Source organism: Musca domestica, unplaced genomic scaffold (genome assembly GCF_030504385.1).
Source record: "Musca domestica strain aabys unplaced genomic scaffold, Musca_domestica.polishedcontigs.V.1.1 32, whole genome shotgun sequence".
Classification (NCBI taxonomy): Eukaryota; Metazoa; Arthropoda; class Insecta; order Diptera; family Muscidae; genus Musca; species Musca domestica.
In genome coordinates, this window is record NW_026712311.1 from 2,448,863 (window position 1) to 2,519,930 (window position 71,068).

At 35.5% G+C, this 71,068-nt stretch overlaps 7 protein-coding genes across 8 annotated transcripts; 4 read left to right on the plus strand and 3 right to left on the minus strand.

Moving 5' to 3' along the window:
• Positions 1-780: 780 nt before the first annotated feature.
• Positions 781-2,942, minus strand: LOC101890108 (protein ABHD13). Its single transcript, XM_005188088.4, has 4 exons — positions 2,378-2,942; positions 1,731-2,314; positions 1,483-1,661; positions 781-1,415 (listed from the first exon to the last, which is right to left on the minus strand). The coding sequence occupies exons 1-4, from the start codon at positions 2,526-2,528 to the stop codon at positions 1,307-1,309; spliced, it is 1,023 nt and encodes a 340-aa protein (XP_005188145.1). The 5' UTR covers positions 2,529-2,942; the 3' UTR covers positions 781-1,306.
• A 536-nt stretch (positions 2,943-3,478) lies between these two features.
• LOC101890785 (chromodomain-helicase-DNA-binding protein 1) lies at positions 3,479-20,745 on the plus strand. Its single transcript, XM_059125275.1, has 10 exons — positions 3,479-4,150; positions 10,025-10,873; positions 10,963-11,072; positions 11,149-11,298; positions 11,373-12,489; positions 12,663-15,585; positions 15,655-16,162; positions 16,228-16,479; positions 17,664-17,798; positions 19,253-20,745. The coding sequence occupies exons 1-10, from the start codon at positions 4,142-4,144 to the stop codon at positions 19,599-19,601; spliced, it is 6,402 nt and encodes a 2,133-aa protein (XP_058981258.1). The 5' UTR covers positions 3,479-4,141; the 3' UTR covers positions 19,602-20,745.
• Positions 20,746-21,358: 613 nt separating this feature from the next.
• On the minus strand, positions 21,359-24,746 carry LOC101890270 (tubulin gamma-1 chain). The gene is made up of 4 exons (XM_005188089.4): positions 24,407-24,746; positions 24,135-24,337; positions 23,484-24,074; positions 21,359-23,414 (listed from the first exon to the last, which is right to left on the minus strand). The coding sequence occupies exons 1-4, from the start codon at positions 24,453-24,455 to the stop codon at positions 22,890-22,892; spliced, it is 1,368 nt and encodes a 455-aa protein (XP_005188146.1). The 5' UTR covers positions 24,456-24,746; the 3' UTR covers positions 21,359-22,889.
• Positions 24,747-25,491: 745 nt separating this feature from the next.
• LOC101891133 (three-prime repair exonuclease 1) lies at positions 25,492-27,131 on the plus strand. Its single transcript, XM_005188094.4, has 3 exons — positions 25,492-25,895; positions 26,152-26,318; positions 26,388-27,131. Exons 1-3 carry the CDS (start codon positions 25,583-25,585, stop codon positions 26,955-26,957), a joined length of 1,050 nt encoding a protein of 349 aa, XP_005188151.2. The 5' UTR covers positions 25,492-25,582; the 3' UTR covers positions 26,958-27,131.
• A 588-nt stretch (positions 27,132-27,719) lies between these two features.
• Positions 27,720-30,887, plus strand: LOC101891305 (telomerase Cajal body protein 1 homolog). 2 transcript variants are annotated; one of them, XM_011296115.3, is made up of 7 exons: positions 27,722-27,966; positions 28,022-28,158; positions 28,221-29,063; positions 29,133-29,298; positions 29,370-29,558; positions 29,806-30,232; positions 30,290-30,887. In XM_011296115.3, exons 2-7 carry the CDS (start codon positions 28,122-28,124, stop codon positions 30,491-30,493), a joined length of 1,866 nt encoding a protein of 621 aa, XP_011294417.2. In that variant the 5' UTR covers positions 27,722-27,966; positions 28,022-28,121; the 3' UTR covers positions 30,494-30,887. The 2 variants fall into 2 exon arrangements, with proteins under 2 accessions (XP_019893963.2, XP_011294417.2); XM_020038404.2 differs by lacking the exon at positions 30,290-30,887 and having other exon boundaries at positions 27,720-27,966; positions 29,811-29,978.
• A 186-nt stretch (positions 30,888-31,073) lies between these two features.
• LOC101890445 (actin-related protein 2/3 complex subunit 4) lies at positions 31,074-32,049 on the minus strand. The gene has a single exon (XM_005188090.4). It carries the CDS (start codon positions 31,926-31,928, stop codon positions 31,422-31,424), a length of 507 nt encoding a protein of 168 aa, XP_005188147.1. The 5' UTR covers positions 31,929-32,049; the 3' UTR covers positions 31,074-31,421.
• A 2,317-nt stretch (positions 32,050-34,366) lies between these two features.
• LOC101891482 (tubulin gamma-1 chain) lies at positions 34,367-36,335 on the plus strand. Its single transcript, XM_005188096.4, has 5 exons — positions 34,367-34,511; positions 34,571-34,773; positions 34,833-35,423; positions 35,500-35,634; positions 35,688-36,335. Exons 1-5 carry the CDS (start codon positions 34,463-34,465, stop codon positions 36,072-36,074), a joined length of 1,365 nt encoding a protein of 454 aa, XP_005188153.1. The 5' UTR covers positions 34,367-34,462; the 3' UTR covers positions 36,075-36,335.
• The last annotated feature ends 34,733 nt before the right edge of the window (positions 36,336-71,068 follow it).

Sequence of the window (71,068 nt, forward strand, 5' to 3'; positions counted from 1 at the left end):
TGCCAAATGGAATATTGCGATATGTTCAGCTCACGAGCCTATTTCCGGCCACTGCGACGCAGGTTTCAAGCAATTCGTTTCTTTACTTTTTGAACCATTTCTGCTGATGTTGATGTTTTCTTCCGTCCACTTCCTTGACGTCGGGCTACGCTACATGTGACGCGGGCACGAGGGATGGTACGAGACACAAAAGATTTATTCCCACTTAAATGCTGGAGTGCTCTAACGATAGCCACTTGTGGTATTCCAACCAAATTTGAAGAATTCACACTATCAGGCTTGAATTCCATCACGAATAATTTTTTTTCTGGAAAATTCTCACCAAAATGCCTTTGTACGCTTGTTAACAATATAATGAGCTGTCACTGGAATAATTTTAACAGCTATCGGACGAGTGGCTTAGAAATGACAGCAGTCTGAAGTTGGTTGCAGTTTTTTCCTTTGAAATTTCAAAGAAATCGTCTCCTAATGTTTTTAAAATGGTGTGCTACATTCTGCTCAATATGTGGTCAAAAGACTGATGTTATTGCAAAGTTTTCCATGACATTCCCGTCTTGATATCACCTTAAAAGTAAGTATCAAAAACCAAAAAATTGTTTTTTAAAATTTCTTAACAATTTATTTTATTTATAATAATTGCTCTTTGTTAATTAGTTTTATATAATATCTTAAAATTAAAAAAAAATCGGGATTGAATAGCTTTATTTATATGGTATACTATTTACACACTAATCGTTTAAAGCTGTTTGTTAATTTAAAAGAATTGTTCATTTTTATTTATTTATTTTTTGTTACAAATTCCCACAGCCTCCTTCCATGCTCGTTTAAAAAGGATCGTTAAAATATTTTTGTATAATACAATGAAATTAATTAATTAGTTTTTCGTTTCAAACTCTTTTCTCCTTGGCTTGGCAGTAGAAATAAGAGAAGCATTAGATTTTTAAAAGATTATTGTTTAGTTCATAGTAGTAGTAGGAAGAAAGAGATAACGTATTTGTCTATATAATTTAAAAAAATTAATATTTAACTATTAGTTTTAGTTATTGTTTTTTTGGATTTAAGTGAGATTTACGTTGTCGCTCAAAACAGGGTTTTTGGTTTCAGATCTTGAGTAGTTAATTTTTTTTTAAACTACAAGAAATATCTCAACAAAACTTATCATAACTCTGGTCTTACAAATGCAATAGTTGTTTTTTCTTTTTCAAATCAAAATATAGGAATACTAGGATGGCATATAAATTTATAACATAGGCTTAGGTGTGCTCTATTGAGCAAAATAAACTGAATTATATCCATTTTTTCTTATTTACACATCCTGTATTTCACTCCAGACATTACTTTTTTCAGGTGGCTTCTCCAAGGGTGGCACAATATTTTGACATTCATTGAGAAATGTTTTCAAACCTTGATAGTAACTAAAAATAAAGGCATCGTTAGGTTTTTAATGGTGCTTCAAAGCTTCATAACCTCTCACAAACTTACCCATCTACTATCCATGTATCGTTGTGTGAGCCTCCTATAAATTCTAAAATACGTTTACGATCACTACCACATGCCGTGTATAGGGCACGCATCATGCGTGGTGGTACCAAATTATCACTTAAACCGCTAACAAATAGAAATGGCACGGAACATTTGGAAATCTTGGTAATGGAGTCAAACTGCAAAATGACAAAACCAAACCAAAAGGTCATTAAAAATTATTCCCCAACAAAACCTCAATTATTTACCTTATTTTTATACAAAAGATAGGGTACATATTTGATCGAAGGATGTACCAATTCCACAGCCATCTCCGGAATACTTGTAAATGTATTCTCCACTATGGCACACATTATTTTTTGGCTATAAATTGTGTCGGCCGCCACGTCAATTGCCACAGCTCCACCCAGTGAACGACCGAACAACACTATCTGTGTATGATCCAAATCGTGGCGTGTAAACAAATAATCAATAGCCGCCCTCGCATCGAGAACAAGACCACGTTCACTTGGCGCCCCCGTTGAAAGGCCATAGCCTCGATATTCCACCATTAGAATATTACAATTTAAGCTATAAAATATACCCCAAACATTTTGCATACGATGACCCATATTACCAGCATTGCCATGTAGATAAACAAAGGTCGGCACACTCTTGGAACGTTCCTCCGGCTGTCTGACCCAAAAGGCATGCAGTGTTACTTTGTCGGCAGTACGTATGCTCACGGTTTCATGAGGTAGATTATGCATAGTGGGTATGGGTATATAGACTCGGGAATTTGCCGGCAAATCTGGATGATAGAGCAACACATCCTGGCCATAATAGAAAATGCCTAGAAACCAAAAACACAACCTTAATTTATAGTTCAAGGAGGCCACTACTAACACACACTTACCCAACAATACCAAACCGATTAGGCCAAAGGTTAAATAACCCCCATAGAAATAATAAAATACAAAACATAATAGAAATGAGGCCACAGTTATTGCCCAAACGCTGCGCGACTGTGGCAGCTTGACCACAGCAATTTCTTTGGTTATGGGCATTATTGCCTGCTGCTTGCTCGCCTCTCTCGTTAAAACGTCCAATAAAATCTAGCTAATTAGGATTAATCATTGCTAGCGGCAAACAATTACACTTTTGTCTGCCATTTTTTGTGTAATTTCCCAAATAAATTATAAAATTTTCTTCCAGAGATCCAACATTGGCTTTTGCACGATGGGCAGATTAAATTTGTGTTTTGTGTCCTCCTATTTTAAGCACAAAATTTGTTCCACATATAGATCTTTCCTCTGTTTCTTATTATCAATTAAATTTATAAATCTTTTTGAAGAATCAACGTTGCAATTAGGAATTATTTATTTGGATTCCGAAGGTGTTTTTTATTTACAAGAACTCGAGAACAAATCTCTCTCTCCTTTTTGGGGATTCTCTCTTTTTCGTAGTGGAGCGATTTTTTGTAAGGTAGGTGCAAATTTATGAATATTACGGTTAAGCGGAATCGAGAAGACAAAGCAGCGAATGAGGCGAGAGGACGAAAGTGAGAATGGAATAGAATAAGAAAAATTTAAAATAATGTTATAATGTTAAGAATAATCCTTTTGCTTTGTTTTTTCTTGAGCGTCAATATGTAACATGTGACATCAATTCCATTTAAAAATTGAAGTAATTTTGAATTTGCGATTTTCATGTCTGTATAACGAAATCTATTAATTTTAGAGATTTTTGGGATTGTACATTTAGTATATATTTCCGGTATGTACGTTGCCTTTTCACACGAGTGAATTGTTATATTCTGAAATTTCCTTTGTGCAATGTCCACCTACTTACCCTCGTAATTAATTTAAACATAGAAGATTGTGTATAAAGAATAAAATACAAACATAGAACAAAAATAGGTAAAATGTGTTAATAAAAATGCTAAATTTCGTTAATTATACTTCATCGCATAGCAAGCAATAAGAAGCTAAAAAACGATGTGTGGCTGTGCCCCTTTATAACTGGATTTGTTTTTCGTACAAACCATCGATATCTGGCATCAGTTGTACAAAAATAAATTAAGTGGCAGCTCTACTCTGCAAAGATGGCTGGCATAGTTAAAAGTGGTAAAAGTGCTTGCAGCTGCGAACATTTCGTATAAAAATTATTAAAAATAAAAACAAACAGTGCACAAAAACAACAATTTCCTAAAACAATCACAGTTCTTGCCACACAGTTAATGAATTAAACAAATTAACTATACATGTGTTGAAGTAATATAAATCACCAAAAAATTCTAATCAGCAACGAATGAGAAGAACCAAGGCAAATGTAAAAATATAGGTACGCGAGAATTCCTTCCATATATGAGCGTAATGTTCGAAAAACGAACGGCGACAAAGCGACCCTCAAAATACGGTGGGCAAAATTTGTGAGACTGGCAACGCTGTACGAAAAACAAAATGGCGATTTTCGACAAATGACTTGTGAATGGAAAGCGAAGACGACGTGAAAAATTTCTGTGTGCTGCGTTGGAGAAAAAAATTTTCAATACCTGACAAGAGAAAAAGAAAAGTAAATTAAGTGCATTTTTGCCATTAAAATATTGAAAATTCCAATAAATAAAGTGAATAATTAATGTCTGCTACAAGAATAAAGCCCATGCGGATTAAAAAATATCATGAGTCAAGTAAGTACCATAGAGAAATAGCGGTGTTCTGAGAAATTTATATATTTTGGCGGTTAAAAATATAAATATTTTGATAATTTTCAATGAATTGTATAAAATAAAGTTTATTTAACAATTTCCAATAGTTTTCGGGTGTTCCGTCTGCTGGGTGTGGCTGTAATTTAACGCAAAATTATGGAGTCTCATTTGAGACACCCAATGAAGAAATTACCAATAAGCGGCTCTACAATAAGGCGATATTGAAAATTTGCAAAAATTCCTACTTTAATATAAATGTTTCACAATTTTCTCCACGGTTTTGAATACTAGACGAATCTAGGATTCTGGAAATGTGAAAATTTTGAAAATCCTTTGGGTACCCATTTTTGCAATTTTAACTTAAATTTCAATATTTTGGTTTGTTTTCATTGAAATCTATGTGAAATTACCGTAAAAATAGTGTCCTTTTTGCTAAAAATGTATTCTTTTCAAAAAATTTCATTGATTACGTAATCACTTTCTCTGTGGAAAATTTTCCAAATGTGATTTTATTTGGATTTTTGAGGAATTTTCAGAGAATTTCGGTGCTAAATCTTAAAAATATATGGATTTTTCAATGAATCCTTGAGGATTTTACAAATTTTTTAATAGATTTTTGTGCATTTTATCGTTTTAAGCTATGTGAGCAAAATCTAGGGGAAATTATGGAAGAATATCTAAGAATTTCTATGTAAAATCCTAAAATTTTGATGATTTTTGAGGTATTTAAGAGATTTTTTGGGGTCTTGAACATTTTGAGTATGTTCCATGGTACCTTATGTAAGGAATCCATTGATCTTGGGCTAAAACAATCCTTCGGAATGGAAAATGTTGCAAATTTATTATGAATATTACAGAAAAGTTAAGAATTTTTACCAGATTTGATCAGAATTGATACTGACATATATACAGGGCTAAAAATTCGAATAAAATAAGATTGTTGTTTAGAACTTTCTCCTTGTAAAGTCAATTCCCTTGGTTTTCGACAATATATGTAATTTAAATGAATTAAATTCTTCAAAATCGTTCAGACCCGGTGTCTATTTTGGTCCATATTGGTCCAATTTGGCTTGTTGCAGAAAGCTTTAAGTATATCCATCTTTCTTCGCGATTCATTATAACTTAATTTAAAATAATAAAAAAATTTGTATTGAGTATCGTAAGAAGGTAGGATAATTTGGCCCGATTTTATTAGATATGGTCCTGATATATATATGATGATCTGTTCGTCCTAAGAAATTGTGCCTTGTAATTCGAATATGGTCCTCGCAATTGTTTTCCTAAAGTACAAACAATAAGTGTAAATTATATTGTTGCGAATCCTTCCTGACATTGCAGATCGGAAGTTCAATATAGGCCTCTTGATAAAAATTTATAAAAATATCAGTTGTAAACTATTGGATTTTGAATTTAAATAATTATTATAATTTATTTATTAGAGAATATTTTTTATTTATATCGCTTGGTCTCAATGGAAGTGGAAAATATTTAATCCCTTTGGATCTGAATTATTTGAATTTTTTTCAGATTGGAAATATATATCTCATAATAAAAAAATCCTCCCGTATTCCTGTGGAATACATTTACAAAGTCTAATAAATTTGTTGAGTTACTTATTTTCGAAATAAATTCCCGGCAAGAATCTTATGATGATACATGATATTGTTTAGAGCTATTCGACATAAATTATACAGAATACTTGGAACATCGTCGTGTGTTTCGATGAAAAATCATGCTTAAGGACATTAGCATCAAGCATTGTTGGGCCTTATTTTCATTTAATAGAACTATAGCAGATCCTTTTAAAAAAGTTTTAAATTATAGTTAATTATTTTCATATAATTTATTCGTTTCATTGTTTTTATCGACACTTTTGGTCAATATTAGTTCAATATCGAAAAAGTCGCTACATTGTCCTATATTAATTCTGAATTTGAAAATCTTCAGACGTCGACGATTTGTAGAGTATCCTAATGAAAAGAAATTAGAAATAGATAAAAATATTTGTAGACGATCTTTTTTCAACAATTCTTTGGAATAAATTTAGGAAAAAGGGTCATTTAAGTCAATATTGAAATGGAGAACTTGATAAGAAGCATTAAACTTATTTTTTGCCTTGGAAACATGAATGTATATTTTCTTGGGGTTGCAGTGATGCAAAATAAATGTATAATGTCTATATAATATTTTCACAGTTAATAATATTTTGAGAAATTAAAAAAAATATATATTTCGATATATTTCCTAGGAATAATGAAGTAAGTACTATTTCGTACAATTTGTATTAGACCCTTCGGAATTGATTTATCTATAATAGTGGTGTTTATATTGCAGATAAGGTCATATACGAAATCGACGATATGTTTTAGAAGTCCTTGCTAGAACTATCCAAAACACAACCAACTTCAATTAAATATAATTTATGGTACTCTGGAATTACAACGCAATTGAATTTCTTTTTTCAATTTTTAATATTTTTTTTTATTTATAAATTATGTTTTATTAATATCAATATGGATTACATTTTCGGCGAATTTTCTGATCTTGATAATCGGTAGCTGGAAAGTTAAAATAAAGTCGGAATTAGAAAAATGTTTATGAAAAAAAAAAAAAACTAAAATGTTGTTTTTTTTTTTTTTTTTTTGAATGTTCTTTCCGAATCTATGAGCCGTCGAATTGGAAACATACAATATGGGAACTTAAAATTTGTAAATTTTGTAAATATACAAAATGGTATTGATCACAATTACGATAATCTTTTATTTTCTTTGTAAGTTTTGGTAAGTAAAATGCAATTGCTTTATATTCAAAATCAGATCCAATTTTAATTTTTAGAAATTAACTTCGTTTGCAGTTCTGTGCATACATAATGTAATGTTCAGGAACTTAAAAACATTAACATTCTTTTAAATCATCCTGTTGTATACACTCCTGCGATTAATGCGAAAAATTAAATATGGCTTTAAATCTAATTGTTACCTATGCCATTGTAGGCCTTGGAGTATGGCATGAAAAGAAAAAACAAATTATTGACAGCTTTGATTTCACCCATTCTTTCGCGAGATATTTGATTTCATTCTTTAAAAACACATTTTGATTCCGCGTGATTCATTTACTGAAAACATATATGAGACCGAATGTTGCACCTCATGATTCCGTTGAAGCAATTGGGGTAATAAGCACTTTAAGCTTGATATTACCTAAAATAGGTATTAAGAGCCTACGTAATAACACCCGAAGATCAACACACTTTGTTAATAAGAACAAGTAAAATTGTATCAGTCGGTTTTACCGACAGATGTATACCCACCTCAGTCTTGACTTATGATTATGAAACAGTTGGAGTAGGTTCCGAAGCATTTGGCCTATATTGACCAATTCGTATCTCACCTAAGACTGATATAAATATTATGACGTGTCATAAGATGTGTGCAAATATTTTCTCCGAACTGATCTAAGTTTGACAATAATATTACGATATACCAAGTTTGGACAAAATCGGATACTCCCTTCAAGAATTATCGTGCACATTAGCCAGACAGACGGACGAACGGACATTGCTAGATCGACTCCAAATGTTTTAAAACGGATTTGGTCCAAAGAGACCTGAGGTATAAAACCGTTATTTCGATTAGGTACGTTTTGGCCGTCGCCATATGGCTAGTCATATAGGGGTCCTTAGAGCTTGCTTACAATGCGAGCTTACAATGCAATTTGCAGGAAAATAACTGTCATGTTTCCTTTAGTTTCAATTAATTCCTCGTCACACTTAGATCGAGTTCGGAAATGGGCAATATCGGTCCACTCCTTCTGATACCTTCCCCCACAAAGGTTCGAAATTTTCAAAAAAAAAAAAAAATATTTTACTACACAGAAAGAAAGGGATAATCCGATTTTCCTCCAACTTTGCATATCTAATAATTGCATCAGTACTAGGTCAGATGCGAAAATGGACAATATCGACCTACTCCATCAAGTACCTGCCCCACAAAGGCTCGACATTTTGAATATTCATGAAGCTCATAAAACACGAAATTAACATTTGATTCCATTCCGACTTGGCAAATTCCAATATTTCCATATACACAGGATCTGTTATAAAGATGGTAGAGATCGGACCATTCCTCAAAACTTTTTTTGAACTTTTTCTTCAAAGTTTACACATACGAACATTTTTGATAACACAAGATCTGTTGCAATAATATATATCTGCGAAAACCTTCTGGTACCTCATCCAAAAATAATTTTCAAAACATTTAATACCCTATAACAGCGTGTGTGTAGGGTATAATAAGTTGAAGAGGATCAAAAAGTTCGAACCACAAAATGGTCCTAGACCCATCATGTTGTATGTCGATCTTCCTAACCGACCAAAATATAGACCAAAAATAGAAATTTTTCATGATTTTGCATTCGCTCTACACGTAAACATGGGTTTACAGTGTGGAACGTAAAGAAGCCTACCATTTTGAATGGTCATCGGACAATTTTTATCGGTTGAAACGGACTACCCGTTATATCAATTTTTTATAAAATTATCTGACTTCAAACGTGTTCCGTTTTAAAATACCAGTAAGACCCTTTGGGTACTGCTGTTAAATTTTCAAAAAACATAAAGTGGGTGAGGTTGTTATATGGGGGCCATACCAAAACCGGAACCAAGGATTGTCATTTATCAAATCTTTTTAAATACCACATTTGAAATAATTTCGTGGGTAAATGTGACTAGGATTATCAAAACACCGAATATCGGTGGGTATCATTATATGTGCGCTATTGGAAAACGTGGACCTATACATACAAAGTTTGGTCACCGGAGGTAGAACCCATTATGAACTACAATTATCAATTTTTAGACAAATTCGAGGGAAAATGTTGTGAAAATTATTAAATACGAATATCGGGAGGTACCGTTATATGTGCGCTATTGGAAAACGTGGACCTATATAAACATTGTGTCGCCACTGGATCTAGAATCCATTATAACCTACAAATACAAATTTTTTGACAAATCCGTGGAAAAATCTGGCAAAAATCATCAAAATACCGGATATCGGGAGGTACCGTTATGTGGCGGCTATACCAAAACGTGGACCGATATATCTCATTTTCAATAACAACCATCCTAGACACAATACATATTGTTCTACCAAATTTTGAAGCTCTACGTCAAATAATGTGGGCTGTATCGTTATTTCAACAGACAGGCGGACATCGTTAAATCGACTTAAAATTTTATGCTATCTACGTTTTCCAATATCATGAAGAAATCTTTCATTCTGATTTCAGATGTACAGAAACTTCTACAATTTATATTTGTGTTGGCAAATGGTCGGTCTTATCTGACTATAGGTTTTACTTGTTATCAAAATCTACGGAGTTGAAAGAGTCATTATTTTTTTCAACAGAATCAATGAAGCCAATCTCAAAGTCCATGATAATTTATTTATACATTTTTAATGCTAAAGCTCCCAAGGCCAGGGACCACTTTTTAAACCTTTTCAAATGTAGTCTATATGTTTTTTTTTGATATTTATATGAATAGAATTTGATGTCGTACGGGCGTTACCTAATCATGAGAGGTATGACGTATTATAGCACTACTGTGTAGAGATAACAATAACCTTTCTAATTCCTGTATTGGTATTTTGTCAACACTGGCTGGCACGACGGTATTAAAATTACAATGACACTTAAAAAATAAAAAATAAATCTTGATAGGATTTTAAATTTTATAAATGTTCATGGACTCCTTGCGAAAACAGGATAATTGTCTGGGAAATTGTTTTAAAAAAATCCAAAAATTTTATTAATTTGTCGCCATTTTCATGACTCCCCCATTTTTTTCATTTTTAGGAACACAATGAATCCTTTAATAGTATAGGATCGGAAGAGAATGACGACGATAACCGTGGAGAAGAAGAAGAGCAGCATAATGACGGATCGGGCAGTGGCAGCGGTAGTTCGTCCGAATCTGATTCCGATTCAGACAGTTCATCGTCCTCATCAAATTCTAGCGGTGGGGGACGTTCGTCACCCGAACCACCAGATCGAGACGAAGATGACAATGCCCGGGACGGACATCAAGAGTCGGTCTATCGTCAACAGCAAGAAGAAGAGAAACAAAAACAATTTGCAGAAGCTGGACTTCCACCATCAGCCGTTGAGGCCCAAGAAGATACCAAAACAAATACAAATGGCTATTCCGATGACAATGAAAGCGGCAGCGAAAGCGGTAGCAATTCCGATTCAAATTCATCAAATGATGAAGATGATACCAATGAACATCATCATGCAGCAAGAGAAGAAGTTGCAAATAACAATGACGACCGAGACGACGGACACAAGGAACAACATAATGCTAACCATAATACGACGGGGGGAACATCGGTTACCTCGGTCACAACAGATAACAATACCTCACACACAACAAACGATGATGAAGATGATTCCAATGATTCGAACGATTCGGAAGATTCGAATAGCGATAATCAGGAAGAAAACGAGAGTCAATCGGCTGTGGCTGTGGCGGCGGCGACGAAGACGACGACAGCGTCCGAAGCTGTGAACCATCAAGAGGCAAACAGTGATGCAGGCGACAATGACGATGAGGCCTCCGATTCTGGAGAATCTGGCAAGTCTTCAAACTCTTCAGCCCATTCGGCTTCGGAGTCCAGTAGTAGCAGTAGCAGCAGTAGTAGTAGTGTAAGTATTTTGCTTCCAACATCCTCTACACATTGTCAATAGATACCAGCATGGCTATAAAATAATTAAAATTAATTTTATTTCCATAGGAGGACACCGAAGAGGATTATCAACCAAAACGTTCCGCTCGTCAGGCACGTAAGCCACAACCTGTTCCCGAAAGGGCCAAGAAACCAGTTAAAAAGAAAAAGAAACAAAAGTAAGACAACCTCCAGTAGCCAATGCGTTAACTTTGCTGATAAGTGCTCTGTTTTTTGAAATCAATTATTTTTTAGCTGGAATTCCGACGAGAGCGACGAAAGCGATGAAGACAGTGAAGACTCGGCGCCCCCTGCAAGACGTAAGCCCCCAGCAAAACAAAATAAACAGCCGAGAAGAAATCGAAAGAGCGCCTCGACGGAAGACAGCGGAGAAGACAGTAAAAGGTGAGATTTAAATTCGATTTTTTTGAGTGGAGGATGATTTAAATTTCTTTTGTTTTTCTTCTTCTTTTTTCTAGATGTGGAACACGTCGAGCTGCAGCTGCTGTTAGCTATAAGGAAGACTCCGATAAAACTGATCCCGATGATCTGCTAGAAGTGGAATACGATGAAAGCCAAGCAGAAGCAGCCGCATTGGCAGCCGAGGAAGATGAGAAATGTGAAACGATAGAAAGGGTCTTGTATAAACGTCAGGGCCGGAAAGGTTGCACCGGCAATCAAACTACCATTTATGCCATTGAAGATAGTGGCTGTGATCCCAATGATGGTGTTGATGAAAATGATTTGGAAAACACCGAAACACAATATCTGATCAAGTGGAAGGGCTGGTCTTACATCCACAACACCTGGGAATCGGAGGCCACACTGAAGGAACAAAAAGTCAAGGGTATGAAGAAATTGGATAATTTCATTAAAAAGGAACAGGAGCAAGTCTATTGGATGCGCTATGCCGGTCCCGAGGACATTGACTACTACGAGTGCCAAAAGGAGTTGCAAAATGATTTGATCAAATCGTACAACAGTGTGGATCGCATAATTGCTCGCAATGTTAAACCCGAAGGACCTGTGGAATATCTATGTAAATGGCAGTCGCTGCCATATGCCGAGGCCACCTGGGAGGACGGTGCTTTGGTGATGCGTAAATGGAAACGTTGTGTCGATCAGTTTGAGGAGCGAGAAATGTCCAAATGTACCCCATCGCGGCATTGTAAAGTTTTGAAAACACGTCCCAAATTCTATAAAATCAAAAATCAACCCGATTTTCTCAGGGAAGGCCTGTCACTGCGTGACTATCAAATGGATGGCCTCAATTGGCTACTGCATTCGTGGTGTAAAGAAAATTCCGTTATCTTAGCCGATGAAATGGGTTTGGGTAAAACCATACAGACCATTTGTTTCCTCTATTCCCTGTTTAAGGTCCATCATTTGTATGGGCCCTTCCTGTGTGTGGTGCCGCTGTCCACGATGACGGCGTGGCAGCGTGAATTTGATCTCTGGGGACCCGACATGAATGTGGTCACCTATTTGGGTGATGTGAAATCACGTGAAATGATACGTCAGTTCGAGTGGACATTTGACGGTTCAAAAAGACTGAAATTTAATTGTATTCTCACAACATATGAGATTGTCTTAAAGGTAATTGGTTGGATTTACACATATTTTTTAAATTTTTAATTTTATTTTAAATTTGATTAACTTTTCTGAGTTTTTTTATTTTTTGAAAATCAAAAAATTGGATCAATTTTTTTTATTATTTTTTAAAATAAAATTAAATTTCCATTCTTTTTCATCTTCTCTTTTTGGTCTAGGACAAATTATTCCTTGGCACCTTGCAATGGGCAGCATTGCTTGTCGACGAGGCTCATCGTTTAAAAAATGATGACTCTCTTCTCTATAAATCGCTCAAAGAGTTCGAAACTAATCACAGATTATTGATAACCGGTACACCACTGCAAAACTCGCTCAAAGAACTTTGGGCTCTGTTGCATTTTATTATGCCCGAAAAGTTTACCACCTGGGAAGATTTTGAATCTGAACATGGCAATGCGGCCGACAAGGGCTATACAAAACTGCATCAACAGCTGGAGCCGTATATTTTGAGACGTGTAAAGAAAGATGTCGAGAAGTCGCTACCAGCAAAAGTGGAACAGATTTTACGTGTCGAAATGACCTCGCTACAAAAGCAATACTACAAATGGATATTAACAAAGAATTTCGATGCACTGCGCAAGGGCAAAAAGGGCTCCACATCGACCTTTTTGAATATTGTCATTGAGCTGAAGAAATGCTGTAATCATGCGGCATTGATACGACCCTCTGAGTTTGAATTGATGGGTATGGGACAAGATGAGGCATTGCAAACGCTTTTGAAGGGTTCTGGCAAATTAGTTTTATTGGATAAGCTCCTATGTCGCCTCAAGGAAACCGGCCACAGAGTACTCATCTTTTCGCAAATGGTTCGAATGTTGGACATTTTGGCGGACTATCTGCAGAAGAGACATTTCTCCTTTCAACGCTTGGATGGCAGCATAAAGGGTGAAATCAGGCGGCAAGCTTTAGATCATTTCAATGCCGAAGGCTCACAAGACTTTTGCTTTTTGCTCTCCACCCGTGCTGGAGGATTGGGTATCAATTTGGCCACAGCAGACACTGTGATTATTTTCGACTCAGATTGGAATCCTCAAAATGATTTACAAGCCCAGGCCAGAGCCCATCGTATTGGCCAAAAGAATCAGGTGAATATTTATCGGCTGGTAACGGCTCGCTCTGTGGAAGAGCAGATTGTTGAAAGGGCCAAACAAAAGATGGTCCTCGATCACTTGGTGATACAACGTATGGACACGACAGGTCGCACTGTTCTAGATAGAGGCGGTTCTGGTGGTTCCAATCACACACCCTTCAATAAAGACGATTTGTCTGCCATTTTGAAATTTGGTGCCGAAGAACTGTTCAAAGATGAACAGGATAACGACGAGGAATTAGTTTGTGATATAGATGAGATTTTAAGGAGGGCCGAAACCCGCAATGAAGATCCTGAAATGCCAGGAGACGATTTGCTGTCGGCCTTCAAAGTAGCCAGCATTGCGGCGTTTGAAGAAGAACCCGACACTGCCACTAAGGATAATGATTCGAATAATCAGGGAGCCGATGAGGATGATACAAAAGACTGGGATGACATTATACCCGAAGATTTTCGGAAAATTGTCGAAAACGAAGAGAAATCTAAGGAAATGGAGGATCTCTATTTGCCGCCAAGACGAAAAACAGCAGCTAACCAACAGGAGAAGAAGGGCAAGAAGGGTCAAGCGGCGGCAGATGACAGCAATGATTCGGACTATGATGGTGGTTCAGATGGCAGCAATGATGGCGAAGGTGGTGGCAAGTCGAAGAGACGTGGAAGGCCGGCAATGAAGGAGAAAATTGTTGGCTTCACCGATGCCGAAATTCGACGTTTCATTCGATCGTACAAAAAGTTCCCTGCTCCCCTAGAACGTTTGGAAGCCATTGCCTGTGATGCTGAGCTGCAGGAGAAGCCATTGGCCGAACTGAAACGCATTGGTGAAATGCTGCATGATCGCTGTGTCCAGTTTCTGGAGGAACACAAGGATGATGCTGCCAAGAAAACAGCAAATGCAAATGAGAATGCAGCTGGCGACGATGCCGGAGCCAAACAAAGACGTAGCCGAGCTACATACTCCGTAAAATTAGGTGGTGTCTCTTTCAACGCCAAAACATTACTCACCTGCGAAGAAGAATTGAAGCCATTGAACAGTGTCATTCCCGCCACAATAAACGAACGTCTTTCCTGGTCTTTGGACCTGAAGACACGACCTGCCAATTTTGATGTAGACTGGAGTGTGGACGAAGATTCCAAACTGTTGTGTGGTATCTATCAGTACGGCATTGGGTCTTGGGAACAAATGAAAATGGATCCCAGCCTCAAGCTGACGGAGAAAATACTGCACAACGATGATCGTAAACCGCAAGCCAAGCATTTACAGTCGAGAGCAGAATATCTGCTCAAGATAATCAAAAAGAATTTGGAGACCAAAAAGGGGGCTGAAACCAAAAAACGGAAGCCCAGAAAACAAAAAGAATCTAAGGCGGTGGCCAATGCAGCAGCCGTTAACTCAGCGGCGGCCCAGACGCCAGAGAGGAAATCACGTCATGTCTCCGAAGGTGATGAACTTTCACAAACGGCCGGCGATAGCAATGCCGCCGCACCTACCGAAAAGAAATCTCGCAAGGAACGCAAAGAAAGTGCCAAAGTAACGGCAGATCAATCACTTGATGAAACAACATCACACGATGTGGATGCATCCAACACCTCGACGACCACAACTAGCAAGAAAAAGAGTAAAAACTCCACCAAAGACAAGGATGGTACTCCGAAATCCTCGGCCAAAACGAAAAAAGCTGCCTCGGCTGATTCCACCAATAAACCCATGCATTTTACGGCCAACAATGAACCTCGAGCTTTAGAAGTTTTGGGTGATTTAGATCCGAATATTTTCAATGAGTGTAAGGAGAAAATGAGGCCAGTGAAGAAGGCTCTTAAGGCCCTTGATCGTCCCGATACAAGTCTCTCGAGTCAAGATCAAATCAAGCATACCAGAGATTGTATTTTGTCCATAGGCAAACAGATCGATGCCTGTCTGGATGCCTACAACAAGGATTCGGAGAAGAAGGAGTGGCGCTCGAATCTGTGGTATTTTGTTTCGAAATTTACGGGTAAGAGATAAAGGGGGAGATTTCATTTTTTGGAAAGGCGTTATATTTTTATTTATATCTTTTTTGCAGAATTCGATGCCAAAAAACTTTTCAAAATGTACAAAAATGCCCTTAAGAACACAGATGGTGGCGGCGATAGTGGCACACCGAAATCATCTGATAAGACAAAATCCTCCTCCAAATCCCCACAGAAGCGGTCGCAAGAAGATTCTTTAACACAAAACGGTAAAGAGGACACGGCGAATAAGTCGCCAGTGAAAAAGAAGAAAAAGGACAAGGACAAAGAAAAGGAAGATACAAATCAAGGCACACCAAAGTCGGAACGATTTATGAAAGTTGGTAATTCGAACAAGCCGCCGCCGCCGCATACACCCGGCATGAACCCGCATATGAATAAAAACAAGAGACCGCCACCCCAAACGCCTGGTGGGGCGGCTGGTCATAACAGTTCTCCGATGAAACGAAAGCGGGAGGAAAATGATGGTGGTGGCGTTGCAAGTATGATGGGAGGAGGAGTTGGTGGTGATGGCAAGGGGTTATCATTTAAAAGGCTCAATATGGATGATCAGGGAGGAAGGTGTGTAGATGAATTTTCTTTGAAAAATTATAATTTAATTTTTTTCCTCTTCCTTTTAATTTAAGAAATCGCGATGATCGCAAGAACCGCCATCGTGAGGACTATTACGGCAGTGGAAATAGCCATGATGGTCTGAACACTAGTCGTGGCAGTGCCAATAATGATCGTCGCACATCAATGAATTCACCTTCTACGCCGAATAATCGCATGCATCCGAACAACTCACGCCTACCGCCAGGATCCACATCCTCACCCTATTGTGATGGCAGTGGGGGTGGTGGTGGACCTGGGGATCGTTGGGGTCATAATCGAGATCGGTAAGTTGCATTTTGCAATATTTTGATACCCTACAGCACAAAGTGGTGGTCAGGGTATTATGTCTTTGTGCATTTGTTTGTAACAGGCAAAAGGAAACGAGATAGTAGAACCTCTAGATCCTTTTGATGATCTGTATAGAATCACGTTCTGAGTCGATTTATGCATGTCCGTCCGCCTGTCTGTCCATATATTTTTGTGAACAAAGTACAGGTCACATTTATTGCCAGATCCATTTGTTTGACCCAAGGAAGAATTGGGGATAATCGGTCAAAATTTAGATATAGCTCCCATATATATCTTCGTCCGATTTGTCATTTATTGTGTACCAAACGTTTAATGCCAGCTCAAATAGTATGGAATTTTGCATACACGACCGAATTAAGCCTGGTAATAAGTATACCAAATTTGATCGAAATCAGTTCAGATTTTGATATAGCTCCCCTATATATCTTCGTCCGATTTATTTTTTATTGTGCACCAAACGTGAAATATTACTCCATGTGGGATGGAATTTGGTACTCACCATAGAATTAAGCCTGGAAATAAGTATGCCAAATTTTATCGAAATGGGTTCAGATAAAGCTATAGCTCACACATATATTAATCTTCCGATTTTATATTTTTGTTCTTCGCAGCCGTATTATGCACTCTGTAACAATGATATTTAGGGAAATGTATGAAATACAGCACAGAAATACCTTTTCCAAATTTTATCGAGATCGGTTCCGATTTGGATATAGCTCCCATATATATCTTCATCCGATTTGCCGTTTATTGTGCACCAAACGTGTAATAGTAGTCCAAATTGGATGGAATTTGGTACTCACCACCAAATTAATCCAGGAAATAATTTCGGTTCAGATATAGCTATAGCTCCCATACATATTGTTTATCCGATTTGTTATGTTTTTATTTATTTTTTTTTTTTTGTTACATGAAGCTCTACTAAATATCCAAAGGGGGTGTAGGGTATCATAAACTGTCGGCCCCGCCCGACTTTTCGACTTTCTTTACTGGTTTGTGCTTCCTTGGGATTTGGGATTCGGGAATGGCTGTTGTATTTATGATTGAAATTGGAACTTGCCAATAGGGGATGTGTTATCGAAGTTGTGACCTTTATACATTAAGACATATCACGAAAAAAAGCATTACTCACAGTTATAACATCCAAATTTTTTTATAGGTATAGCAGTGGCAGCGGTGAGTACAATAAACGTGAACGTTATGACTCCTACAACAACCGATCTGGCGGAGGAGGAGGTTATCATCGAGATCACAAGGATCGAGATAGAGGAGATCGAAGATTTGACAAAAGAAGGTAGGTGATGGGAAATGATGTGGTGTATATTCTCAGAGATTTATAAGAGATAAGATTTTATAAGAATGGCCACTTCTACAGGGTGAGATAAAAAAGGTGCAACAAAGTGAAATGCCATAGTTTTTACATTTTTTTTAATTTTATTGAGCGAAAGCAAAAATGTCGGAAATACCATCAAATTTTTGAATAAGTTTAGATATGTTCGAATTGTTCACCTTTGGCACGAATTATGGCATTCAAACGGCCAATGAAACCGTCACACGCTGCCCGAATGTTGCTCTCTGCGGTATTTTGGCCCATTCCCGGCGAAGCGCTTGCTTGAGGTGATCGACACTTTTGTATTTTTTAGTGCCAACCTTGCTTTCCAAACTACTCCAGAAACAATAGTCCAGCGGATTGGTATCCGGAGATTTTGGTGGCCATTGTGTGCTGGGAATGATGTGAGCAACCTAATTTTGTAACCATTCTTGGGTGGCGCGTGCTGAGTCCTGTTGTAATATCCAAGGTCTGCGGCCAAAATGTTTGCGTGTCCAAGGCTTTAATACACCCTCCAGAATATTTTCGCGATAATATTCGGCATTTATTCTGTTGCCGATTAATACGAGCGGAGAGCGACCATCGGCTGTTATGGCTGGCGGCCCACATCATCACCATGGCCGGCGCTTAAGTTTTGGTGGCCAACCGAAAGTGCACATTTTCACCTGACCTCTTTGGCAAGTAAACACGATCATTTTGTTTGTTTACAGACTGCTGGACACGAATGTTTTCTCATTGGAGACGAAGAAAACCAAATTCGGCAGTTCACCACTTTCGGCCAAGCGAAGCAACTCTTTAGCTCTTTTGAGTCTATTTTTCTTTCTGTTGCGGTGTAAGTTCTTGTACATTTTGAAATTTCAATGGCTTTACCCCGAGCTCATTTTTCAATATTTGCCGAATGGAATAATGGCATATGTTCAGCTCACGAGATATTTTTCGGCCACTGCGACGCGGGTTTCAATCAAGTCGCTTCTTTACTTTTCGAACCATTTCTGCTGATGTTGCTGTTTTCTTCTGTCCACTTCCTTGACGTCGGGCTATGGTACGAGACACAAAATATTTATCCACATTGAAATCCTGGCTGGTGTGCTCTAACAATAGCCACTTGTGGTTTTCCAGCCAAATATAAAGAAATCACACTATCACGCTTGAATTTCATCCATTCCACGAATAACTTTTTTCTGGAAAATTCTCTCCAAAATGCTTTTGTACGCTTGTAAAAAATATATATTGAGCCGTCGCTGGAATAATTTTAACAGCTTTCGGACGAGTGGCTTAGACAAGACAGCAGTCTGAAGTTGGTTGCAGTTTTTTTTTTATCTCACCCTGTTTATAGCTGAGAATATTCTAAGATATCTCTTTTACAATTATAGACTTGTGAAAATCGTTAAAATATTGATATATATTTTTTGTTACAGATACCCACCTTCACACCCGCCACCCCATGGCTATGGTAATCATTATATGCCGAATTATTATATGTCACCTAATGGTGTTGGACCACCAGTTATGGGCGGTGGTGGACCCCATGGTGGTTATAGTGGTGCTGGCCGAGGCCCAAACATTGGTGATCCACGTTATAATCATTCGGCCGATTGGTCAAGAGAATATCCACCTGATTCGTATAGAAGAAGCGGTGGTGGAGGAGGAGGAGGAGGTCCACCTCCTGGCAGTGGAGGCAATAATAATAGTACAGCAGCTGCTGGCCCCATTCCACCTAGTGCTGAAAGAAGACCGCCACCACCACCATCATCATCCCAAACATAATACACAACAAAAGAATAAGACTAGAAGACTTTGTGTGCGAAAGAAAACCAACCCTCAAGCTCATACAATAACAACAATTTTCAACAACAAAAAATTAATAGAATTCTTGCATTCTTATCCTCCTCCGGTTCACTATCTATATACGATGTTTAGATCATTTTTGATGTGTGTAAAATCAGTTTCATTTGAAATGAAAAATTCCACCCACACTCCATGTACATTTCTCTTCTTGAACTAGCGTTTCGATTTCATTTATACCACCCAGATCCACATTTTTTGCCAACAAAATTCATTATACATATTAATTGTATTTACATTTATATATATAGAAACAACAGCAACAACAACAATGTGTATGTAATATATGTTAGAAATGTATAACCAATCACTTAACCACAAAAACCATTAGCAGACTCATGATAACATTTTTTTTGTTGTTTCCATAAATTCTTTAAAGGGTTTAAATGCAGTTTTACAACATGAACGCAATTTTTTTTATTTAGATTCATTCATTCTAGCCCAAACATAATCTTTCGTTTGTTCCTTCTTTACATTTGTATGTGTAGTTTAAGGATTTAATTTGTTTGCTTGAATTTTGACGAGTTTTTTTTTCCCTGAACTCTTATCTCATCTTACCACTGCAACTTCTCCTCCCATCTACAATATCTACCTGTCTATGGATATAATTAACTTGCTGCTGCATATATGTGTATACATATGTATTAGCTTAGATTTCATTTGATTTTTAAATTCACTTTAGGTTATTTTCTAATGTCCTTTTTTTACATACTCTTTATATATATACATAAACAAATGTAATTCTTACAAAATACTGTATAAAGTATATTTTAAGTTTAAGTTAAGGATATTTCTATATTATAAACAAAAAACAAAAACAACAACAACCCACATTACATATAAATATATTGAAAAAACAAACAGACCCCATTTATTTATAAAAAAGAAAAAAAAAACGAAATCAAATTCCAAATTGGAATTTTTAAATTTATTGCTTAATATTAATTATAATTATAATAATAAAATAAAAAATAAACAAAAAAAGAAAATACTATTAAAAAAAAAAACAAAAACAACACACAAAAATAAAGGAATATCATTTTTGGGATTGTCCATGAAAAAATTACACGGCACTGTGTTTTTCTTTTTGCCCCCGGGTTATAATTTTGACAATGGGAAATTCGTTATGTATTCTCGTGGGAAAATAGTCGACTTATGAGACAATGTCTCCTTGATAACACCATTTCCCAGTTATCAGAATCAGCCGCAAAGGCTACTAAATGTGAACTTGAGGGAATTTATCCCTTGTCGTTTTAAGAATTCGCCAAATCGGGCCAAATTTTTACATTTGATATCAAAAAAAAACGATCGAAATTTATTCTGTACGCCCATTTTAGTTTGTTAAAAAAAATTGGAAAAAATTGCCACTCAACTCCAACATTTAAAGTCTAGTCCTTTCTACCGAAATTTTTGATAAAATCCAGCAAAAATTTGCTTTTTATACCCTCAGCCATATGGCTAGAGAGGGTATATAAGATTTGATACGGTCAAAACGTGCCTAGTCGAAGTAACGGTTTTAGACCATAGGTCTCTTTGGACCAAATCCCTATCAGGATTCTTGGAGTCGATCTAACGATGCCCATCCGTCTGTCTCTTCGTCAGTCAAGCTGGAGCGCACCATAACTCTCGAAGGGAGTATCCGATTTGATCCAAACTTGGTACATCGTTATATTATTGCCAAACTTAGATCGAGTTCGGAGATGGGCAATATGCGTCCACTCCTTCTGGTATCTCCCCCACAAACTGTCAAAAATGGCATTTACTGCACAGAAAGAGAAAGGATAATCCGATTTTGTTACAACTTTGCAAATCCTAATATTTACATCAGTGCTACAGCGAGTGCGAAAATGGACAATATTTGTCCACTCTATCCAGTACCTCCCCCACAGAGTCAAAATTTTGAATAATTACAACCCTTATAAAATGTGAAATAAGAATCTGATTGTCTTCAAATTTCACACATTACAATATTTTTAATAACCCAAAGTCTGGTGTAAAGATGGAATATATAAGTCTACTCGTTCTAGTACCTTCCCCACAAAGGGTCAAAATTTTGAATATTCATGAAGTCCATAAAATTAATATCCGATTTCGGTCAGACTTGGCACATCTCAATATTTCAATCAACACAAGATCTGTTATAAAGATGATAGAGATCGGACCATTCCTTCTGGTACCTCTCCCACAAAGGGTCGAAGTTTTAAATAACCAAAACGATCACAAAATCCGAAATAAACATCCGGTTCTCTTCAAATAACACACATCACAATATTTATATTAGCCCAAGGTCTGGTGTGAAAATGGGATATACCGGTCGACTCCTTCTGGTACCTCCCCCATATAGGATTCAAGAGTTTTGGTAAAAAAAACGCACAAAAAAAACGAAATAACCTTTCAACTCTCTTCAAATTTTACACAGCCAAATATTTTTGCTAATGCAGGATCTGTTGCGGAAATGATATGTATCTGCGAACCCCTTCAGGTACTCACCCACAAAGTGTCACAATTTTCAATATAACTTTTATCTGTCATAACTTGCGAAACAATTCGGCGATTCTTTACAACTTGCTATCTCTAAATATTTCTGTCAACAAGGAACCTAAGATGAATATGAAATATACATCTGTCGGCAAAACCGATTGATACTATTTTACTTGATGGATTTGAATTTGGATTTTCGAATCAATTATGTTTTGCCCATTTAACGGTAACCAGACCATCCTACACTACAACATCGCAAATACATTACCCACTAAACGCCAACTGGCCTGTCATTGGAAAATTCATCAAAACTTGTTTTAGACAACAGTTCAAAGTTTCTAATCTTCTTCGTGTTTTCAAGGTTTTTTCAAGTGTAAAAATTACTTTCATGTAAAAAATAATTTTTCAAATCAGAAGCAAATTAAAATTCTTGCAAATAAAAAAATAATATATTATTAATATATTTTGTGTAAATCTAAATAATCTAAAAAAAAGCTGGGCTTTTGTGCTCTCTGTAAACGACGGAATACAGATTAATTAAAAGTCAATGTGAATAAGAACAAAAAAATAGAACGAAAATCGTAGCAAATTTCTACAGACTAAAAAAAATACGATCAAATGATGGCACAAAACATGCATAAATAAAATTCGAGTACAATACGAAACGTACAAATTATAAATAAAATTTGTCACTGGTAAAAAAACTCATAATATAGCAAAATTATCTCCTTATTCTCCCTGACCCTTTTTGGCAGACCAATGCAAATAGTTGGGCTGTGTAGCTGCCTCGTATTCCTGTACCAAGCAATCAACCACATCACGTGAATCATCCAATTCGGAAAGATCATCTTTGAATATATCTTCACGGCGGAATTGATCTAAGAATGCGCCACGTTTCTTGAGTTTATCATATTGCCCTAAGGCACGTTCAAAGAGTGAACAAATACTGGTGTGATTGGCCAACATAAGGCCAGAGACGCGATGGCTACTTTGCACATAGGGTGAGGAACGTGACAGAGCCACCTGGATGCTGGCCGGACCCCAGGGTATAAATTGTGCCAATTTACGTTCACGTATGCGTTGCAGAGACTTGTGCACCTGGGTGGGGTCCACCTCGCCTTGTATGATGTTCAAAATCGAGATATAACAATGATGATTAGTCTTGTCCGGACCTGTGGAAACCATCATATTTTTGGGTTGCAACAGGCGACGCATTACATCGAGCACTGTGGTTTTGCGTACATTTACCGTTTGCTAAAAATAAAAAAGATGTGAGTATTAAAAGTTATATAAATAAAACTCTGTGGTATTGCCTTAGCTTACATCATTGTCGGTTGTCAGGGGTGTATAGCCTGTCATTAGGAAATGCAACTGGGGCGTTGGAATAAGCGGTGCCGTCAAACCAATCAAATTATTATTCATATACGAAGGATAACGTAATGTTGTAGTGCTAACCGACATTATTGTGGAGACGAGTGTATTAATTTGTGAAAAACTTGGATTTTGTATGTGCAAGCGGTCCGTGGCAATGCGATTTAAGGCTGTATTATCCAAAACAACAACACAATCTGCACAGCTAGTCAAACGGCGTAGAGTTAACAATGAATTATATGGCTGGACCACAACATCACTGATCTCATCTTGATTGGGAAATACACTATAGGTTTGTATAAGCTTTTTGGGAAAACGATCCGATAGGCGTTCCATAATATAAGAGCCCATGCCGGAGCCAGTGCCGCCAGCAATGGAATGGCACAATACGAAACCCTCCAAGGAATCACTGCCATCGGCTTCACGATCAATGATATCGAAGACCTCCTCTTGTAATTTTTCACCCTGACTATAGCCTGAAGCCCAATTGTTACCAGCACCACCGCCATGTTTCGACAGGTAAACATTTTCCGGATTGTAAAGCTATAAAACAAAAGAAAACATTAAAAAAGTAAATTTCACCCTCTACGAAGTGAGACCTACCTTGGCATAAGGAGAACTCATAATAGTATGTATAACCCTAGGCTCCAAATCCAGCAGTACAGCTCTTGGTATATAGTGGTCATCATCGGCCTGGTAAAAGAAAACATCCTTCCTATCAACACCGTCAGTGGCGAAGTCTTCCAGGACACCATTCGGTGAAATGCCGTGTTCCAGACACAAACGTTTCCAGAATTCAAAACCAACTAAATGATCAAAATTGATTTTATATCAAATAAAATAAAATGCGCTTGCATGAAATATAAGAAGCATACTTTGGTTTCCACACTGCCCCAACTGTAAGGTTATTATTTCGCTTGGCATTGTCCTTACAATTTATCTCAATATCCGATTGGACTGGTTTTTTGGCGGATATTTTAAAATTACAGCACAAGTCCAAGCTTTTGTTCGCTTTGTTCGGATCTACCTTCGGTTCGTGCAAGGATCTACCTTGAGCGCGTGGGAAACCAAAATGAAAGACGTCCCCAACGAAACAAATAAGAAATCAAAAAGAAATGCCCGATAAAAAAGAACGAGAAAGCAAAATCCCCGAGGGACCTCTGTTGTTTACGAATGAGACATGAGGAAATCGAACCGCTGGCCACATTCATTAAATGAACCGGGGGAGTGAGTTCCTTCAACTCATTTGACATTTCCATCAGAATTGTTACCTTGTAATAATAACAAAAACAATATAATTTTTTAGAAATTAAACTGCTATTCTAGCTATTCTAGGCCAAACCTCCCGTTACGTTCATAAAGGTAAATACAGCGGCTTTGTTTTCTTCTTTAAGTTGTACCTAGGGTTGTCAACAGTTTACTCGACCAATTTTAATTGAATTGACACTGTAAGGACAGTTTCATGGTAAATTTAAGAAGGTAACAATTAATATCGAAGCCCAAGCCCTCTCAGATATTTTTGCATGAGAATGTCATGGAAGAAGCATCGAGTGTATTCACAGGGAAATGTGGAGCTCATTTGTCTGGTTATAAAGGGTCATTCTCTTGGGAATGACAACATTCGCAAATTTACATTAGGCAAGTTCTAGCGGCTGGTCAAATATTAATGGAATTAAGTTCAATGACATTTAGCGGAAATACCTCTCCTTATAAAAAGTTATAATGTATATTATTTAAAAACATTGCGAAATCATTTTATTTTGCAGAATTTTTTTTTTAAATTTTTGACGTATCAATGTTGATGCATCAACCTGTGTTCTTCTGCCATGGTTATTTTTTTGTAAATGCCTTACCTTGCCAATGCATACGGACGACTACAAAAGTAACCAATCACTAAAACATTGACAACGCCGTCAGCAATTTTGGCAAGCGCTGTTGTTTACATCCACTGGCAATTTCACAAGCACAGCAACGCGTCACTCAGCACTTTTGGACTGAACTGAACGAATTGACGCTTGCAAAAATAAACTAAACTATAAACAATTCTTATTATGGAAATTGAAAACAATGAAGAAAGTATCAGGAGTTTTGTTGTATTCGATTTAGAAACCAATGGCCTGCCAGAACAGCAATTCAACGCTTGCTCAATCACTGAGCTAAGCATGTATGCGTTTTCATCGGAGTGCCTTAAGCAATGTGCGCTGGACGCCCAGGATTATGTGAAAAAGTTCAAAACGGATGATTTAATGGAAGGAATCGCGAGATTAGATGTTGAAATACCCGACTTACCAAGATGTCTACATAAATTAACACTTATGGTTAATCCCATGAGAATGATACACCCTGAGGTGGAAAGAATAACTGGTGAGTATTTAAATGAAAAAATATTTCAGTTGCGGATCGACGGCATTGTTTATATTTCGAAATATACATTGAAAACATGTCTGACATTTCCTTATCTGATAAAATACACCTGGTTCTTATAAGAATAAAAGGAGTTGGATTTACACTATATTAGGGGACATACATTTATTTAATAACTATTTCTAAAATAACTCCCCCCCCCCTTTTTTTTCACTTCATACATTTCTTAAACTCTTATTTCTTTATCTTCTTTTAGGCCTCAATAACGAAATGCTGTGCGAAGAATCACCTTTTGATAAAAGAACAGCCAGTTGCATTCTGTCCTTTTTGGAAAGACTAGAAAAACCCATATGCCTTGTGGCACACAATGGTTGGAGATTTGATTATCCGGTCATGAAATATATTTTCGAAAAAATTAATATGGTAACTTAATTTCAGAATATATATTTTCCTATAATCATCTCACATCCTGATGTTTTCCTGATATTTCAGAGCATACCAGCGTCTATATATTGTGTTGATTCCTATAAAGCCTTTATTGAAATTGATGAAAAACAAAAGGAAATTGAGAATTTAGACACGAAACTAAAGGAAGACGAAGAAAGTGGCGATGTGAATATTGAATGTTATCAGCAAACATCATCAAATACAAATATCTGCGAGAAAAATCCCCTTGAAGCAAATGATGACATTGATTGGCAAAAAGCTAATGAAACGACTCCACATCGCAGTAAAACCAAAGGAACCAAACGCAAGTTGTGCGATACTCCAGAGCAAGTCAGTGGTGTATCGAAAAAATCTTTAAGCTCATTTAAATCACGTCGTGAATTATTTTCCAAACCATTTCAACCAAAAATGAAATATCCACCCAAGGATAAATTCAAATTGGGTAATATTTTTGAACGCACTTTCAAGCAGCCACCTGTAGATCTTCATCGTGCTGAGTCGGATGTGATGATTTTAACAAAACTAATTCTACATCATGGCTTACTCTTTTTGGCATATGCGGAAGAGCGTAAATTATCGTTTGCTATGGTCAACAAGTTGGGCCGCAGAGATTGAAAAAATTCAATTTCATCACTAGCCATAAAGTTTTTAAATTTATTGTGCATTTAATGTAACTATTTTAAACATAATTATTATTGTGATAAAATATTTTTGTGCATGCTCTAATGTTTTAAACTATATGTCTAAATTGTAATTTATTTTTTACAATACAATTTTATAAACAGAAAATTAAGGCAATACAATTTTAAAAAGAAAATAAAGACTACATACCATATATTTTTTTAAATATAAAACTAATTGAATACTTCAATTTATTTGTATGATTTCAATTCGTTAGGAACAATTCATCACAATTCAAAATTCGATTTACTATAATAATATATCTAAACATATAAGGTTATCCCACTGGATCTATTAAACCCAATGGGTTATCTTAAATCGCTACAGACATTTTATATATCCCTCGTTGCATAGTTTGTTACTACAGATCCCTATTGTTTGCAGAAAAGACAAAGAGGCGAAACCAATCTATCGTGACGGCGCACAACAATTTGCAGACTGGCAACGAAATGCTGGCCAGCGCTCAAAATAAAACTATTTCTTTAAAATAATCTTTTCACATTCAATCATTTAAAAAAGAAACAGTACAAGTGCGTTAAACTGTGAATGCTCTTTTTTATGTAGCATAGTAGAAGAATATGTTATGTAGCGATTCTAAGCCGGTTAGAATAAACAAATTCGGCGGCCGTTTAAGAACGGTTGACGGCGTTGTGTCGCCGTTTCACAATAGACTCACTTCCACCACTGTCATCACTGTGTGCAAATGTTTGGATTTGATTTTGCCGGCTGAACTGATCTGACTTTGGTAATTAAGGAAATCAAGCCCATTGAAAGACATTTTCGACAGCTTCATTTAGACTTGGATATATTAATCAGTATTAAGTGCTGTTATGCAAAGTCTGGCTTTGATTGCCATCCCTTTCATTAAAATAAATGCAAGTTATATGCAAGCTCCTGTATAGGACAGACTCTAGAGGACGTTTTAGGAACCACGCACAATCAGGTTGGTCATGCACAATATTGTGAAAACAAATAATGGCAATAATTATTTCTCTCAGCTAAGCATTTGAGAACGTCGCTTACTAAGGAGGATTATTTAGTAAAGGCAAACCCAAGCAACCACTGCACAAATTTGCAGCATTTAAATTTCTATGGAAAATGGACGATAGCAGTCAGTTAATTGTGACAGAGCAATGTAAGTTCATTTGGAAACTTTTCTGAAAACTTGTTAATATCTGTCTTTATATTCATTTTTAGCATCCCTTTCTATGTCCATGGAAGAAGAGTCCTCCATACTCAATAACAATGGGAAATTCAGCCAACTGGAACTGAGCTTACCAATTGTTGATGAAACCGTGACCGAGGAGAACAATACAAGCAGCGTGGGTGGCATAAAATTGAGTATAACAATGGATGAGGATGAAAAGAACATGCTTTCGAAACAAAAGGGTAGGAATATACGCAGCGATACCCTCTTGGAAAACATCTGTTATGGAACTTCCAAAGATAAATCGAACACAAAACAAACTGCCGATCCAAAAGTCCAAAGTAAAAGCATGGCAGACGACATAACTATGGAAGAAGGTGAAGAAGATGGCAGTATTACTAGAACCATAACGGAAACCGTGAATGCAACTGAAAAAAGTCAACTCGAAGAGTTGAATGATACCGAAGAAAAAGAGGATGAAGAAGACGATAGCGTAATTCCAGTAGATGAAGACGATGATGAGGAAGGCGAGGATTGTGAAGAAAGTACATTACAAAATAGCAATTTAGAGGCCAGTAATGCCACTGTTGCCAATAAAATGTTTCAACATTTACAACCTCAAGAGAAATCAATTGCCAAAGAAGCCTCCGTTGATTTGGAGGAATCAATGGAAACGGAAAATGTAGAGCAAAGTGTGGATATACCTCAAGATTCCTACATTGAAACAGAAGACTCGTCACAGTTGTTACCCGATGAAAATGGATTTTTCAAATACCCCCTTGTAGAATTAGGCAGACGACTATGGCCATCCACCGAACAAAAACAATGTTATACAAAAGGTTGCCTTTGGTCACCGGATGGTACATGTTTGCTGGTGCCTGTTCACATGGATGGTATGGAAAGGTAATTTTATGTTTGTGAGGATAGCTATGCTAATTTTTGTCGCTATGCCTTTCTTGTAGGTATGCATGTCTTGGAGTTACCCACAGATTTATATACAACCCAGGAATTGAATGCCAAAAGAGAATTAAGTCCATTGAATACGGCCGTCCACGTTAAGGAGGGTGGTATGGTTTACGATTGCTGCTGGTATCCATTTATGGCAAGTACAGATCCGGCAACATGTTGGTGAGTTTAGTTTTTATTAGTGGTATTTAAAAGTAAATCAGAATTAGTTGAATTTTATCTTTATATTCCAGCTGGCTGGCCACAAGACAACATGAACCCATACACATGTGGGATGCCTTTACGGGAGAACTGCGCTGTTCCTATCGTGGTTATGATGATGTCGATGAAGTCGAATCAGCCATTGCGGTGGCCTTCAGTAATGATGGCCAAAAAATCGTGGGAGGTTATAAGAAAAATATCAAGATATTTGATACAAATGTGTAAGTGGATAACTTGTTGATCACGCGGAAAATGATAGTGTATTGATTCGGAATTCAAACTTGGAAACGTTTTTTTTAGAAAAATTCAGTTTATGGGTAAACGTAACATTGAACTTCTTCTTCCTTTAGCAAAACCCCCCTAATTCTATAAACTCTGTTTATGTTTCCAAGTCAATCTTAAGTTAAAAATTTTTTAAAATTTCCATTAAAATAATGTCCCTTTAATTTTTTTATTTCCTTCAAAAAGACCAGGCCGAGATTACACCAGTGTGCCGGTTAAGCAAACAGTTTCGTGTTTTGCCTTCAATCAAGAAAACGATAATTGTGTTACAACAGGTTCCTGGAACAGCCATATATATCACTATGATTTGAGAGCCCCAAAATTGGGTCCACTCTTCGTTTTGGGTGGTCATACGGGTGGAGTAACATGGCTTAAATATTCGTCCTATAATACCGATAATTGGTATTTATTTAGTGGTGCCAGAAAAGACAATAAAATCTTACAGTGGGATATGCGTAATTATCAAGAACCTGTGAAGAGCTACGAAAGGACAGTGAAGACAAATCAAAGAATTTATTTTGATTTGAGTCCGCTGGAGAAATGGCTGATAAGTGGAGATACCGAAGGCTGCTTACGTATATGGGATATGGATGATAGGGAAGAATTAATGGAGGTTGGTTGGCTGCAATTATGGAAGGTATTGGAATATGTATTTTGATTTTCTTTGTAGATACCTTTACATTTTGATTGTTGCAATGGTGTTAGTTTCCATCCTACATTACCAATTATAAGTACCAGTTCGGGCCAGTACCATTTCACGGATACAAATTTGGAGTCGGATAAAATAGAAGAAAATTCTGCAGGGCAGAAGATTGTAGATTATGAAAATTCGGTGGTCTTTCTGTGGTTTGGTACTTCGTCGAATGTGGACTAAGGTGCATTAGTGTGTAAGTTATATTTGTTGTTTTTATTGAAATGAATAACGAACTTGAATTGGCAAGCGGAAAGAATCTGACTTGAAAAATAAATTATTTGAAATTTGATAAGATATTTAAAATTTTCTCATAGACGCAAGATATATAAAAATATCAGCAGACCTGACGGAACTACAAGTAAAAACTATAAAAATATGTGGGTTTCAGAGGTCTGCAAGAGATTCAATTATTTATAAAAAATCCTCCATCAATTATTTATAAAAAATCCTCCATGATCTGGATCTTCAAAAATATACTTACAAATTTTACGATTTAATATCACATCAAATGCAAGATGAAAGGTCTAAGGGCTTCAATAAACATACATTATACAAGATCTCAGGGAGCTTCAAATAAATATTTTTGAAAATCCGTGACTTCTATGTCCATGGTTCAAAGTCGTAATACCGCATCTATAGCCCAGAAATACTTCTACCAATCTTCATTCAAATCGGTATTGACAGATTAACGTATGGTCTGCTTGTTTTTCTTACTTTTTTCAAAGAATTTTCAACAGCACAAATAAAAATGCTCTTTAAATATCTACTACTTAAATATGGTCTTGTATTTATTTTCAAAAAAAGGAAAAAACACTACTTCATTTTGGAAATTACAAAATTTACTTTTTTTTTTGAAACATACAAGAAAAATAATAAAAAAATGCACACAAAAAAATTAAAATAAAAAACAGACAAACATACATTCATTTATTTGCATGTTGTTATGATGGAATACTTTTGTTATAGATAGATATTGATTGATGATGAGCTCACATTCTCACCTCATCCTCCCAAACAAAGCGGACGGACGGATAAGATTGGCTCCTGCCGCTCCCAATACGAACGCACACTCTCACACACACACAGAGACACGTAGTAAACAAACGTTCTAAAATCTCTTCAAGAATTCCTCGGCACAAGTACGAGCCCTTGCATTGACGGCCAATTTCATTTCACTGATTTCCTTATCGATTTCTTCCATAAAACTGATAACGAAATCGACCAGTTTATGTTTGTACATTTGTTCCGTATGGAAATTCGTTATGAGAAAACTAATGTCATAGCCATCGATGGGCTTGCGTCTCAGTATGATAAATGATTCGGCACGTCGCATCATGAAACGGGTGAACTTGTGGCACAGAATCTTCTCTATCTCATCCGCCTGTTTGACAGCGATACTGACGCGCACCGAATTGATGGAGGGTTCGATGAGAACACGTTCTCGTTCATTGCGCGATATAACAATGGGTGTGAGTATCAATTCTTTGCTGGAACACACTTCCACTTCGGGTTTATTATGGCGTTCGACCACTTGGGAGGGGAAGTCTTGTAAACACATTGCAGCCGTCAGGGAATGGCGAACAGCGGTTAGATATGGTTTCAGTGTGGCAGCCATTGTTGTTGTTACTTATGTAGTCTGCAATTTTTGTGGCAATATTTAATAATTAGTTAATAATTTTATATTTTTTCGGGTTTTTTGATTCACTAATGATTCACTGCTGATGAGCAGATAATTGATGGCAATATCGATATTTTATTTTAGAGAAATAGGTATCGATTAGTAGTAGTTTATCGATACATTAGAAGAAATGCCGGTACTAAAATTTACTCAGAAACTAATAGCATGTTTTCACTGGTAATTGAACAACGTTGTTTGCCTCAAAAATTATACCAAGTACTTATTAGAGTTTAAAATACATTCTTCCCTCTTAAAATCACGAAGACAAATAAAATCGTGCAAACGGCACGATTCGTAATTCATGGAAACAAAATTCCCTCTTCATAACTTTTGAGCAAAATTTTCTCAAAAAAAGCACTGATCTAAAGAAGATTAAATAATTGTTTTTCTTTCAAAGACCAATTGTATCAATAATTCCACATCCTTAATTAATATTTTATTCTGAAAATATTGACATTTTAAGTATACTTTATACTTTCTATTCATAATTTTCGATCTTCCTAAATTTTTGTAAAATTTCATAAAATTTTTCCATTTTGCGTTTTTAAATGTCATAATTTATTATAGATAAATGCTCTAATTTGTGAGGGATGGTGCACTTTTACATATAGTTGTGAGAGTGATTTAAATGGAACAAAAATTATTCGCTTAGAACACTTTATGTGGGGAATTAAAAAAGTATTTAATAATTAAATGTGGAACAACGAATAGAGAGCGAATCAGGTACCATTCGAACTTGGTATTAAAGAGTTGCCAACGTTTTGCGTTGAGGTCTATTCTCCCTCATACTTTACCGAAAAAAATTAAAAACGTTCCAAAAGAAACTGAAATCCAAAGCTGCTGAGTCTACTGGTCAGTAATTGAAGTAATTATATCTGGTGCTCTGTTAAGAAAGTTCATCAACAAATGAGTAAAGAAAAATATTTTTTTTATTTTAACAAAACATATACCCTTATACATGGCAATAGAAGAGAGGAGTAAAAAAAATGTGGAGAGATTGTAAAATTTACCACCACCTCGTTACTTGAAGGTTAAAAATTACAATATCTTTTTAAAAAATCGCTCTTAATTATCAACGCTTAATTTAGGTTTAGTTGTCCATTTTCACAGATTTCATAATTTTTGCTATTATACAGTTGTATATATATTTTTCCTTTGATTATAATGTTATTTTTATCATTTCCTTCCGTTCTTCTGTCAGAATCATTTGTGTGGTCATCAAAATTTGTCGTGTGGCCATGAGACTTCATATGTACATGTATCGTACACACTCACTAAGATCGATTGTCAGTGATGATTGGCAACATTTCTTCATTTATAGCATTTGAAGTGGTTGGCAATCGGCCCAATTACGGTTGTCGTTACTATGGTCGTCGTCGACTATATGTGAGAGTCGCCCTCGCCGTCGTTTTTTGGTATTATGGTAAGGCATAGAAGCGACATCGACAGTTTAAAATAAAAGTTGGCAACAATTAAAAAAACGTTGGCAACACTCCCTTGTTATTGACAAAAAAAGATATTTTTCTGGTATTTTGAATTCTAATTTCGACTCTTTCGGAAAAATAAAAAATATAGTGAAAAAATGAAGATTATAAATGCGTTACATATCTTAAGTTCAAGTGAGGATGAAGAGAAGAATGTATTAGTAGTGCAGCGGCGAGTGTTAAGGCAGCCAACAAACATATTTGCATTGCCTGGCTCTTGATTGTGTTGTTACAAAAGTGTTCAATAGTTTCTACTTTCCTTGTAGACTTTTTACCATTGTTTTTTGATCGACAAGCTTCAATAGTAGGTTACATCAGTCTCGTCATCAGCATTGTCCACTTGCTCATTTTCATGAACTATAACGTCTATTACACTTATGTTTTCCTTATTTTCTATTCCAAGTGCACGACCTGGTGGATTCAATAACTTTTGAAACTGCATTATATTCGCAACAGACTCCTCCAAAGTCATTTGCTTAAAAATGCCACATCCATTGCTGCTGGTTTCACCCTTGTTGTGCACAAGTTTTTTTTTAGTTTTAAATTTTAAATCTTTCCAAACCTAGAAGAATTTTAGAAAACTAACTAATAAAAACGTACAAAAATAATTTTCATTTTTACATACTTTTTGCCAGTCATCGGGGTCTCTAATCGGAGGCCCGTTTACATTTAATTTTGTAGCAATGAATTCCCAATCTGAATTAAAATTTGCTGGAACATGACCTTTGGTAAATCCTTTTGCCAAACATGGATTTTTTCAATTCGGAAACCAAAATGGCAATGATAATGGCAACCATTTGTCGCTATCGACAAAAAACGACAACCCTAATATCACTATTGTCGCCTCGACTTCATTTTGCGACGCCGACGATAACCGTAATAGCGCCGAATATGTAATAGTTCGAATTATAACGGTATTTGTTGTTTTTGCTTTACATATCTTCGTTTTATCAAGACTGCTTATAGTTTATAATAAAAACAAGAAAAATGCCAAGTGAAATAATTACCTTACAATTGGGGCAATGTGGAAATCAAAGTAGGTTTATATTCCAAGATTTAGGGGCTATACGTTAAATGCTTTAAATGACTTTGCAGTTGGTTTCGAATTTTGGAAACGTCTGTGTCTGGAACATGGCATTTCGCCGACCGGCATGTTGGAGGAGTTCACCACCGACGGTTTGGATCGTAAGGATGTGTTTTTCTATCAGGCCGATGATAATCACTATATACCCAGAGCTGTGCTACTGGATTTGGAGCCACGTGTTATACACACAATTATGACTTCCACATATGCTAAGGTAAGTGGGGGATACAATGGATTTCTTTGGATTATCTTGTTAATCGTTATTAATTTTAGCTTTACAATCCCGAAAATGTGTACCTATCCAAACATGGTGGTGGTGCTGGCAATAACTGGGCCTCCGGCTTTAGCCAGGGTGAAAAGCTACAAGAGGAGGTGTTTGACATTATTGATCGTGAGGCAGATGGCAGTGACTCCTTGGAGGGTTTTGTCTTGTGCCATTCGATTGCCGGCGGAACTGGCTCCGGAATGGGTTCTTATATGTTGGAACGTTTATCCGATCGTTTCCCAAAGAAATTACTACAAACCTATAGTGTATTTCCCAATCAGGATGAGATAAGTGATGTTGTCGTTCAGCCATATAATTCATTGTTGACACTGAAACGTTTAACCAATTGTGCTGATTGTGTTGTGGTATTGGATAATACCGCCTTGAATCGTATTGCCTCGGATCGTTTGCATATTGAAAATCCAACATTTACCCAGATCAATACATTGGTATCGACGATAATGTCGGTTAGTACTACGACGCTGCGTTATCCGTCGTATATGAACAACAATTTGATAGGTTTAACGGCACCCTTGATTCCAACGCCTCAGCTGCATTTTCTGATGACCGGCTATACACCGTTGACAACGGATAATGATGTGAGTTATGAGAGATATATATTTCAATACTTGTTTATATTTAATTTTTCTGATCATTCCTCTTGTTTTCTCCCAGACCAATGTCAATGTGCGCAAAACCACAGTCCTGGATGTCATGCGTCGCCTGCTGCAACCCAAAAATATGATGGTCTCCTCGGGACCGGATAAAACCAATCATCATTGTTATATATCCATATTGAATATTATACAGGTGAGATTTGGATATTCTGTTCTCAAGTCTTTTAAAATCAAATTTTCTTTTAGGGTGAAGTTGATCCCACCCAAGTCCACAAGTCGCTGCAACGCATACGAGAACGTAAACTGGCCCAGTTTATACCCTGGGGACCGGCCAGTATCCAGGTGGCATTGTCACGCAGTTCACCCTATGTCCAATCGAATCATAAAGTCTCCGGATTAATGATGGCAAATCATACGGGTATAACATCGCTGTTTAATCGTGCCCTAGCCCAGTATGATAAGTTACGTAAACGCGGTGCCTTTTTGGATCAATTCCGTCGTGAAGATATGTTCAAGGATGATCTATCGGAATTGGATAATTCCCGGGATGTTATCGACTGTTTGGCCCAGGAATATGAGGCGGCCACACAGAGTAATTATCTGCAATGGGTGCCCAGGAATCGTGGAGAATAGGAGGAGAGAGATAATTTGTTGTCGTTTTAAATCGAATTGTAATGAAAGTTATTTTAAGTTCCTTATGGTCACCATGCAAGCATGAGACATTCATAAAATTCCTGCCAAGAAAATATGAAATTTTTCAGAATTGGAAAAATATTACCATCTGAACATTTTTCAAAATTAAAACCTTAAAACTTAAATCAGAAAAAAGGTCCTTTTACTAGAGGGGTTCATAAGAGAGTTTTTACCAGAAGTTTATGTTAATTTTCATAACCAACACAAGGGGTTCCTAAATGCTATTCCATTTTTTTTGTATCTTCGGCAGAAAAAAAAAAACAACTTTCCCTTTAAGGCACAAACCAATTTAAAACATTTCAAGATAAAGTGCCTTTTGATAAAAAAAAAAAAAACATTTAAAATATGCACTCCTCCAATTCAATATGCATATGCTTTTAAAAATATAGTTATCTAAATTTTCAAAATCATTAACATAATTTGTCAAAAAATATTTGTGTTCAACGAAGATTTTTATCTGCGACAGACACTGAAGTGTTCTTTGTGTTACGAAGATGTTCGTGTTTCTGTTTCTTTGTGTAGTTTCACAGATTGTTATCAGGAAGCTAATTTATAATTTTATTACCATATACGCGTACAAGTATGTGTGACATATTTGGTATGAGTTTCTAAACTTGTCTAATAAAAATTAGTTTGTCTTTTTATCACAATTATGGCAGTGGCTGGAGATGATGACGAAGATGATATGAAGGCGTTTAATTGATTTAATGTTAATTAATTCTGTGTTGACGTCAAGAGAATAGTTGTGTAAAAATATCAAAATTTAATATCTTCAACAGACCCCTGTGGGTCCCCTAAAGACAACTTAAGGTCTCCAGAAGAGCTACATGTCTTTAAACGTCTTTAGGAATAGACCTTCAAGAACATTTTTTTTATAAAATATTTCAAATTAGTTATTAATACTTACAGTGGTTTTTAATAATTTTTGTATTTCATTTCAATAATTTATTTAAAAAAGCAATCAAGAAACATTGGTGAAATTAGCGTCCAGAATTGTTTTCTCACACTTCTATGTTGCTCCACAGACTTATAGACATTCAACACATATATTTGTATTATAATATTGTGAATTTACCATTTAAGTACCTCTATTTTTTCTATTTTTATAAAAAAACGAAACTTTAAACTTTTAAAATTTGCAACAATTTGCATAGTTTATAGGTCACACAAGGTACGAAAAAGGACCGTTTGCGTTGTCATCCCATCACTTTTTTCTCCTATATTATTTATGATTGGAGTAAAAAAAGCTCGAGAAAAATGCATGATGTGAAACATGGAATATAACTCCGTGCTGATATTCGTAATAGGGCTGAGGTGGATGTCTTCTCTTGTTAATTATAGAATAGGTTCTATAGTCATTCCTTCAAGACATCTAGGGGACTTTAAATTTGCACCAATTTCCTCAGTTAATAGGTCACACTAGGTACAAAAGAGAGCCATTGGTGTTGCTATCTCCACAAGTGATTTCTCCTCAAATATTCATAATTGGTGGAGAAAAACTCGGGGGAAAATGCACGAAATGAAGAATGGAATAGAATGTATACATCCGATGTGGATGTCTTCTATTGTCAATAATATAATAGGTTCCATAGTCATTCCTTGAAAACTTCTATTGTCCTTATAAAAAGGGGAACTTTAAATTTGCAACAATTTCCCCAGTTAATAGGTCACACTAGGTACGAAAGTGACCCATTGGTGTTGCAATCTTCACAAGTGATTTCTCCTCAAATATTCATAAATGGTGGAGAAAAAACTCAGGATAGAATTTAGCATCGATATTTATGAATGGGCTGATTGTATACATCCGATGTGGATGTCTTCTATTGTCAATAATATAATAGGTTCCATAGTCATTCCTTGAAGACTTCTTTTGTCCTTATAAAAAGGAGAAATGTAAATTTTCAACGATTTCCCCAGTTAATAGGTCACACTAGGTACGAAAAAGGTTTGTCGGCGTTGCCATCTCCCCAAATTATTTGTCCATAATTATTCATAATTGGAAAAGAAAAACTCGGGGAAAATGCATAAAATAAAGAATGGAATAGAATTTCAGGAAGATATTCATGAATGGCCTTGTCAATTATATAATCATTTAATGTAAAAGTACATAGAAAGCTTTTTTGACTGGCTTGAGTCATTGACTGACTTCTTCGTAGAGGACGAAAGGGTGTTAGGTTGACCTAGTTCGATGTTGGCCCTATACTACTTTGTTCTTTTTCGAAGAAGCCAGCCGAAGACTTAAGCCTGTCAAAAAAGCATAACACGGTTTTTTAACTGATTTAAGTCAACGGCTGGAAAAGAAGTTTTGGGTTGACTTAGTTCGATTTTGGCCCTAGGCTCATTTGTTTATTTCCGAAGAAGCCAGCCGATGACTTAAGGGTGGAAATACATAAAGCGCATATTTGGCTGGTTTAATTCATCGGCTAGCTTCTTCGTAGATTAACAAAGGAGTTTTAAGTTAACTTAGTTCCATTTTGGTTCTATGCTCCTTTGTTTATTTCTTTAAGAAGCCAGCCAGATAAGCGCTTTATGTATTCCAACTTTAAGCCAGCCACCCTTAAGCCCTAATATAGTGAGGTGCCAGATAAGCGCTTTATGTATTCCCACCTTAAGCCAGCCACCCTTAAGCCTTAATATAGTGAATATCAAACTTCTATGTTTCTCCACAGACTTATTAATATCCGAAAAATATATTTGAATCCCAATATTAAAAATTAGTTTGTTTACATTGCTTTTATTTGTAAAAAACAATTTAAATTTGCACAACAAATAGGATACACGAGTTACGAAAAAATACCTATTTGCATTTTTATATTTGAGGGAGAATAATGGATAAAATGAAAAAATGCATCTACCTGTATTATTCTAGCATTTTTTAAGAATATTTTTTATAAATTTTACCATGGGATAACTAAATAATTTGGCAATCCCAAGGTGTTTTATTTGCTATGGATGACATATATGTAGTATATGGCCTGTAGAAGACCCATAACCTAATAAATTACCTCTAGTTCTGTTATTGTTATATTTGTGTGTGTGTTTGTGTAATATCAACACCGAGTTGTCAGTGTTTGACATTTACCATACACAAATCCCCTTCCTCCCTAAGACTAGAGGAAGGGTTTATCTCAAAATAAACACTCACATACAAACCGATGAAATAGGTCAATCTAAATCGAGTTTAGATGTCAAATCAGAATATTTCAAATCCAAAAAAAAAAACACAGAGGAGTGTTTTTTTATTACTGCTGTTGTCTTCGTTGTTGTTGTTGCATCTATGCTCAACATAAATAACACAGTCCGACTTATTTGTTGGACAGTGAGTGAGTGGGCTTGTGTCTTTTGTCTTGGAATTGCCATCAACATTTCAGTGATAACTCAGAAGACCAGGAGGAGGACGGTACAATGAGACATTGAGACTCTACCTTTATTTAAATATCAGATTATTGTAATACAAACAATGCTACACACACACACTCGTACTCACAGCAATTGCCACGTATAGCCAATAAAATGTTAACAACAACATTTAATTAAATAATCGACAGCGATATGAATCGCTGAAACAAAAGACTGAATGGATGAGGAAAAAACAACAACAACAACAAGACAGTTGATTGTTTGGGTGTATTATGTATGTATGTTTGTATGTAATACATTGTGGTTAGCTTGGAAAGTTAATTTGCTGGATTATTGACTACCGTTACAATAGAATATCGCATTTAAATAATAATATTATAAATCAATTGAACTTATCTTGGATTTGAAACACACACACGAACGAACAAAATTAAATGAAACACAATGTTGCTACTGGCCTTTTTTTGGATTGGGAGATTAGAACAAATGGAATTGAATATCACAAGGCAATAGATTAAAACTTGACCTTATATAGACAAAAGGAAGACTCAAGGCTTTCTCTAGATTTTTAAAGATCTATAGGACTGCAAAAGAATAATAGGAAACTTCCAAAACCTTTGCGAATAAGGCTGACATCTGCAGACAAAAGAAGATCTCTTGGTTATCTATGGAGTCTGGAAGATAACTGGATTTCATTTGTACTGTGGATTATCTCTATCAGTCCAATCATGAATATCCCCTGCGGAATTCTATTCCTACAGGAATAATTGAGGAGGCATAATTTGCGAATATGGCAACGCTAATTTTCCTTTTTCTTACCTAGTGCACCCTTTTTCTTGTGCAAAATTGTTCAAATTTGTATAACTTTTGTGGTGGACTTCAGGAGTGTAAAATTTTTAATCTCCATAACCGATTTTCCATTTAAAATATCGGAAAAAATGCAAAATTAGTGAATTCTTGCATATTCTGGGAGCAGAGCAATAATAACCAGTTTTCTAAATAAATAAATTGAACAAAGTAAATTACATCAAATAAAAAATTATGGATAGATTGTGTATTCTTTGGTCTGTTCCAGAACTGCAAGAATGTACAAGTTTTTTTTTCCACGATAACCGATTTTCCCTTTATGAAATCAAAAAAATACCAATCAAGTAGAATCTTGTCACCTTCTTAATTTTATTATGGTTCTACCCATGGCACAAAAAGGAGGTAGAGCAAAAAGGAGGTAGAGCTTTGTAAAACTACATAAATGCAGCTCTGAAGGTGAGAATACATAAAAGACTTTTTTGGCTGGCTTCTTCGGAAAAGAACAAAGGAGCGTAGGGTCAACATCGAACTAAGTCAACTTAGTGACTTAAGCCTATTTGGTTGGCTAAGGTGGGAATACATAAAGGTTAACTAAGTTTGATTTTGGCTCTAGGGTCCTTTGTTCCTTTCCGAAGAATCCAGCCGATGACTTAAGCCTACCAAATAAGCGCTTTATATATTCCCACCTTAAATCATCGACTGGCTTCGTCGGAAAAGAACAAAGGAGCTTAGGGCAAAAATCGAACTACGTCAATCTTAAAATTCTTTGTTTCTCTTTGAAGAAGCCAGCCGATGACTTACGCCAGTCAAAAAACGTTTTTTTGTATTCTCACCTTTATGTACTCTCACCTTGAGGCTTTGTCCGTTTCCTGTCAGAATTATTCAAAATAAATTCAACAAGTTGTTTTCTGTTATTTGTTAAAAAATAATCAAAACTATTCAATCTTTTAATGCGCGCCCTGCAATGAACGTTTCTTTCCCTCACTGATTCTGAAAATATGTTGTTCTTGTTTTTCAAAACAATAATAGAATTGGCAGAAATCGGCATTTTCTGTACAAGGTCAAATTTCACTGCATAGAAAACAGATTCCCATCTCTGATTTGTGTATGTATAATAGATTTACATGTATAATTTTTGACAGTTAGATGTCAAATGAATAATTTTGAAAAAAAATTGTAAACACCCAATTGCTTGACTTTACCTTCTTATTTCTACCACGAACACACATACCTTTTATTTGTACCATGCATGGTACAATAAGGAGGTAGAATATCTTCGTAAAACTACAAAAATACAGTCCTGAAGCTGTGCCCGCTTCCTGTCAGAATTATTCAAAATGCCAATAATTTTGAATAATTCTGACAGGAAGCGGGCACAGCTTGTTTTCATATATTTGATATTTTTTGTTCATTTTCAAAATGAGTCAAATATCGCGAAATCTGAGTGAAATGCCGGGATGTTCTCTCAAAAATATGATCCTAAGTGTCCAATCTTTCAATTCTATGGCTATTCTGGTTACTAGTTTTGATGCGCGTCCCGCAATGTAAGTTTCTTTCAATCACTGACCTTGAAAATATTTTGTTTTTTTTTTCAAAACAACAACAACAAAATTGGCAGAAGTCGGCACACTTAGAAAAAAATTGTAATCAGCTGGTAGCTCTACCTTACCTTTTTATTGTACCATGGTACCATGGTTCTAAATATTAACCATTCAAAATTCCGAATAACGTCCTCTTCAGATGTAAATGATAAAGGGGCCAAGTACATACATCCCTGTTATAAAAATCAGCGCAAAAATAATTTGCGAAGATGGCAACGCCGATGGGTCATTTTCGTACCTTGTGTTTCCTATATGTTTTGTTTGTGATCGTTTCAAGTGATTTGTTTGTGATAAAAATTGAGGAACTTAAACTTAAATTAATAAATTTACAAGAAGCTTTTTGAACATTTGGAGGTTATATATTGCCTATCGAGGACCTGAGGGTCTTCTATTTCCTATTAAAGATCTGGTGCTGGATTCTAGTTCTATGAAAACTTGAAATGAAAAATGTGTTCTTTTAATATTTATTAGTTGTAATTTCTCTTTACAAAAGTTTCGTAGAAACAGAATGGAGGTCCTGGAGATCTTTTTTTACGCCCACTGAACCCATAAATAACCTGACAATAAACATAAATTATTTTGGCAATGGAAAGACAAACAAAACAAGAATTTGCAAAGGGAAGAATTTCCCCACCTCCCCAAATCGCCGCCGGCATTTGAATGTCACGTATTGTGTGTAACGTCTTTTGTTGTTGCTGTTGTTTTTGCTCTCGTGTAAACTGTTATAACAAAGTGTGCTGAATTTGCTGTCATTTGTTGCGAATATCGGTCATTTGGCACACGTTCCATCTGACGCCATTGGAGTGTTGCCATTAAATGGCCAATCAACCGGGTGAGTGAAAAATAAAACATAACCTTAAAATATTTTTTAATAATTTATTTTATGAATAATTCGTAATTTTAAAACAAAAAAGAGAATGAGGATGTTTGTATAGACCTCCAAAATGGGTGACTTGAGAAGAAGAAGTCTTTTGAACATTCTTGCAAGGGATTGCATGAAGAAATTTGCAAGAATTTGTCAACCCTCAGTAAAGGAACTGTGAACATTTTTATACCCAGCATCGACATAATAATTTTAGACCCAACAAAGTATATATATTCTTGATCAGCGGAAAATTCTAAGACGATGTAGACCTTTGCCTCCTCCCGCCCGTCCGCTCGATTGTTTTAATCACGCTAGAGTCAAAACGAATAAAGATAGGAAGCTACAATTTTGCCCTGATCAGTTCTTTCTCTGCAGGCAGGTCAAGATCGAAGATGGGCTATATAGGTCCACGATATCGCATAGCCCCCGTACAATGGTACCCCCGCGATATTCGGTATTTTGATGATTTTAGCCACATTTTTCAAAAAAACTTTACCCCCTCGAAGAGTATTGTCTATATAGGTCCACGATATCGTATGGACCCCAATTAAAGGTACCTCCCGATATTCGATGTTTTGACGCTTTTAGGGACATTATTCACCGAAATTATTTAAAATTTCGTATTTGAAGTTCCTAATAGGTACTACAGCCTGGGACAAAAAATTGCCTATGCAGGTCCAGGTCTTCGTATAGGCCCCATATATCTTTACCTCTCTATATTCGATATTTTGAGGATTTTAGCTACATTTTTCACCGAAATTGTTTGAAATTTCGTATTTGAAGTTCCTATTTGGCATTGCAGCCTGTGACACACAAAATTGTCTATGCAAGTTCAGGTCTTCGTATAGGCCCCATATATCAGACCTCCCTACATTCGGTATTTTGAGGATTTTAGCTACATTTTTCACCGAAATTGTTTCAAATTTTGTATTTAGAGTTGGTTATGGGAACTACAATCTGTGACAGAAAATTGTCAATGCAGGTCTAGGTCTTCGTATAGGCCCCATATATCAGTACCTCCCTATATTCGGTATTTTGACGATTTTAGGTACATTTTTCACATAAATGGTTTCATTTGTAATGGTAACTGCAGCCTGTGACAAAAAATTGTCTATGCAGGTCCAGGTCTTTGCGTTGGTCCCATATATCAGTACCTCCGAATATTCGGTATTTTGATGATTTTACGTACAATATTCACTTAAATTGTTTGAAATTTTGTATTTGAAGTTCCAAATAGGTACTACAGCCTGTGACAAAAAATTGTCTATGCAGGACCAGGTCTTCGTATAGGCCCCATATATCAGTACCTCCCTACATTCGGTATTTGGAGGATTTTAGGTACATTTTTCACCGAAATGGTTTCAAATTTCGTATTTAGAGATCGTAATGGGAACTACAGTCTATGACAGAAAATTGTCTATGCAGGTCCAGGTCTTCGTATAGGCCCCATATATCAGTACCTCCCTATATTCGGTATTTTGAAGATTTTAGCTAAAATATTCACCGAAATTGTTTAAAATTTTGTATTTGAAGTTCCTAATAGGTACTACAGCCTATGACAAAAAATTGCGTATTCAGGTCGAGGTCTTCGTATAGACCCCCGATATCAGTACCTCCCTATATTCGGTATTTTGACGATTCCAGGTATAATATTCACCGAAATTGTTTGAAATGTCGTATTTAAGATTCCTAATAGGTACTACAGCCTGTGACAAAAAATTGCCTATGCAGGTTCAGGTCTTCGTATAGGCCCCATATATCAGTACCTCCCTATATTCGGTATTTTGAGAATTTTAGCTACATTTTTTCACCGAAATGGTTTAAAATTTCGTATTTAGAGATCGTAATGGGAACTACAGTCTGTGACAGAAAATTGTCTGTGCAGGTCCACGTCTTCAGATAACCCCCATATAACGGTACCTCCCGATATTCGGTATTTTAATGATTTTAGCGACATTTTTCACCGGAATTGTTTAAAATTTTGTATTTGAAGTTCCCAATAGGTACTACAGCCTATGACAAAAAATTGCGTATGCAGGTCGAGGTCTTCGTATAGGCCCCCGATATCAGTACCTCCCAATATTCGGCATTTTAATGTTTTTAAGGACTTTATTCACCCGAATTGTTTCAAATTTCGTATTTAGAATTCGTAATGGGAACTACAGTCTATGACAGAAACTTGTCTATGCAGGTCCAGGTCTTCGTATAGGTTCCATATATCAGTACCTCCCAATATTCGGTATTTTGACGATTCTAGGTACAATTTTCACCTAAAATGTTTGAAATTTTTTATTTGAAAGTCCTAATAGTCATTGAAATCTGTGACAGAAAATTGTCTATGCAGGTCCAGGCCTTCGTATTCGGTATTTTGAGGGTTTTAGCTACATTTTTCACCGAAATGGTTTCTAATTTCGTATTTGAAGATCTTAATAGGTACTACAGCCTGTGACAGAAAATTGTCTATGCTTGTCCAGGTCTTTGTATAGCCTTCATATGACGGTACCTCCCAATATTCGGTATTTTTGATGATTTTAGGTGTAATATCCTCCGAAATTTTTTGAAATTTCGCATTTGAAGTTCCTAATAGGTACTACAGCCTGTGACAGAAAATTGTCTATGCTGGTTCAGGTCTTTGTATAGCCTTCATATAACGATACCTCCCAATATTCGGTATTTTTGATGATTTTAGGTACAACATTCACCGAAAATTTTTGAAATTTCGTATTTGGAGTTCCTAATAGGTTCTACAGCCTGTGACAAAAAATTGTCTATGCAGGTCCAGGTCTTCGAATTTTAACGGTTTTTTTTTTGAAAATTTCCAAATTCGTTCCAAATGGTAGAGGGTATACAAAGTTCTGGTCCAGCTTTTTTACTTGTTCAATTTTAAAATTTTTCTTCTCAACAATGACTCACCCTGCTGTTGGTTACGGGTTCTGTACAAAACAAAAAAAATTAAATAAATTAACCTAAAATTTCCATTACAAGGAAATACTGCAGACCATTAATTTCGAACTTGTTGGTGGCAATCATTCCTAAAATTTATGTGGCGCTGCAATTTGCAAATAAATTATTTTGTCACAATTCCAGTAGCAGAACAATAAGTTGGCTGGCATGGCGAGTGACTTGTTGTCGTTTTGTTTTTAAGACTCCATTCTAGATTCTAGACTGTTTCTTTGTTTTAAGTCAGTTTTTCGAATCCATCTACATATCTGGGCTACCTGGCATGGCAGAATAATAATTGCCATAATACCTCCGACAACTGCACATGTAAATTTGTTTTATTTTGAGTTTTTTTTTCTTTTTGGGTTTTTAATGAAGTCCAATTTATTTTGTCATATCTTTTTTTTGGGTGGTTTATTGTTGACCCAACACCCTGCCCTTCCCTCCCTGGCAAACTTGCTTGACACACATGTCAGACTCTGGGCCCAGTGTGTATATGCAATTCAGTTAATTTACTTATTGTCATGTTGTTGTAGTTTTTTTTTTGGTTTAATATTTTTTTCTGTGGCTAATAATAATAAGAAGAGGTGGAAGGGGGGTTTCACCTTGACTCTACTCCAATTTCGTCAACTCCCCAACTCACAACTGAAGCCAGGCAACTCATTTAATTGTCATTGTCGTAATAATGTAAATGACAATAAAAAAACTGTCTGATTACCGTTCCTTACATGGCGTGTGTAAAACGCGGGGATGGAGAATTGGAGATTATTTGATAATTTTGGGTACAAGAGGTACTATGCTCAGCCAAAAAAAGTGTCATAAACTATGAGCAAGTTAATTAAGTTAGCGGTAAATTATAATTATTAAATATCAAAATTCGTTGGGTGGAGGAAATGAAGGTAACAACAAAAATTTTGGTGGCTAAGAATGAGGTTGAAAAAAAGGCCGTTAACATTTTTGAGGGGATTTTTTAAAAATATATTTCTTGAAGCCAGTTAAAGAGGAATACAAAAATCGGCAGCTAGATATTCTAAAGAGAAAAGATCTTCTCCAAAAAAAGACGCCTAGCACTCTCTCAGCCTGGATGTGAAAGGGTTTTTAAAGAGGGATTTTTCAAAGCCCACATTTTTAAAGGAGAGAATACATAAAACGATTTTTTTGACTGGCTTAAGTCATTATTTTTCAGGTTCATATAAAACAGACTTTAAATCTTCTTTTTGAAAATCTAGACTTTGAAACATTTTTCAGATTCTTAAAAATCCAGGCTTAAAATCAAGCTTTTTAAACCTCTTTCTGATTCTTAAAAATACAGGCATTGAAACCTCTTTCAGGTTTATAAAAAACAAGACTCGGAAATCTCTTTCAGAACCTTAAAAATCCAGGCTTATACATTTATTTCAGATTCTTAAAATCAAGAATTTGAAACATCTTTCCGACGTTTAAAAATCCAGAAATTGAAACCCCTTTCCGATTCTTAAAATCCAGGCTTTAAACCCCCTTTCAGGTTTTTGAAACCTCTTTTCGGTTCCTTAAAATCCAATGAACCTCTTACAGATTTCTTGAAATTCAGGATTTTAAACCCTCTTCATATTCTGAAAAAGCCGAGCTAGGAACATTTTTTTGATTCCAAAAATCCAGGTTTTGAAGCCTCTTTCAGTTCGTAAATATTAAGAATTTGAAACCTCTTTTAGATTTTTCAAAATCCAGGGTTTGAAACCTCTTTAAAATTTTTAAAATTTCAGGCTTGGAAACCCTTTTTCAGATTCTTAAAAAACCTGGCTTTGAACCTCTTTCAGGTTCTTTAAGATTCAGTCTTAAAGAGCTCTTTCAGACTCTTAAAAACCTGGTTCTAAAACCTCTTTTAAAATCTTAAAAAACAGTCTTGGAAATCTTTTTTCAGAATCCTAAAATACAGGGATTTGAAATCACTTTCTGATTCTTAAAATCCAGACATTGAAGACTCTTTTAGAACCTTTAAAAACCAGCTTAAAGACCTCGTTCATATTCTTAAAAACGAGGCTTTGGAACCTCTTTTCGATATCTTGAAATCCAAACTTCTGAACCTCTTTTAAATTCCTTAAAATTCAGTCTTTGAAACCTCTTTCAGATCCTTAAAAATGAAGACTTTGAAATCTCTTTCCGATACTTAAAAATCCAGACATGGAAACCCCTTCAGATTCTTTGAAATCTAGACATTCAAACCTCTTTCGGAACCGTAAAAATCCAGGTTTAAAGACCTCTTTCAGAACCTTAAAATTTCAGGTCTAAAGGCCTCTTTCAGGCTCTTAAAAGTCCTGACATTACAACTCCAGGCTTTGAAATCCATTTCAGGGTCTTTAAAAATACGGACTTCGAACCTCTTTCAAATTCGAAAAATTAAGGTTTTATTTTTTTTCCGATTCCTAAAAATCCATCCTTTCAGATTCTTAAAAATCCACACTTTGAAATTCCTGAAACCCCATTCGGCTTCTTAAAAATCCCAGCACTGAAAACATTTGAAATTCTTTAAAATCCAGGTTTTGAAACTTCTTTTCGGTTCTTTAAAATCTAGACTATCAATCCTACTTAGATTTTTTTAAATCCAGACTCCTACAAAATATGTTTTAGAACCTCTTTAATTTCTTAAAATCCAGTCTCTTTCGGATTCTTAAAAATCCAGGCTTTGAAGTCTTCTGGATCCCATTCTTTAAAATCCAGGCTTTGAGGTCTCCTCCAGATGTTCAGGAATACAGATTGTCGGTATTTAGCTCTTCTCGTTCCGATTTTTTAAAATCCACGCTTTGAGGCCTACTTCAGATGTTCAGGAATACATTCTCGGTATTCAGCTCTCAGAGGCATCTTTAAGATCCTTGATAACCAACTCTTGAAGGTCTCTTGTAGGTTCTTCAAAATCCTCACATTCGGGCCCCAAATTAGATTTTCTTGGCCACTAAATTTTTTTCAAATATTATCTCTAACCGAAAAATCACAAACTAAAAAAAACCAAAATATGAACACAAAACCCAATTTCGAATTGAATCGAAAATCAAAACTCCCCCCACAGAAAAAAATAATAATTGAAAATAAATAAAAAAAATTGATTGGATTTTTACGCACTGCCAGCGACTACCAGTCTTGACCTTTAAGGCCACCGAAAACGCTTCACACACAGAAGCAATGGCAACTAAACATGCCAGGCACTGATAAGTGAGTAGGTTTGTTGTTCATACTTGAGTTGTAATATTTTTGATTTTTATTGAATTTCAATTTTTTTTTTCAATATTTACCCGACAACAGCAACTCCGCAACAAAATTATAGTAATTATGGCTGCAATGAATTGTTACAGGTTATTATTGTTGTTGTTGCAATGGATGGTTATGCTTTTGAAATTGGTAATTGATATTGATTACATGGCTCTGAGATAGACCTACACGCAGGCACGCACGAACGCATACTTCGCACTTTAATTCCGAGTGTTTTTTTTCAATTTCGTTTTGGAGGCTTTTTTGTGTGCCAGAGGTTAGATGGTCACTGTTCGGTGAACCTCTCATGAGTTTCTCATGTGCAACATAGCTCTGATGGTTTTAATGATTTGTGGAAATAACAAATTGAAAACTTCAAGTTCAATGTCAAATTGATGGAGGAGGGAGGAGAGGGCGTTGGGGGAGGAGGAAACAAACAAATGTTAATAGAAAAATAAATCAATGGAAAATATTTAATCTTAAGGGGGAATCGAAACACGTTTGTTTCTTAAGTCTTTTGTATAGTTCGGTAATTATATGTTATTATACAATTATGTGGATTCTGGGGTAAAAAAAAAACAAAAAAACAAATATAAATTACAAAAAAAAAAAAAAAAATTAAAAAATATTTTTAGAACCCGTGAATTTTTTAAAAATATTTTTTAAAGTTCTTGAAAAAAACGTGTATTTTATAAACATTTTTTCCAAGGTCTTAAAATAAACGAGTATTTTTTAAAAATATTTTTTCCAAGTCTAAAAATAAACGTGGATTTTTTAAAAATATTTTTCGAAGTCTAAAAACAAACGTGGATTTTTTAAAAATATTTTTCGAAGTCTAAAAACAAACGTGGATTTTTTAAAAATATTTTTTCCAAGTCTAACTATAAACGTGGATTTTTTAAAAATATTTTTTAAGAATTTCAAATAAACGTGGAATTTTTAAAAATATTCTTTAAAGACCAAAAATAAACGTGGAATTTTTAAAAATATTCTTTAAAGACCAAAAATAAACGCGGAATTTTTAAAAATATTTTTTAAAGGTATTGACATAAACGTGGATTTTTTAAAAATATTTTTTAAGGCCCACAAAAACGTGAATCTTTTAAAAATATTTTTTTAATGCTCTCACATAAACGTGGATTTTTTAAAAATATTTTTTCCAAGGTCTTGAAATAAACGTGGATTTTTTAAAAATATTTTTTTAAAGTCTAAAAATAAACGTGGATTTTTTAAAAATATTTTTTTCCAAGTCTAACTATAAACGTGGATTTTTTAAAAATATTTTTTCCAAGTCTAACTATAAACGTGGATTTTTTAAAAATATATTTTCCAAGTCTAACTATAAACATGGATTTTTTAAAAATATTTTTTCCAAGTCTAACTATAAACGTGGATTTTTTAAAAATATTTTTTCCAAGTCTAACTATAAAAGTGGATTTTTTAAAAATATTTTTTCCAAGTCTAACTATAAACGTGGATTTTTTAAAATTTTTTTTTCCGAGTCTAACTATAAACGTGGATTTTTTAAAAATATTTTTTCCAAGTCTAACTATAAACGTGGATTTTTTAAAAATATTTTTTCCAAGTCTAACTATAAACGTGGATTTTTTAAAAATATTTTTTCCAAGTCTAACTATAAACGTGGATTTTTTAAAAATATATTTTCCAAGTCTAACTATAAAAGTGGATTTTTTAAAAATATTTTTTCCAAGTCTAACTATAAACGTGGATTTTTTAAAAATATTTTTTCCAAGTCTAACTATAAACGTGGATTTTTTAAAAATATTTTTTCCAAGTCTAACTATAAACGTGGATTTTTTAAAAATATTTTTTCCAAGTCTAACTATAAACGTGGATTTTTTAAAAATATATTTTCCAAGTCTAACTATAAACATGGATTTTTTAAAAATATTTTTTCCAAGTCTAACTATAAACGTGGATTTTTTAAAAATATTTTTTCCAAGTCTAACTATAGAAGTGGATTTTTTAAAAATATTTCTTCCAAGTCTAACTATAAACGTGGATTTTTTAAAAATATTTTTTCCAAGTCTAACTATAAAAGTGGATTTTTTAAAAATATTTTTTCCAAGTCTAACTATAAACGTGGATTTTTTAAAAATATTTTTTCCAAGTCTAACTATAAACGTGGATTTTTTAAAAATATTTTTTTCCAAGTCTAACTATAAACGTGGATTTTTTAAAAATATTTTTTCCAAGTCTAACTATAAACGTGGATTTTTTAAAAATATATTTTCCAAGTCTAACTATAAACATGGATTTTTTAAAAATATTTTTTCCAAGTCTAACTATAAACGTGGATTTTTTAAAAATATTTTTTCCAAGTCTAACTATAAACGTGGATTTTTTAAAAATATTTTTTCCAAGTCTAACTATAAACGTGGATTTTTTAAAAATATTTTTTCCAAGTCTAACTATAAACGTGGATTTTTTAAAAATATTTTTTCCAAGTCTAACTATAAACGTGGATTTTTTAAAAATATTTTTTCCAAGTCTAACTATAAACGTGGATTTTTTAAAAATATTTTTTCCAAGTCTAACTATAAACGTGGATTTTTTAAAAATATTTTTCCAAGTCTAACTATAAACTTGGATTTTTTAAAAATATTTTTTCCAAGTCTAACTATAAACGTGGATTTTTTAAAAATATTTTTTCCAAGTCTAACTATAAACGTGGATTTTTTAAAAATATTTTTTCCAAGTCTAACTATAAACGTGGATTTTTTAAAAATATTTTTTCCAAGTCTAACTATAAACGTGGATTTTTTAAAAATATTTTTTCCAAGTCTAACTATAAACGTGGATTTTTTAAAAATATTTTTTCCAAGTCTAACTATAAACGTGGATTTTTTAAAAATATTTTTTCCAAGTCTAACTATAAACGTGGATTTTTTAAAAATATTTTTTCCAAGTCTAACTATAAACGTGGATTTTTTAAAAATAGTTTTTCAGGCTTTTGACATAAACGTGGATTTTTTAAAAATAGTTTTTCAGGCTTTTGACATAAACGTGGATTTTTTAAAAATAGTTTTCAGGCTTTTGACATAAACGTGGATTTTTTAAAAATAGTTTTCAGGCTTTTGACATAAACGTCGATTTTTTAAAAATAGTTTAGTTTTAAAAATAGTCTTTCAGGGTTTTGACATAAACGTGGATTTTTTAAAAATAGTTTTCAGGCATTTGACAAAAACGTGGATTTTTTAAAAATAGTCTTTCAGGGTTTTGACATAAACGTGGATTTTTTTAAAATAGTTTTCAGGCTTTTGACAAAAACGTGGATTTTTTAAAAATATTTTTAAGGGTCTTGACATGACATAGATTTTTTAAAAATATTTTTTAAGGGTCTTGACATAGACATAGATTTTTTAAAAATATTTTAAAGGGTCTTGACAAAAACGGGGATTTTTAAAAATATTTTTTAAGGGTCTTGACATGACATAGATTTTTTAGAAATATTTTTTAAGAGTCTTGACATAGACATAGATTTTTTAAAAATATTTTTCCAAGGTCGTGAAATAAACGTGGACTCTTAAAAATATTTTTCAAGGGACTAACATAAATGTGGATTTTTTAAGAATATTTTTTCCAAGTCTAAAAATAAACGTGGATTTAAAAGAAATATTTTTTTTACAAAATTTAATTAATTTTTTTATTTTTTTTTTTCGTCTAGAATTTCTTAATTATCAATTCTCTAATATTTCCAAAAAAATCCAAATTTTCCCATTTGTTTACTCCCCCTTATTTGGCCACAAAGCCCATATTGGGACGCCAACAATTAGCAGCATTTTGACCCTAATAAATCATAAGACGAACTACATCTCTAAACTCCAAAAATGATCTACTCAGTCATTCCACGAATTCTATAGAGAACAAAAGGAGCAACAACAAAAACGTTTTTCTATTCAAACTCGTGAAGAACTCCCGCTGGCATAATTGTTTTTATTAATTTCATTGATTTTTTTTGTTTGAGAGACACCTAATGTTCTAAACTCTTAATGCTAATCTGTTTTTGTGGAGATTATAAAAAAAGATTATCAAAATAAATTTGGCAAATTCTGCCAAACGTGGGCAAAATTAGTTGAGAAACCAAAGAAAAAATTAATTGCAGATATTAACGAGAAATCAGAGGTAGTCAAAGCAAACAGTTAGTCTAGATGGCCAATATGGATATGCCAACAGAAAAAAATTGGGAAATAACGGTAACAAAATGATGTTTAAGTGATAGGGAAGGGCCTTACAAATAAAAAGTGCAAGGAGATTCTGAACATTTTTACCTCTTAGAGGTCCACACTGCCTTTTTTTCCTTCATTCGCCTTTCCGGATTTCTAATTGACTTCTCATTTCAAAGTCAAGTTCATTTAATAAAATTGGTCCATACAATTTTGGCGTGATCTCGAAATGTCACTAATTAGTCGTTTTTTGTTTTCAATAGACAAATTAAAAAAATTTATGAGGTCTGAATTTTGTTGTTAAATAACAATCAGAAAAAACCCCACTAATTCAATTATCAAAACTATGTGGGTGTTTGAGGAAATTGTTCTTTACGTTTCCATATGGCGAGATTAAAATTAGAAAACACAAGATCGACAAAAAATATTTGGTCTCTTAAAAGAGTGGATATGTGGAATTATACCACTACAGTCCACTGAAACAAAAAATATTTTTAAAAAATCTGCGTTTATTTCAAGACCTCGGAAACATAATTTTAAAAAATCTACATTTATTTCAAGACCTCGGAAAAATAATTTTAAAAAATCCACGTTTATTTCAAGACATTGGAAAAATATTTTTAAAAAATCCACGTTTATTTCAAGACCTCGGAAAAATATTTTTAAAAAATCCACGTTTATTTCAAGACCTTGGAAAAATATTTTTAAAAAATCCACGTTTATTTCAAGACCTTGGAAAAATATTTTTAAAAAATCCACGTTTATTTCAAGACCTTGGAAAAATATTTTTAAAAAAATCCACGTTTATTTCAAGACCTTGGAAACTTTTTTTAAAATATCCACGTTTATTTCAAGACCTTGGAAAAATATTTTTAAAAAATCCACGTTTTTTCCAAGACCTCGGAAAAATAATTTTAAAAAATCCAGTTTTATTTCAAGACCTTGGAAAAATATTTTTAAAAAATCCACGTTTATTTGAAGACCTTGGAAAAATATTTTTAAAAAATCCACGTTTATTTCAAGACCTTGGAAAAATATTTTTAAAAAATCCACGTTTATTTCAAGGCCTCGGAAAAATATTTTTAAAAAATCTCCGTTTATTTCAAGACCTTGGAAAAATATTTTTAAAAAATTGTCGTTGTTATTTAGTCCCTGAAACATATTTTAATGACAAATAGATCTCCAACCCCCTGTAATTACTTAAATTGTTGTTAAATATCTTATTGGGCAATAAGTTACGAAAACAAACAACACACCAGCAACAACAATGCATTCAGTATTTCCATTTCCATGCGAAGCCAGCAGCAATGTTGGCAACCGGTGATGCCATTCGGTCTCTGCTGCAACTGAAAAATGCCTTGACTTTTTTGGCCGTCTTTTGTGTTTTGTTGGATGGCTGAAATCTTGACAACAATAAAAACAAAGATTTTATGATACCGAAATGGATTTATGAAATGCCACAACAACAACAGCAGCAAAACTACAACAACAATTATGCGTGCATTTTATGAAGCGCACATTGGCCGGCCAGCGCCTATGGGGTTATGGTGTACTTGCTCTGAAAATAATGAAACCTACTAATTGCTCATGTGACTGACTGGCTAACTGGCGGAGTACACAACTGGAAAATTAAGTTCGAAGTTTATGATCGAAGCTTAGTTTTGAAATATGTCTTAGGTAATAGGTAGGTTTTCAAAATGAAGACAAATTATTTATTTCCTTTGTTTAAAGACCTACAGGTCTTCTTTCTCCCGGTTATCCATCTTGCCATATCATGGTGTGGGTGAGTGCGATTAATCCAAAATTTCTCAATATTCCAATTTATTAAATGAAACCGTTAAAAACAATAGCAACGCCACAAAATCAGGCCATACACATGATTCTGTCAAATCTCAAAAGATAGAAGATTCATTCATGGCTATTTTCCCCCAAAATGCAACCACAAAAGCTGAATTCCCATAAATCTGGACCAAAAAAAAAAGACACCAGATGTCAAACACATTGAAAATTGACATTCGAACATCTTTTGAGAGAAAGCGTTTCGAGGATGGAGGCGTAAAATTAATGTTCTTCGAAGAAATGTGCAGCAACACTTACCGAAAAAAACTGGTATCTCCCCAAGCCTCCAAATATGGCTGAGCATGTGGATGGTGGGAATCATCAATCGATCTCTAAATTTAATGAGAAATTAAGATTTTTTTAGATGCAGCAACAAATATGACATCACTCCCGACGTTTGGGTAGACATGGAGGAGCCTCAATTCTGTTTGGGATGAATACTAATTTTTTTTTGTGTTTTGAAAATTTGGGAGAACATTTTCAATGTTGTATATTTTTTTAGTATTTTTAAGAAAGATATACAGGGTGAGATAAAAAAAATCCGGCAAGAAGTTTTTTAAATTCTATTGAATGAAAGCAAAAAATGTCGGAAATAGCATCAGTTTTTAGAATAACTTTGGATTTCTTCGAATTGGTCACCTTTGGCACGAATTATGGCCTTCAAACGGCAAATGTAACCGTCACATGCTGCCCGAATGTTGCTCTGGGGAATTTTGACCCATTCCTGGTGAAGCGCTTGCTTGTGGTGATCGACACTTGGGCATTTTTTTAGTGCCAATCTTGCTTTCCAAAATACTCCAGGCACCAGATAGTCCAACGGATTGGTATCCGGAGATTTTGCTGACCATTGTGCGCTGGAAATGAAGCGTGGAGCCTCATTTTGTTACTATTCTTGGGTGGCGCGTGCTGAGTGCGATGGTCCTGAGTCCTGTTGGAAAGTCCAAGGTCTGCGGCCAAAATGTTTGCGTGCCCAAGGCTTTAATACACCCTCTAGAATATTATCGCGATAATATTCGGCATTTATTCTGATCGACCGTGGATTAATACGAGCGGAGAGCGGCCATCGGCTGTTATGGCGGCCCACACCATCACTATGGCCGGCGCTTGAGTTCTCTTCTGGTGACCAATCGAAGGTGGCCACATTTTCAGCTGACCTCTTTGGCAAGTAAACACGATCATTTTGTTTCTTTACAAACTGCTGGACAACGAATGTTTTCTCATCGGAGACGGAGAATACCAAATTCGACAGTTCACCACTTTCGGCTAAGCAGCGAAGCAAATCTTTACCTCTTTTGAGTCTATTTTCTTTCTGTTGCGGGGTAAGTTCTTGCACTTTTTGGAATTTCAATGGCTTTACCCCGACCGAGCTCATTTTTCAATATTTGGCGAATGGAATATTGCGATATGTTCAGCTCACGAGCAATTTTTCAGCCACTGCGACGCGGGTTTTGATTCGAAGTCGCTTCTTTACTTTTCGAACCATTTCTGCTGATGTTGCTGATGCTGTTGTCTTCCGTCCACTTCCTTGACGGCGGGCTAAGCTACTAGTATCAGTATCACGGTAACGAGCGATGATACGAGACACAAAAGATTTATTCACATTTTAATGCTGGCTGGAGGGCTCTTACGATAGCCACTTGTGATTTTCCGAGCCAAATATAAAAAATCACGCAATCACGCTTGAATTCCATCACGAATAACTGCTTTTCTGGAAAATTCTCACCAAAATGCTTTTGTACTCCGCTTGTAAAAAATATAATGAGCTGTCACTGGAATAATTTTAACAGCTGTCGGACGAGTGGCTTAGAAATGACAGCAGTCTGAAGTTGATTGCAGTTTTTTTTCACCTCATCCTGTAAAAGGTCTCTAAAGTCTCAGAGGTCCTTAAAAATACCATTCGGACAGGTTTTCTGCAGAGTGGGCGTATATGGCCTCAAAAAAAATTTTTAGAACCTATGGAAGATCTTTAAATCTAAGAGGTCCTATTAAAGACACAGGTCAAAATAAAAAAAGTCTTCTGGGTGTTTGAAGACATAGAGATGAAATAATAATCTTAGGGGTCCCTTCGGTTTTCTATGCCTTAAAAATATCCCCAGGAAAGTTTCCATGAGGAAGGAAATTATCTGCAATTCTATTGAATAGAAGATCTTTCAGCCTTCTATAGAAAAGAAATGGGTTGCCTATTAATTTGAAGTCTTTGAGGTCCTCTGCCTTCTTCTGAAGACAAAGTCGTCCAGAGGGCCTATTGAAAACCATAAACTCTAAAAAATCCTTAAAAGTGTCCTTCGGTCTTTATTCCCTGAAAAATTAAGTTTTCTGTGGAAAAGAAGGTCTTTCGGTTTTCCGTAGGAAAAAAAAACATTCCTTCAAAAAAAGTCTCCTAGGTGTTTGAAGACATAGAGATTAAATTATAACCTAAGGGGTCCCTTCGGTCTTCTATGCCTTAAAAATATCCCCAGGAAGGCCTTTACGCTTTCTGCTACTAGAGAAAAGTTACATGGTTTCCATGAGGAAGGAAATTATCCGCAATTCTGTGGAAATTCATCTAAGAAGTCCTTAAAAATGTCCTTCGGTCTTTATTCTCTGAAAAATTAGGTCTTCTGCGGAAAAGAAGGTCTTCCAGTGTTCCGTTGGAAAAAAATATGCCTCCAGAACTTAAGCCTGCAAATACCCAGGAGATTTCTTCTTCAAACCTTAGAAACACTATGAAATATTGAAGGGAAGTGTTAGATCCTATACAATATTTTTGGGGACTTTTGTGGCATGGTAGACCTTCGTATCCTGTATGAAGGATAAAAATGAATTTTTCTCTGAATAAATCTACTTCTATAAAGATGAGCATCTCTTATATTTAAGGTCTTCATTCTAAACTTCTACGAAGAGGCATTTCTTCTTTATGAAGAGCATGTTAGAGGAAGACCCTCGGATATTTTATGTGGTCTAAATGAATAAAAATCCCTGCTGGGTCTTCATGTAGAGGAAGATATTCCAGTCTTTGGAGAGAAGAAGTCACTCCTTGTCTTTTTTATGATTTTTTATGGACAAGCACATTGGTCTATTAAAATGGTTAAGGTTTTCGAACTGCTGTTCCTAAAGAAGCCCTATGTATCTTCAATAAAAATGTCACTTATTCACCCAAACGAACACTTATTAGTCACCTATAAAAGTCGACCTTTTAGTCTTCCAAAACTTGATATTAGATCATCATTAAAAAAAAAAAAATCAAAATTGCTCATAAAGCCCCAAGATGACATATATTTCATATTTTTTGGCCATTTTGGTCGACTCCACCCGCCATTAAAGGAAGTGGCGCCTGCTTTTCTGTCATAAATTTTGTTTCGATTTATTTTTTGGACAGCAATATGTCAGCCTTTTAATTAATTCATCAAAACTTTATATTTGGCTACAATGAACAAACGTGCATTTTGGGTACCTCTACAAGAGTCAAGTGGGGTTGGAGGAGAAGAGAGACCGGATCAACATAATTTTGAATTGCATTACACGTAGCATTCAAATCAATCAAGAGGAGGTAGAGGAGAGGTCGTATTCCACAAAAAATCATTATGATGATGTCTTTCAAACATCATCCATTCGCCGCTTGAGTCTTTGATGTTTCAATTCCCGGGAGTTCCATTGGCCATTGCTTTGGATTTATGATCAGAGATTAGGCGGTTAATCATATTTGTTTGTTTTGCGTTTTTTTTTGTTGGTCTTCTTTGATTGGCAATAAAAAATGCATAAACACGTAATATTTTGTTTGTGATTACCATCACTCATTCCCTCACTCAGTCAGTCAAGGAACTTAATAGAACAAACCGCCAGACAATTCTAGGTAAAGAGCCATTGACCGGCAAGCGGGCAAAATGAATTGAAAGTAAAGGTTTTAGTTTCAAATGAAAATTATTGCAGGAAGTCCGAAAAAAAAATATTTAAAAAATCCACGACCCTGAAAAAATATATTTAAAAAATATACGTTTATGTTAAGACCCTGAAAAATTTTTTTTTAAAAAAATCCATGTTTATTTTTAGACTTTGAAATAATATTTTTAAAAAAATCCACGTTTATTTTTAGACTTTGAAAAAATATTTTTAAAAAATCCACGTTTATTTTTAGACTTTGAAAAAATATTTTTAAAAAATCCACGTTTATTTCAAGACCTCGGAAAATATTAAAAAAAAATCCACGTTTATTTCAAGACCTCGGAAAATATTAAAAAAAAATCCACGTTTATGTTAAGACCCTGAAAAAAATATTTTTAAAAAATCCACGTTTATGTTAAGACCCTGAAAAAATATTTTTAATAAATCCACGTTTATGTTAAGACTTGGAAAAAATATTTTTAATAAATCCACGTTTATGTTAAGACCCTGAAAAAATATTTTTAAAAAATCCACGTTTATGTTAAGACCCTGAAAAAATATTTTTAAAAAATCCACGTTTATGTTAAGACCCTGAAAAAATATTTTTAAAAAATCAAAGTTTATTGCAAGACCCTGAAAAAATATTTTTAAAAAATCCACGTTTATGTTAAGACCCTGAAAAAATATTTTTAAAAAATCCACGTTTATGTTAAGACCCTGAAAAAATATTTTTAAAAAATCCACGTTTATGTTAAGACCCTGAAAAAATATTTTTAAAAAATCCACGTTTATGTTAAGACCCTGAAAAAATATTTTTAAAAAATCCACGTTTATGTTAAGACCCTGAAAAAATATTTTTAAAAAATCCACGTTTATGTTAAGACCCTGAAAAAATATTTTTAAAAAATCCACGTTTATGTTAAGACCCTGAAAAAATATTTTTAAAAAATCCACGTTTATGTTAAGACCCTGAAAAAATATTTTTAAAAAATCCACGTTTATGTTAAGACCCTGAAAAAATATTTTTAAAAAATCCACGTTTATGGTAGGACCCTGAAAAAATATTTTTAAAAAATCCACGTTTATGTTAAGACCCTGAAAAAATATTTTTAAAAAATCCACGTTTATGTTAAGACCCTGAAAAAATATTTTTAAAAAATCCACGTTTATGGTCCCTGAAAAAATATTTTAAAAAATCCACGTCTTCTTTATAGACCCTGAAAAAATATTTTTAAAAAATCCACGTTTATGTTAAGACCCTGAAAAAATATTTTTAAAAAATCCACGTTTATTTTTAGACCCTGAAAAAATATTTTTAAAAAATCCACGTTTGTTTTTAGACTTTGAAAAAATATTTTTAAAAAATCCACGTTTATTTTTGGACTTTGAAAAAATATTTTTAAAAAATCCACGTTTACGGCGAAGCCTTAAAAAATATTTTTTATAAATCCACGTATATTTTTAGACTTTGAAAAAATATTTTTAAAAAATCCACGTTTATTTTTAGACTTTGAAAAAATATTTTTTAAAAGTCCACGTTTATTTTTAGACTTTGAAAAAATATTTTTTAAAAGTCCACGTTTATTTTTAGACTTTGAAAAAATATTTTTAAAAAATCCACGTTTATGTTAAGACCCTGAAAAAAATATTTTTAAAAAATCCACGTTTATGTTAAGACCCTGAAAAAATATTTTTAAAAAATCCACGTTTATTTCTAGACTTTGAAAAAATATTTTTAAAAAATCCAGGTTTATGTTAAGACCCTGAAAAAATATTTTTAAAAAATCCACGTTAATGATTGGTTTTTACAGAAATGTTTAAAAAAAGAAGAATCCTTGTCAATTACCTCAAGCAAGGGCTTTGCCGTATGAAATGATATATACCCTCTCTAGCCATATGGCTGAAGAGCAGATATAGAAGAAGAAGATTGGAGAAGGAAAACTGAAGCAGCAATGAGCCTAATAGAGGAGGAGCTAAAAGTATGGAGATTTTCTGGAGAGTTGATGATCTTTTAGTCTCTGACATTTTAAAGTAAAGTAGCACTACTTCTCGTAGAAGAATAGGGAAGCAAATGGAGTTCTTCACAGGAGACCAAAGGGGGTTTCAAGAAAAGTCCACAAGGTTTTCGTTTAAAAAACCGGAAGGTTTTCCAAAAAAAAAACTACTCCGCTGTTACTTCCTAAAAGACTTAAAGCTCTCACTAAAAGCTCTCTCTCCTTGGAGGAGAGTATTTTCTTCTCTTCTCCTGGAACTCCTATGAGGAGGGTATTTCCTACCCTCCATCATAAACTAGATTTCATACCTCTCTCATGATGCTGCTGATATTGAACATAACCCCAAGCAAACAAAAGTCAATTTTCACAATTTTGAGTTCATCAGCCGTAGATTTGCGGAGACAAGACAAGACGAGACATGACGAAATAAAGCTGTCGCACAAAAAAGGGGTTCACATCATTCTTCGTCGTCGTCGTCGTTTTCTTCTTCAGCAGAATATCTGCCACTTCTTCTTTTGTTGTTGTAGCTGTTGCCACTGCTGACTCTACCACTGTTATTGTTGTTGTTGTTGCTTCTGCTGTTTGCCATTAAAGCAGTCATGTTTTTGTCGCTGTTGGTGGTGTTGAATTTGGCTACGAACAAGAAAACCACATTTAACCGTTTTTGATGATGGATGTTGAGCTCTGGTGTTGCTGTTGTTGCTGCTGTTTTTGGTTTCATTACCATTTTTGGTGTCAACAGATAAACGTGATACTATTGTAATCGTTTTAGCCACCATTACCACCACCACCATCATCAGCACCACAGCCACCTCTGTTGGTGGTACGGAAACCCAACTTGGAGACCTCCAACGAAATATTAAGAAATTAGCCAAAGCTCTCCTCCAAGAAAAAAAAAACATAAACGGCAGAAAAGTTTAGGCCAAATCATTGAGATGCGACACAGTGACACTCACACACACACACACACGAACATTGTGGCACTTAAAGTGCAAGATGTCAACAGATACAGAGCGCTGGGAGGAGGGGCAAGAGAGTACTAACCTGGCAAAGTGGAGGAGGCCTCAGCAACATAGCTCGGAGAGGAGGGGCAAGGGGATACCAACCTGGCAAAGTGGAGGAGGCCTCCGTTGACAAGATTTGAAATCAACGCCAATGATTTGAATCCGGTCTTATCTTCAAATCCGCACTTCATTTGAAAACAATTTCAAATTCATGTCATTGTGACACTTTTGTTCTGCCACAGACAGCGAATGACACTTTTCTGGAGTGCCAGATTGTGTATCGGTGTATGTGTGTGATTGTCGTCTGTTCATTGAGGGTCTGGGAGCGTTGGAGTTGGATGATTATGAAGCTATCAACATTCAATGGCTGCACCCATAACAAAAAAAAAAAAAAAATTCTGACAAAAAATTGAATTTTTTTCCAAAATAAAACTGGTTTTGGAATGGGGGAATGGAGGGCAACACCAGGGGACCTTCAGGTCTCTAAGATTTGGAAAGGAACTCCAAATACTCTATGAAAAAGTGAGATTTTGATCTCCAGGCAGAATGAAGTTTTCATTGACAAGTTGAATGGGAGCCTTCACAGACCAGGTATAGAAGAGAGTCCGATGTGCTGAAGAGAGTTCGGTCCAACGAGCTGAGGAGAGTCGGATATCTGAGATGATGGGAATCCTTTAGAGCTGACTTTCTGTTGAGGAGACTCTCTAGACGACCAGAATCCCATTCCTCTAGACGAGCTTAAGTCAAGCTCTCTCGATAGGCTGAAGACCAACTCTCTAGGCGAGCTGAAGTCCAGCTCTAAGGCGAGCTGAAATCCAGCTCCCTAGCCGAACTGAAATCCAGGTTTCTAAGCGGTCTGAAATCCAGCTCTCTAGCCGAACTGAAGCCCAGCTCTTTACACCTGCTCTTAAGGCGAGCTGAAATCCAGCTCTCAAGAAAAACAGAAGTCCAGCTCTGTAGTCTCGCTGAAGTTCAGCTCTCTGGGCGAGATGTAGTCCAGCTCTCTAGGCGAGCTATAGTCAAGCTCTCTTGACGAGCTAAAGGCTAGCCCTCTAGGAGAGCTGAAGGCCAGCTCCCTGGACGAGCTGAAGACCAGATCTTTAGACCAGCTCTCTAGGCGAGCTCAAATCCAGCTCTCAAGATGAACTGAAGTTCAACTCTCTAGTCTAGCTGAAGTTCAGCTCTCTGGGTGAGCTTACGTCCAGCTCTCTAGGAACTCTCTAGACGAGCAAGAGTCGAGATCTCTAGGCGATCTATAGTTCAGCTCTCTGGGCGTTCTGTAGTCCAGCTCTCTGGGCGAGCTGTAGTCCAGCTCTCTGGGCGAGCTGTAGTCTAGCTCTCTAGACCAGCTAAAGACCAGCCCTCTAGGAGAGCTGAAGGCCAGGTCTCAAAGAGAGCTGAAGGCCGGATCTCTAGGAGATCTGATGGCCAGATCTCTAGGAAAGCTGATGGCCAGCTCTCTAGGAGAGCTGAAGGCCAGCTCTCTAGGAGAGCTGAAGGCCAGCTCTCTAGGAGTGCTGAAGGTCAGATCTCTAGGAGAGCTGATGGCCAGCTCTCTAGATGTCTCATCCTGGACGATGTCTCTATAGCCATCCTGGATGATGTCTCCATAAACATCCTGGACGATGTCTCTATAGAACTCCTGGAGGATGTCTCTATAGACGTTCCACAGGTCGTCTCTATAGACATCCTGGAGGATGTCTCTTTGGAAGTTCTGGAAGATGTCTCTATAGAGGTCCTGGAGGATGTCTCTACAGACGTCCTGGAGGATGTCCCTAAAGACATCCAGGAGGATATCTCTATAGACATCCTGCAGGATATCTCTATAGACGTCCTGAGGGTAGTCTCTATAGACGTCCCGGAGGTCGTCTCTATAGACGTCCTGGAGGATGTCTCAATAGACATCCTGGAGTATGTCTTTATAGACAACCTGGAGCATGTCTCTATAGATGTCCTTTAGGGCGTCTCTATAGACGTCCTGTAGGTCGTCTCTATAGACGTCCTGAAGGGCGTCTCTATAGACGTCCTGAAGGGCGTCTCTATAGACGTCCTGAAGGGCGTCTCTATAGACGTCCTGTAGGGCGTCTCTATGACGTCCTGGAGGATGTCTCTATAGACGTCCTGTAGGGCGTCTCTATAGACGTCCTGTAGGGCGTCTCTATAGACGTCCTGTAGGGCGTCTCTATAGACGTCCTGTAGGGCGTCTCTATAAACGTCCTGAAGGGCGCCTCTATAGACGTCCTGAAGGGCGTCTCTATAGACGTCCTGAAGGGCGTCTCTATAGACGTCCTGAAGGGCGTCTCTATAGACGTCCTCTAGGGCGTCTCTATAGACGTCCTCTAGGGCGTCTCTATAGACGTCCTCTAGGGCGTCTCTATAGACGTCATTAAGGGCTTCTTTATAGAAGTCCTGTAGGGCGTCTCTATGGACGTCCTAGAAGTCTTTAGAGACATCCTGGAGAGTGTGTTTAGAGACTTCCTTGAGAGAATCTCCATATCCGTCCTGGAGGGTGTCTCTATAGACGTCCTGTAGGGCGTCTCTACAGACGTCCTAGAGGGTGTCCTTATAGACATTCTGGATGTAGAAGACTTCTGCTTCCTTCTTTACATCTCTGCAGAATATTTAAATTCTTTACCCCCTTCATTCTTCCCCATGCGATTCTTGAAGCTTCTTCTTTGTTATATTCTCCAGATATTATGTCTTGTAAACATGACAAAAAAAAAACATGTTGCCATGGAGTAACGAACCGGCAAACACACCGCCGCGCCAATTTGCTACAATAGCCGAGGCGGACAAAGACCTGGAGCAGGGGTGAGAAATCGCAATTCGCAATTACTCAAAAAAAATTAAAGAAAAGAAAAAAAATTGCGCTGCCGCAAATGGGTTTATTCACCTTCTTCTTCCTCTGTTTCTGCTGCTTTTGGTTCGTTCTTTTGTTGTTAGACAGTTTTTGTTGTGATTTCGTTTCGTTTTTGCAAACCATGCAATAATAAGTTTTATTTCTTTTGTCTGACTCCGAAATAGGCTTAGACGACTGGTGTTGTGGTGCTGTAATTACTTCTCAAATCCGGAGGGAGAGGGAGGCATTATGTCGGCTGATAAATGATGTCATAACGTTGGAGACTACCCCTCCCTCCCTCCACCACCTTCAACAAATTCGAAACGCTTAATTTAATGTTCTGGCCATTAATTAAGAAAAGTTAATAGATATCATCGATAATTACGATCTGTTGCCGGGAGGGCATTCGGGTGTGTTTTGTCTTTGGGATTTGCGATTTGGGAGACCTTTCAATTTGGCAGCTCCATTAGAAGAAGTTCTGCTCTTTTTTGGTTGGTAATTAATGGGTAGCACCCAGATGTCATGTTTTGTGTTTTTTTTGGCGAATTTCATGGATTATTTGGAGTTTTGAAATGGTGATGTGTTCCGCAATTCTGCTTTGGGGCAGATTGAAAAAAAGGGAGATTAGATAATTGCATTTGGCCTCGAAGCTATATTTGGGCAAGACTATTTGGTGTTCTGAAGGCAGGAATATTTCGTTTGCCACGAGTCTTTAAGATCTTCTATAATTTTCTGGTCTTCAAGGAAGGCCTTCAGCTTTTTACAATGGGAAGGAAGACCTTCGGAAATTCTAAAAAGTTATATGGAATCAGTCTCTATTGCCGAGAGCTGCATAGCCTCAGCCAATGTTCGGATACACCAGATCTTGCTTAAGAAGAAGTTTTTGGATGTGTGAAATTTGAAAAGAATCGGATGTTCATTTCGCGATTTATGAGCTGCATAGATATATAAATTTTGTGGGGGAGGTACCAGTAGGAGGGGAGCGACGTATCACATTTTCACAGGAGATCTTGTGTCAGTAGAAATAATCGGATGTGTGAAATATGAAGAGAATCGGATGCTTATTTAGGATTTTATGATCATTTTGGTTATTCAAAATTTTGACTCTTTGTGGGGGAGGTACCAGAAGGGATGGTCCGATCTCTAGCCTATTTATGGCAGACCTTGCATTTATAGAAATATTGCGATGTGCCAAGTCCGAATGGAATCGGATGTTAATTTCGCGTTTTATGAGCTTCGCGGATTTTCAAAACTTGGTCCCTATGTGGGGGAGGTACCAGAAGGCATGGTCCGATCTCTACCCTACTTATGGCAGACCTTGTATTGATAGAAATTTTGTGATTTGGCAAGCATGACTGGAATCGGATGCTTATTTCGGATTTTATGATCGTTTTGGTTATTCAAAATTTTGACCCTTTGTGGGGCAGGTACCAGAAGGAATGGTCCGATCTCTACCCTACTTATGGCAGACCTTGTATTGATAGAAATATTGTGATGTGCCAAGCATGACTGGAATCGGATGTTAATTTCGCGTTTTATGAGCTTCGTAAATATTCAAAGTTTGGCCCCTATGTGGGGGAGGTACCAGAAGGAATGGTCCGATCTCTACCATGTTTCTCACAGATATTGTGTCGATAGAAATATGGCGATGTGGCTAGTTTGAATGGAATCGGATAATAATTTCGCGTTTTACGAGCTTCTTGGATATTAAAAATGTAGACACCTTTGTGGGGGGGCGGTACCAGAAGCAGGGGGGCAATATATCCCATTTTCACAGGAAATCTTGCATTAGTAGAAATAATCGGATGTGTGAAATATGGAGAGAATCGGATGCTTATTTCGGAATTTATAATCGTTTTGGTTATTTACAACGTTGACCCTTTCAGAGGGAGGTACCAGAAGGAATGGTCCGATCTCTACCATCTTTCTCACAGATATTGTGTTGATAGAAATATTGCGATGTGGCAAGTCTGAAAGGAATCGGATAAAAATTTCGCGTTTTATAACCTTTATCGATATTGAAAATGTTGACCCCTTTGTGGGGGAGGTACCAGAAGGAGTGGATCGATGCATTCCATCTTCATACCAGATCTTGCTTAAGTAAAAGTATGGGTTGTATGAAATTTGAAAAGAATCGGTTGCGCATTTCGGGTTTTATGAGCTTCTTGGATATTCAAAAATTTGATCCTTTGTGACGGAGGTACCAGAAGGAGTGGACCGATATATTCCATCTTCAGACCAGACCTTTTATTAACGAAAATATTGGGATGTGTGTGATTGAAGACAATCGGACCCATATTTCACATTTTATAAGAGTTCTAATTATTCCAAATTTTGACCCTTTTTGGGGGTGGTACTTTATGGAGTGGACCGAAAAGTCCATTTTCCTGACCTGACCTAGCACTGGACAAAAATATTGGGATGTGCAAAGTGTGCAGAAAATCAAGTGATCCGTCCTCATTCTATGAGGTAAATTATTTTCCTTGAAAATTTCGAAATTTTGTGGGAGAGGTACTAGAAGGAGTGGACCAATATTGCACATCTCCGAACTCGATATAAGTTTGACCATAATATTACGATGTACCAAGTTTGGACCAATTCGGATACGCCCTACAAGAGTTAAAGTACGCACCAGTCAGACTGGAGGACGGACGGACATCTCTAAATCGACTCCAAAGGTTCTGAAACGGATTTTGTCCAAAAAGACCTTGGGTCTAAAACCGATGAGGCACGTTTTGTGCCGTGTCATGTTATATATATCCTCTGTATGCCCTCATATTGCCCGTTTGTGGGGAGGTACCAAAGGGAGTGAAACGATTTTGCCCATCTCCGTACTCGACCACAATATTACGATGTACTAAGTTTGGACCAAATCTGATATTCCCTTCGAAAGTCTTCGTGTGTTCCAGCCAATCAGACACAAAGACAGACGGACGGACATCGCCAGATCGATCCCAAATGTCCGAAAACGGATTTGATCCAAAGAGTTTTGGACTTATTAAATGACATATACCCTCTTTAGGCTCTCATATGGCTCAGGGTATAAAAGTAGATTCTATAAAAGTTCGGCTTTTCTGAGTGGCAAGACTATTGTTTTTTTTTTTTTTTTGCAGATTTCAGATTTTTTAAGTCCTTCACAGGAACTATAGGAAAATCTCTGCTAGGGCCTAAGGTCAATTGGAGAGTGAAATGAGATCTGTAGTTAAATTATGACCTGAGAGACCATCTAGTCTTTTTTATGAAAAAATACAGATCTCCCTGCATTTCCATGGTTTGAAGAAGACAAGGCCTTGGCTCCTTCAGATTCATAAGAAGACATGCTGAGCTTTTTTGCTCTAAAAAATTGCCTCTATGGAAGAGAAAATTTCAATTTTTTTCGACGAAGAAGAAGATGAAATTTAGGTCGGGGTTTTTGTTGATTTCTAACGATAATCTTCGGGGATTAAAAGTCCTTCACTTGCCATCTGAAAGTTATAAAGTGTTGCAGAAGAAGATAATTGAGTCCTTGGCTCTGACGGGCCCTATAAAATTCCATTTATGGAAAAGAAAATTTCCAATTTTTTCGAAGAAGCAGATGGACTTTAGGCCTTCGGAAAAGTCGGGGTTCTGGTCGATTTCTAATGATAATCTTCTGGGATTGGGAGACCTTAACTTGTCATCTGAAAGTTTAAAAGTGTTGCAGCAGAAGATAATTTTGTCCTTGGCTCTTCCAGGTTCATAAACAGGCTTCCAGAGCTTCTTTGACCTATAAAATTCCCTTTATGAAAAAGAAAATGTCCAATTTTTTCCCACGAAGAAGCAGATGGAATTTGGGTCTTCCGAAAAATTGGGGGTTTGATCGATATGTGACAAGAATTTCCATTGATTGAGAGACCTTCACTTGCCATCTGAAAGTTTTAAAGTGTTGCAGCAGAAGACAATTAATTCCTTGGCTCTGACAGGCCCTATAAAATTCCCTTTATGGAAAAGAAAATTTCCAATTTTTTTCGAAGAACCAGATGAAGTTTAGGTCTTCGGAAAAGTCGGGGTTCTGGTCGATTTCTAACGATAATCTTCTGGGATTGGGAAACCTTCACTTGCCTACTGAAATTTTTAAAGTGTTGCTGAAGAAGGTAATTAAATCCTTGGCTCTTCCAGGCTCATAAGAAGACTTGCAGATCCCATCCCTTAAGGAAAAGAATATTTCAAATTTTTTTCGACAAAATAGACGAACTTTAGGTCTTCCGAAAACTAAAGATTATGGTCGATTTCTAACGAAAATCTTCTGGTATTGGGGGACCTTCACTTGCCATCTGAAATTTTTTACGTGTTTCAGAAGAAGATAATTTTGTCCTTGGCTCTTCCAGGCTCATAAACAGGCTTCCAGAGCTTCTTTGACCTATAAAATTCCCTTTATGGAAAAGAAGATTTCCAATTTTTTTTCGACGAAGTTGATGAAATTTAGGTCTTCCGAAAAGTCGGGTGTTTTGTCCGACTTCTACTGAAAATCTTTTGGAATTAGAAGGCCTTCAGTTGCCATCTTAAAGTTTTAGAGTGTTTCAGCAGAAAATAATTAAGTCCTTGGCTCTTCCAGGCTTATAAGAGGACCTGCAGAGTTTTTTTACCCCATAAAATTCCTATTATGGAAAAGAATATTTTTTCCAAATTTTTTCGGCGAATTTGATAAACTTTAGGTCTTCTAAAAAGCCTGCTTTTTGCCTGAATTTTACTTAGAATTTTTTCAAATTAGAAGACCTTTAGATGACGTCTTAAAATTTTAATTTTTTTTCTAAAACAAAATTTGTGCTGCTCATTTTTAGAATCTCTTCCAAAACATCTGCTTTTTCAAATTTTATTTTTAATAACAAATTAAATAAATTATTTATTAAGACATATTTTTTTATTATTTTTTTGTGGGGATTACCCACAATTAACAACTGTATTAACAATGTTTTTTTTTTCTTCTTCTGCTTCTCGTTCAATTAATCCGAGAATTTATGAAGATTTGTCTGGCCAAAATAGGAACTATTCATTTGATCTAGTTAAAAAGGCGACGGCAAACTTTCCATGGTCCATATATGGCAAAAAGTGGCCATAAATATCCAGTTGACAGAAGATGTTTTATTTAGAATATTTAAATTTATTTGTAAATAAATATTAGAAAAAATATCTCAGAATTGTGGGAAGTGGTACAGCTGTGATAATAAATTTCCATTGTGATTTTAATAGGAATTGATGAATTTTTTAAGATTTTAATGTAAATATTTATATTATATTTTATATTTTTAATATTATATTTAATATATTTTTAATATTTTTTCAAAGATACACCAACTCGTGGATTTTAAAAAATATTTTCTCAAAGATACGCCACTCGTGGATTTTTAAATTTTTTTTTTCAAACCTACATCAACTCGTGAATTTAAAAAAAATATTTTTCAAATATCCACCATGTCGAGGATTTTTAAAAAAATGTGTGATTTGAAGATACACCAACTCGTGGATTTTTAAATTTTTTTTTCAAAGATACACTAATTCGTTGATTTAAAAAAATATTTTTTTAAAGATACACCAACTCGTGGATTTTTAAAAAATATTTTTTCAAAAATACACTAACTCATAGATTTTTAAAAAAATATTTCTTCAATGATACACCAACTCGTGGATTTTTAAAAATATTTTTTCAAAGATACACTAACTCGTGGATTTTGAAAAAAATATTTTTTCAATGATACACCAACTCGTGGATTTTTAAAAAATATTTTTTTCAAAGATAAAATAAGTCGGGGATTTAAAAAAATATACATTTTTCAAAGATAAAATAAGTCGGGGATTTAAAAAAATATACATTTTTCAAAGATACACCAAGTCGGGGATTTTTAAAAAATATTTTTCCAAAGATACTCCAAGTCGTGGATTATTCAAATATATTTTTTCAAAGATACACCAACTCGTGGATTTTTAAAAAAATATTTTTTTTAATTATACACCAACTCGTGGATTTTTAAAAAAATATTTTTTTTAATTATACACTAACTCGTGGATTTTTAAAAAAATATTTTTTTTAATGATGCACCGACTCGTGGATTTTTAAAAAAATATATTTTTTTAATGATACACCGACTCGTGGATTTTGAAAAAATATTTTTTCAAAGATACACCAAGTCGTGGTTTTTTAGAAAAATATTTAAATAAAAATAAAGCATTTTTTCTAACATCTACCGAGTCGTGGCTTTTAAAAATATTTTTGCTACACCCATCAAATCGTGGATTTTTAAAAAACTATTTTTTCAAAGATCCACCAGTTCTTCTGCGGACTATAGAAGACCTCCAGCTCTTCTATGGAGAAGAGAAGACATACAGCTCTTTAATGGACAATAGAAGACCTCCTTGTTTTCTACGGACAATAGACCCATCAAATCGTGGATTTAAAAAA

Coding starts and splice junctions, on each gene's coding strand:
- LOC101890445 (XM_005188090.4), bottom strand. CDS start 31,928: ATGGCTGCCACACTGAAACCATATCTAACCGCTGTTCGCCATTCCCTG.
- LOC101890785 (XM_059125275.1), top strand. Junction 10,874..10,962: donor GTAGCAGCAGTAGTAGTAGT/GTAAGTATTTTG, acceptor TTATTTCCATAG/GAGGACACCGAAGAGGATTA. Junction 16,163..16,227: donor ATGGATGATCAGGGAGGAAG/GTGTGTAGATGA, acceptor TTTTAATTTAAG/AAATCGCGATGATCGCAAGA.
- LOC101890108 (XM_005188088.4), bottom strand. CDS start 2,528: ATGCCCATAACCAAAGAAATTGCTGTGGTCAAGCTGCCACAGTCGCGC. Junction 2,315..2,377: donor AATCGGTTTGGTATTGTTGG/GTAAGTGTGTGT, acceptor TTTGGTTTCTAG/GCATTTTCTATTATGGCCAG. Junction 1,416..1,482: donor GATACATGGATAGTAGATGG/GTAAGTTTGTGA, acceptor CTTTATTTTTAG/TTACTATCAAGGTTTGAAAA.
- LOC101891482 (XM_005188096.4), top strand. CDS start 34,463: ATGCCAAGTGAAATAATTACCTTACAATTGGGGCAATGTGGAAATCAA. Junction 34,512..34,570: donor GGGGCAATGTGGAAATCAAA/GTAGGTTTATAT, acceptor ATGACTTTGCAG/TTGGTTTCGAATTTTGGAAA. Junction 35,635..35,687: donor CCATATTGAATATTATACAG/GTGAGATTTGGA, acceptor ATTTTCTTTTAG/GGTGAAGTTGATCCCACCCA.
- LOC101890270 (XM_005188089.4), bottom strand. CDS start 24,455: ATGCCAAGCGAAATAATAACCTTACAGTTGGGGCAGTGTGGAAACCAA. Junction 24,338..24,406: donor GGGGCAGTGTGGAAACCAAA/GTATGCTTCTTA, acceptor TTGATCATTTAG/TTGGTTTTGAATTCTGGAAA. Junction 24,075..24,134: donor TGAGTTCTCCTTATGCCAAG/GTAGGTCTCACT, acceptor TTTGTTTTATAG/CTTTACAATCCGGAAAATGT.
- LOC101891305 (XM_011296115.3), top strand. CDS start 28,122: ATGGACGATAGCAGTCAGTTAATTGTGACAGAGCAAT. Junction 28,159..28,220: donor GTTAATTGTGACAGAGCAAT/GTAAGTTCATTT, acceptor ATTCATTTTTAG/CATCCCTTTCTATGTCCATG. Junction 29,064..29,132: donor GGTGCCTGTTCACATGGATG/GTATGGAAAGGT, acceptor CCTTTCTTGTAG/GTATGCATGTCTTGGAGTTA.
- LOC101891133 (XM_005188094.4), top strand. CDS start 25,583: ATGGAAATTGAAAACAATGAAGAAAGTATCAGGAGTTTTGTTGTATTC. Junction 25,896..26,151: donor TGAGGTGGAAAGAATAACTG/GTGAGTATTTAA, acceptor ATCTTCTTTTAG/GCCTCAATAACGAAATGCTG. Junction 26,319..26,387: donor TTTTCGAAAAAATTAATATG/GTAACTTAATTT, acceptor CTGATATTTCAG/AGCATACCAGCGTCTATATA.